Source organism: Nothobranchius furzeri, chromosome 18, assembly GCF_043380555.1.
Source record: "Nothobranchius furzeri strain GRZ-AD chromosome 18, NfurGRZ-RIMD1, whole genome shotgun sequence".
NCBI lineage: Eukaryota > Metazoa > Chordata > Actinopteri > Cyprinodontiformes > Nothobranchiidae > Nothobranchius > Nothobranchius furzeri.
The window spans coordinates 24,700,935-24,773,023 of NC_091758.1; the positions used below are offsets into that span (position 1 = coordinate 24,700,935).

The 72,089-nt window shown below is 42.6% G+C and overlaps 2 protein-coding genes across 3 annotated transcripts; both read left to right on the forward strand.

Moving 5' to 3' along the window:
* The first annotated feature begins 3,340 nt into the window (after positions 1 to 3,340).
* Positions 3,341 to 19,207, forward strand: LOC129163660 (uncharacterized). Of its 2 annotated transcripts, XM_054741723.2 has the most exons (5): positions 3,341 to 3,546; positions 6,708 to 7,328; positions 9,954 to 10,284; positions 10,370 to 10,545; positions 12,410 to 19,207. In XM_054741723.2, the coding sequence occupies exons 2-5, from the start codon at positions 6,739 to 6,741 to the stop codon at positions 12,636 to 12,638; spliced, it is 1,326 nt and encodes a 441-aa protein (XP_054597698.2). In that variant the 5' UTR covers positions 3,341 to 3,546; positions 6,708 to 6,738; the 3' UTR covers positions 12,639 to 19,207. The 2 variants fall into 2 exon arrangements, with proteins under 2 accessions (XP_054597698.2, XP_054597697.2); XM_054741722.2 differs by lacking the exon at positions 3,341 to 3,546 and having other exon boundaries at positions 6,481 to 7,328.
* Positions 19,208 to 23,527: 4,320 nt separating this feature from the next.
* LOC107373780 (beta-1,4-galactosyltransferase galt-1) lies at positions 23,528 to 41,072 on the forward strand. Its single transcript, XM_054741719.2, has 5 exons — positions 23,528 to 23,711; positions 31,045 to 31,664; positions 39,631 to 39,961; positions 40,141 to 40,316; positions 40,552 to 41,072. Exons 2-5 carry the CDS (start codon positions 31,078 to 31,080, stop codon positions 40,775 to 40,777), a joined length of 1,320 nt encoding a protein of 439 aa, XP_054597694.2. The 5' UTR covers positions 23,528 to 23,711; positions 31,045 to 31,077; the 3' UTR covers positions 40,778 to 41,072.
* Positions 41,073 to 72,089: the final 31,017 nt, after the last annotated feature.

The following is a 72,089-nucleotide window of genomic DNA, read 5'->3' on the forward strand; positions in this document are numbered from 1 at the left end:
CGTATTACCGATACTCCTACCACACAAAAAATGCTAGGAATTGGAATAAAGTTTTTATTTTCTTCTCTGCTTTCATCAGGAAAAGACTGTGAGGCAGATAACGAGTAACATATATGAATAGAAATTATCACAAAACTAAAATATTAGGTGAACAGAAATGACAAGTTGCAGTGAAGCCACTTTCAAGCAACTGCATTGGTATGTTAACTTTTACCGATACTGGTAGAACCAAACCATTATTTGTTTAAACCTGCAACAACTGTTGTGGACATGTATTATGGTGCATTTTCTTTAAATACTCTAAATTCTGCCTAAAAAAAATCAGTCCAGTGCCATCTTTAGCTCAGAACGGTGGAACACATTTATTTTGAGCTGGTTTAAATCCGTGTTAGCCAATGGTTGATACTGTACAGTCCAACGTAGCTTACAGTACTACGTAGCAGCACTGTGACTGTAGGTTATAAACACATCACGGTCTCAGCCACGCCTTGTAGCAGTTGGAACTTGGATTAGCCGCAAGTGAGTGTTTATGCTGTAGTTTAGCTATTGTTTAGCATTAGCATTGAGTCAGAATGTTAGCTTAGCTTCTAAAATAATTATTTAGAAGCTTGACTGTTTGTATTTTAGTGTATTTTTTTAACGTACAACTCCTTCACCAACTTGGGGTTTGAACCAGGTTATGCTGGGTTTAAAGAGCATTTCACAAATTAGTCCAAGCCATACCAGTGATTAGCCGGATCCCACCGACTATTGCTGCTTCCCATAATGCCTGGTTCATATCAGACGCAGAAGCGCAAAAGTGCACCGTGAAGCTCCGTGAAACGGAGAGCGCTTCAATTCGATGCCCTTGTTAACCTTAATTACATCCACTCGCGTTATGCTGGCATCAAGCAGGCCTCCATAGCGAAACTACAGAAGATCCAAAATGCGGCAGCCAGGTTACTGACTGGTACCAGGAGATCTGAACACATCACGCCTGTCTTGGCATCCCTACACTGGCTTCCAGTCTCCTTTAGAATTTTGTTTAAAGTTCTAGTGTTAGTTTTTAAATGTTTAAATGAGTTGGCTCCACGAAATCTATCTGATCTGATCTATCCTTATGTTCCCTCAAGGAACCTTCGGTCAGCACAGCAAGGACTGCTGGTCGTTCCCAAACACAGACTAAAATCTCGAGGGGGTTGTGCTTTCTCTGTACTGGGGCCGAGGCTCTGGAATGAGCTACCTACATGAACAGGTCACCACACTCGGCAATTTTAAGAGCCATCTGAAAACACACTTTTATTCTTAGGCTTTTACTCAAGAGGGTTCTCGTTAATGGGTGGCTTTGCACTTTTTGCTCCCCCACCTAGATTTTATCTACATGTTTTTGTTGGTTTTTAAATGGTTTTACATGTTTTTATTTCTTTGTTCATTTCTGTTGTGCAGCGCTTTGTTTGGTCCTTGGGCCATGTGAAGGCGCTATATAAATAAAGTAGTAGTAGTAGCAGCGATCGTTTTGGCATGTGCTCTTTTATGTTTTTGCGAGCCCCATCAATCCTGGCAGGAAGTCAAACCAAAACAGAAGAGGCAGGCGGTAAATTAAACAAAATAGAGAAATTTTTCTAAATATATATTACAAAAAATAAAAATGGTGTAGGTGGCATTTTCAGCATTCTGGTGTATTTACACAGGTTGTTACACCTATTTTACCTACAGAAGTAAAACCTTAACTTGATTACTATTTCTCGGTAACAATTTGTTCACATGCCTCCAGCTGATTAATGCAGACAGAACTAAAACACTATAAATCAGACACTTCTAATAAAAGGTTGATTGTGTGTTTATTTTATTCTTGTTAATAATACCAGCAGGTGGCTTAGGACTGAACTGAAATTTAATGACCATTTTAACATTTAATAACAACCACACCTCTTTGTTATATTCCTATTTTACAGTGCAACAATTTCATTTACCCCAGTCTTAATAAAATTATTACTAGTCAAATAGAAAACACAGTATCAGCAGGTAGTAGCAGAATTCTTATGTAACGATTTCTAACAACTGCATTGATTAGAGACCTACCCAAATCCTTAAAATAAAAGAAAACAAGCAACATGTATTGGGCAGATTGGATGAATATTCCAGATATCTTTGAATCTGTTGTTCCGAGTAAATTTTTATCTTCCAGATATCTATAATAATTCTTACTATCCATAATGAACACTTGAGATCTTTTAAATATAGTTATTCTCAAGACAAATGGTGTCACATTTCCCATTCACATGTATTGGGTTTCCAGCATGAGATGGAAGTTCTGAAATGAAAATGATTCTAGTTTAAATGTAAATTCAAATATTCAAATAAAATTATTGATAGCTGGAAGTTTTTTTTTCCATTGTATCTATTTAAAATAAGAAATTTTACAAGTAACAGTTGAATTATGCTTGTTTAAAATGAGTTTCTCCTGGTCGGAATTCAGTTTAGCTCTTGTTTTTCTGGAACATTAATTTGTTCTATGAACAGATTGGATCAGAAACACATGACCAGTCTGCCTAATGTTTAAACAGCCAGATAGCCTTGCTTCTGAATAACATTGACTAGCCAGCCAACTCCACTAAATCATGTCCTGTTACTTTGTTTCTTTTGTGATGTCCATGTCTGGGTGGGGGGGTCATACATGGAAACAACTTATTTTGGGAGTGACTCCTCCTCCAGCTTCCCAAGCACTGAAGTTTGACTTCAGCTCAGTCTTTATTTTTACTTTACAACTGTAACGTGAGGAAGTATGGGTTTTCTGTGCCAAAGGTCGTATTTGCCTGGCTGGGTCAAAGCTGGGTCACGCAGCACCTTCAACCACAGATTAAGACCTTTGCCGCCAGCAAGTCTGAAGAACTTCACAACAGCCAACACCTTCATCTCCAGAGGAAGGAATTCACACACAGCCTAGTCATAATAAAACAGTCTCAAGCTTTTCTTTGTTTATTAATGTTAAATAATCATTTGATCACTTTGCTCATTATAAATGTATTTTAATCAAATGAATGATTATTATGCTTTGGGTAATCATAATGAACTATAATGAATCAGTATGCTTAATTAAATGTTTTTGAAGATGTTTAGCGATGACCTTCACACTTCCTCACACAAGGTTGTATTCACAGTAACTAAAAACACATTTGCTCTGACGCACAACAAGTTTGCTTTGGGAAGAGAAGTGATTTTGGTAGGTTAGTCAGAACGAGAGTGAGAACAAAAGAGAGAGGAAGTGTGGAACCAACGCCATGGGGAAAGGAGGCTTCCGGCTCTTTCCCCCCCCCCCCCCCCCACGCTATTTCTGTCAAGCCAGACAGAATAGCTGAAATGCAACCAGCTTACGCAGACTCGTCCCAGAGTCTTTTGATTTCTGAGTTAATTTAAACTTGAGAAAGTGCATCTGCCGAACGCTTCAGCAACGTGTACCGAGGTCAACTCTGGACTGGACCGTCGCACACCTTTGTCTTCTCTGTCAGCCAAGGTGGCATCTGGAGAAACATCCTCCTTCGGTCCGGATCTAAAGAGGGTCCTAAGGTCGGTGAGACAGAACACGACAGATAGCGTTCTGATGCAGCTTTTCTAATAAAAACTAAAGTTTAATTGCAAACATCATTTTTCACTCAGATTCACCTTTTCTCTCCCTGAAGCAATCTCAGACACCTGCATGCACGCATTCATAATTCCATCATCCTCAATTTTAGCACATCCAACACAAGGTCTATTTGTGCAAGCTTAAAATAACAACTGTTAAAGATTGTCTAACAATGTTGCCAATGTTGATATTTTTCCTATGATTGTCATTTCAAATCGTTAGTTTAAATTGAAGAATTAAAACTCTTTATATTTAAACTTGTCTTTTCTTTGAACTGAAACACAGACAAACTGATATGATCGTCAGTTTATCTATGAAAACAACCTCTGAGTCTTCTTATCTCTATAACATTTGGTTATTAATTTGTAAAAATTAATGTTCCAGATTATTATGTAGAATGGTTTATCTTTCATAAAAGAGCCAACAACCATTACGCTACACAACCCAATCATGTGCAATCATGTATGGACCCTTCTCCAATAGTGTATGGCTGCAGTCGGCCTGAATGGCCTCTGGGTCTGCAGTGATACCCTTCTCTCCATGTGTGCACCAGAGCAGAGCAACCAGGAAAGCACGACATGGATTTCAGCAGACTGAGTAAATTCTAATTGATCAAGTAGAACGGTATTTACATTCAAGTCACTAGCAGGAACTGTGCCACCTTATGTATCATCACTACTGCAGAAAAACACACACCCTCAAGATTACTGCGCTCTGTTGCCAACAACCTACTAGTTGTTCCACGGTCTAAGAGTCGCAGAGATCGAGCTTTTTGTGCTTTTGCCGCAAAATTGTGGAATGGCCTTCCACTGGAACTAAGACTCACAACTACACTTGAGGCTTATCAAGCAAAATTAAAAATGCACTACAGACTCATAGCATCCCGTTAGGCCTCTAATCTGATTGTTTTAACTGATTGTGTCTGTTTAACTGATGTGCCTGGTTTTTAGTCTTTGTTTGCATGTAGTTTTTAGCTAAATTAAGATTTTATCTATGGTTTTATTGTTTTTGGTACTTAACATGAATATGCATATAGTACTTTTTACTCCTTATGATGTATCCTTTAATATTTTAATCCTTGTTAACTTTACACAGCTGTGTTCAGCGCTTTGGGCTGCCTTGGTTGGCAGCAGGGAGGTGCTTTATAAATGAATGAATGAATTTCTTTCAGAATGATCGAAGGAGCGCAAGGTGGACTAAATGTGGGGGGGAACAAATGTGTCATTTTAAAAAGTGGGGGGACATGTCCACATCGAGAGGAGCCAGTTGAGATGGCTCAGGCATCTGGTCAGGATGCCTCCTGGACGCCTCCCTGGTGAGGTGTTCCGGGCATGTCCAACCGGGAGGAGGCCTAAAGGGAGACCCAGGACACGTTGGAGGGACATTGTCTCTCAGCTGACCAGGGAACACCTTAGGATTCCCCTAGAAGAGCTGGCTCAAGTGGATGGGGGGAGGGAAGTCTGTGCCTCTCGACTTAGGCTACTGCCCCCACGACCCGACTCCGGATAAGCGGACGAGGATGGATGGATAGATGGATGGATGGATGGAATGTGTAGTTTTTACCATTAATCTCTGGAAATATCCATCAAAATGTTGTTGTAAATGAATAAATGATGCTCAGGTGATGAAAAATATTGGCAGTTTCATGACATATAACCAAAAAAAATCTGTTCTAAAATACACAGGAGTAGGTTTAAGTCTGGGCGACACCATATTGAATGCCATGTTTCCTTCTACAGAAGCCTATGAGGACAAAACACATTTACTGATTTGTAACAAATGGTTACAAAATTTTCACCATTAATAAACATTGTTTTACACATTTACATCTTCACTCGTTGCAAGTGATGAAAGGGAATCTGTTCTTATTTTGCTGGAGGTTGTGCTCCTAAGGATTTTTGACCCTAATGGACATCCGTTGGTAAGGTCTTACTTGAGCACAACAGTAATGCTTGCTTGCAATCATTTAGGTAAGTACTGCCCCCATCGCCAGAGAAACTACACACTGTCACTTTAAGCCCATTTGTTTTCAAACTTGCTATAACAGCTTTAAAGTAAGTGTGTCATTTATCTTTGCTTCTCATCTCTTTATCATCATCATCAATTTTTTATACAGCACTTTCTAGTTAACTTCAGTCAGCCCCAAAGTGCTGAACACAGGTAAAACCGCATTAGAAATTTACCAAACACACAAATGCGAGTCCAGCAGGCAAAGGTGGATAACTAATGACAAGTCCAAACTCTGACACAGACCTGGATGAGGTGGGAGGCTTGGTTAGAGGCAGTTGAGGTTCAGACTCAGAAAGTCAACTGGACAGGTAACATTCTATGGACAAGGTGAGGCAAGGCAGCTTTATTTAACAGCATTTGAATATGTTTGAGTACTGTAAAGGCAGGGACACGAGGCAAAAACAAGAAGAACACATCCTCATCGATTCATTTTCTCAAAGGTTTTAACCCTCTCAGACTCAAAATAAGTTTTGATAAAAGGACGAACAACTAAGTCCTTCAGGGGTACTTCTGAGTTAAAAAATACTCATGAAATACATATGCGGAGTAACCAGGTAGGTAGGTTTTAACTGATACAAATCTGCAACGCCTGCCTCCAGAGGGTTAAGAGAGGGGGAGAGACGCCTTGCTGTTTTTTCTTGAGATAAAAGCTCTGCCATAAGAGGAATTGGTAAAGAATAGACTTTGGTCCCACAGTGGGGAAATGTAGCAGCTTCAGTAGCAGCAATAATAGCAACTCTCATGTTTGATTATCAGTAGGTTGCATTGAATGTCTCAGTTCATGGATGAATACCGGGCTTTGCATTAAACCAAAGGTAAGACCAAAGGCTTAGATTTTTATAGAAAACTTGGAAAAGATTTCAGCACAAAGATTTACCTAATTCATTTTAATTTGGAAAAAATTAGGTTGAAATTTGTTATTATAAAAGTAATGTTTAACTTCTGATTAAAAAATAAAAACATTTTTGCTTAGTTTTTTTTTTTTTTAAGTTCAGTGAATGCTTGAGAAAGTTTACATAGTCTACCAAGTTGTGGATCTGCCAGTTGATGAGTTAATGTGATTGTTTTCTTTGATTTCGTGTTTTTTCTACAGGTTATTTTTGTCTACTTTATCCTCTGCTCAAATGGGAAGCCGTTTGAAACTGATGCTTTTTCTGATGGTCATCACTACATCTGCCTTAGTGCTCCTGTTTAATACAAGAACACTCAGCCAGACATGGTTATACTCAACAACTCGTGGGCCTCCACCTGTTTGCCCATTGTCGACCTCAGAGGAGACCATCACTCCGCTTAAAAACACCAAGCACCTACTGGTCTCAGCCTTTATCGACCAGAGAGTGAATGGTTATGATGTACGCATCATTGGCATGTTTCTGAGAAACTCCATCCAGCCACTACACTGCCTTTTCTGCTGTTCCGGCCATTTAAATGGAACTAGTCCTGCAAATATCTTCCCACACACGGACCACTTCGGTTTTCCATTTGGTGCTACAGACGTCATGTGTCCGATACCTGAAAACTGTGAAGCTTCACACGTCACCCTTTCGACTCAGCCCAGTACAGAGGATGCTTCCGACCTCAGCTGGATTCTTATAAAAAACATGAAAACCAACAGAATAGGGAGGAAAATGCTTAACTTCACGGTTTGTATTTCAACTCTGTTTGGAGACTACAACAACGTGCTTCAGTTTACACAGACTCTGGAGATGTACAGGTCAGTAAAGTTTAACATGTAAAAACCTAAACATTGACATTGTCTGAAAAAAGTTATGTTAAATGTACAACCTGTGGGGTTCACTGAAAACCCATTTTTTAATTATAACTGGTCACTGAGTTTTTCCCTCAGGCTGAACATTGAAATACAAAATAGTCTCCTACTCTTACTCTCTTGCAAAGAGTCTGAGATTAAATAGATGGTGGAAATCTAGGACTTGAAAAACCTGACAGATCTACGACACACCGTCACTGAATGTTCATGACTCACCCATCTTGACTCACAACGGGATAGGCTGTTGTTTTGGTTTTTAAGAAACTGCAGCAAACATGCCGACCAGTTTAAGTTCACTGTTAGCATTGGCAACCTCACCACACAGCAGAACTCCTCCAGGCTTGTGTTATTTGTGGAGATAAAACATCCATGTTACAAGTCCGTGTTGCATTGCTGTTCAACAAGTTGAGGCGAGATGTCTAAATGTGAGAAACTAAGACTCCAAAACATGCTATCTGAAGCTCAGCTGTGATGAGGGTAACTTCTAGTTAATGAAAATTGTGCACTGCACCGGTATATTTTTTCCCCCTCGGGTACGACTTACAAGGCATTCCTTTACACTAGAGACCACCCTCACATGTATCGATTAAACCAGTGATCTACACCTTTAAGTTTTCTACAAATACTTTGCATTTATTCTATGTTGCATCAGATTATTTTGGTGCTTCTGGTTCAACATATAAAGTTCTCAGCATAAATGAGTAGACCCCACTACATTTGCCAGAAAACCTTTAGTTTCCTTTAAGAATCAACATTTTCTATGAGATGCTGTACTACACGATACTCCCACAAATGTGGACCATTGATTGCAAACGAGATTTGTTCATTTGCACAGACAGAAAAGTGATTTTCCAAACAAATCCATTCCAGCCCAAATACTAAAGGAAAGGACTACAAAAATATTGGCAAAGCTTTACATATGAGTCAAAATACCATAGTAAAAGTGACCAAAAAAATGAATGAAAGATGGAAGTGCAATCATCTTACAGAGACGTCCAGGCCATGTGCAGAAGTTAACATCTGGACAGGAGTATCTTCTGATGAGAAGGGTTGAAGAAAATCACAGTGCAAGTTCACTACATTTAGCTAAAGCAGTAGAAGGCCAGACTGGAGTGACCGTTTTCTGTGACACCATACAGCGCACGCTGCAGAGGAATGGCATGCATGGGTATCGTCCACAAAGGAAGCCTCTCCTAAAGCCCATGCATAAAAAAGCTACTTAGGATTTGCTAGGGCCCAAGCTGAAAGAGATGAAGACTACTGATGAGACTGATTCGAAAACTGTGTGGCATTGTTAAGGTGAGGATTTCGAAGAGAAATGCATGGTGCCTACAGTGAAGCATGGAGGTGGCGGTGTCCTTATGTGGGCTGCATGAGTGCTGCTGGTGTTGGGGAGCTGCATTTCATTGATGGTATCATGAAATCAACAATGTACTGCTCTATAATGAAAGAGAAGATATCATCACTCTGTGCACTTGGTCTTCGTGCACTTTTCCAACACGACAAAACTATCTAATCTAAAACTACTGTTGCATTTCTGAAGAACAGGGTGAAGGCGATTGAAATGCCAAGTATGTCTCCTGATCTGAACCCATTCCAACACCTGTGGGGAATTCTGAAGTGGCAAGTTGAGCATCACTCTCCATCCAGCATCCAGGCTCTAAAAGAAGTTATTCTTGAAGAATGGAAAAAGGATGTAGCAATATGTCTCCAACTTGTTCCTTCCATGCCTAGAAGACTTGGTGCTGTCCTTGAAAATCACAGTGGTCATACAAAATACTAGATGTAGTAGTCTTTTGTTTTAGGGTGTATTCATTTTTGCTTCAAACTGTTTTAGTAAAACTGAAGGTTTTGGGATCTAAGTTATATTATTCACTTTAATTTCATGTTATGGAGTTAAACAACAGCTTTGTGAAAAATCTGGAAATTGTTCTATTGTTTGTTGAGCTATTGATTAAATTTGTATTTTGAAAGGGGGTGTACCCGATACTCATTTATGCTGAGCACTGTAGCTATTCGTGAAGTGAAACATCTAATGTGTCGTTTATAAGGCTTACATTAGAAAAATGAGGGAAAATGTGATATTTAAAAACTGGATTTATGTTTATGAAATCATACTGGTCTGGCATTTGGAATACAGAGATTTACCGGTCAGTTCATATTTATTTAAAGGCCAAGTTCAATGAGAAACCATTTTCTTAATTGTTATTTTTAAAATATGGTCGGTCACGTCGAGTTTAACATGCAGTTTAAACATGAAAATAATCTTCTTCACCATTCCCTGCATTAGCTTCTGATGGAAAATGGATGAGGAAACTTGGATTAGAAAAGCCTGTGACATTAGCATGTCACACATTGAAAGTTAGCATTCATGGACTCATCTTAGCTTTTGTTGATTTAGTGTCCAGGAGAGAGTAGAAAATGGATATTTCTAGTGCTTCAACGATGACAAAGCAAAACAAAATGACTTAATTAGTTTTGACCATAAAATGGTAACATCAGATTTTCTTTGAGGAAAGAAATTCCTCAGATGAGCTTTGTGATCAAGATGTTTGTGTCTTTTTGTCCCAGGTTGCTTGGAGTGAACAGAGTGGTGATCTATAACACCAGCTGTGGCCCCGAACTTGATCGTCTTCTGCAAAGTTATGCTCAAGAGGGATTCCTGGAAATAGTTCCTTGGCCCATCGACAAGCACATGAACCCATCTCATGGCTGGGAACCTTCAAAATTTGGAGGTGATATCCACTACTATGGCCAGCTAACCACACTGAATGAGTGCATTTACAGATCCATGGAGCGTTCACGCTACGTCCTGTTGAATGACATTGATGAGATCATCATGCCATATCAACACAACAACCTGATGTCTCTAATGGACACCCTGCAAGTGCAGCATCCCAATGTAAATAGTTATTGGTGTTCAATAGAAACAAAGATAACTCCATGAATTATTTTCCCTTGTAAAAAAGCCTGTTTGCATTCTGTAGGTTGGCGAGTTCCTCATTGAAAGCCATTGCTTCCCCTACAGACACTTTGATCCAAACGGGACGTTTCACCTGCCAAGGTGGGGAGAAGTACCAGGAGTTAATATTCTGGAGCATATTTACAGGGAAGACCCTGACAGGTCAATTTACCATCCACACAAGATGATAGTTCAACCAAGGTGGGGACAGAAACACATTTAGTAATACATTTAAATTGTTATTCAGTTTGATCTTTTGGTGTTTAATCAGTAATTTAATCATATAATGTGGATATTTTCTGTATAATGCTAAACTCTGTTAGATAATGTACCAAATTTATATTTATCTTTGGAGCTCTTTGGTCCGGTTTGAAGAATTACCACTTTAATATAAGGCTCTTTCGGACAGAGCAGTTCTAGGAACTGAGTTCTCAGAACCATCATCTTAGAATTTATCATTGGTCGATCAAGTGAGAGCTGCTTCACTTCTTTCTCATTACACTCAAAACAAGCTAGTCCCGAATTAAAACAACAATCGTAATAAGACAGCATTGCAAAACAGAGAAAGCTTTACTTTTGAAATCCATACAAAAGTACTATTATTATGAAGCAAAGAGCGAGTTGTCACAAGAGGTCGAAGCAAGATGAAACAAAAAACGGGGTTCACCTGACGGTCTGTTTCAGGGATTTTGGTCTTTTGAACAAAAATGCACTTTTGGGTCATTTTCGGCCAAAAATTTTCAGTGGCCCAATTTTCAGTGCATCCCTAGTTATATGATTGGTCACTGTTTTACATAAATGCTAAACGTGAAAATAGACTTTTACTTCTATTTCTTGCATCAGCTACTGATTGAAAATAGTTGGGGAAATGCTCGGATTTAAAAAGTCAGTCAATTCATCATCAGTAAAACTTAGCATCATAGACTCACCCATCTTGTCTCGTGATGGAAGGCTGTTTTATTTAGCATCCAGGAGAGAGTAGAGCAAGTCTTGCCTAGTAGAAGCTAACTGTTAGCATTAACAATTCCACATAATGGCAGACATCCTTCAGTCTTGTGTTATATGTGGAGATAAAACATAAATGATGCAAAGAAACTGAGTTAGTGGTAGTCACATTGCGTTTAGCCAATCAGAGGTGAGATGTTGCAATATCAGGAAATAAGACTCCAAATTCTGTCATTTTCTGCTCACCTCTTCTCTGATTCACTTTGGGTTCCTGAAGCAGGGATGTGAGATCATTTTTCCCCACAGAGAACAGTACACCAGGCATTCATTTATTCTATAGACGACTGTAATTGTATTGGAAAAAAGTCAAGTAAACTTGGTCTTTAAAATTGGACTGAGAGACTTCAATCTAGTGCAGGGGTGCCCAATCCTGGTCCTGGAGGGCCAGTATCCTGCATGTTTTAGTTTGAACTCTGTTTCAACACACCTGATTTCAATGAACAGATAATTAATAGGCTTCTGCAGAGCCTGGCGAACTGCTACACAGGTGTTTTAACCACTGAATCAAGTCTGTTGGAGCAGAAAAATCACAAAACCTGCTGGATACCGGCCTTCCAGGACCAGTGTGAAGCTGCCAGGGTGAGTATCCGTTAGAATTACTGAAGAATGAAGTCCTGGTTCTAAGCTGCTTCAGTGAACCCAATCTTTGAGAAATGGCAAGATGTTCTGTCCACTAGGCGGCAGACTTAGTCTGAACGAAGTCCACTGGCATTGTTTTAGCATCGAATCTGGATTATCCAGGACACCCAAATCTGTAGGTTTTCCTGGAACTCACTTGAGGACCTACAACTTCAGGGAGAGGTGAAGAGTGTTGCTGTGGATAGGGACATCTGGGTATCCCTCCAGGGCCTGTTATCTCCACTTACGTTCAGATAAGTTACAGAAATGGGATCCCTTCAAAATTCAATTAAAAATCTCCAAATATTCATTCTTTTTATATATTCTGGGTGATCATACAGCAAAGCTTGGCTTGAAAATCAAGTTTAAGTGTGTTCTGTATAACACATTTCAATTCAAAATACGAATTTCTGTACACTTTCTTTGTGTGTTTACATCACAGAATGGTGGAGCAGACGTCAGTCCATGAAGTGCTCAAGAAATTTGGACAGAGATACAAAGTTCCCTTAGAAGTCTGCCGGATCATTCACACTAGTGTGGCTGGATCGCCACATGTGGGACATATTTATGTGGACAAACGACTGTGGAACTTCCATGAAAGACTAATCCCTAATGTGGACAGGGTGCTGAAGAGAGTGGGGCTGCTAAGGTCTAATGAAAAGGAAAAATAGGTAAAAGGAAATGTTGAGAGGTAGGAATACATCTGCTGCAGAGACTACAGTACAGTGATAAACAACCCCACACTGACCATATCACCTTGTTGCACTGATACAGGAAGGAGTTCAACCATATTGGTAGGGGATAGGTAGGGGAAGGAGCTGCAGTTTTACTTGGATTAAAGGTGCTACATTGAATACAGATAAATCATCATCTTTATGATTAAAGAGCTTTTTGTAATCACAAAGATTACTAGAGTGCTGTACACCAAATAAGCATGCTAAACAGCAGTAAAATAAGCAGATAGATAGATAGATAGATAGATAGATAGATAGATAGATAGATAGATAGATAGATAGATAGATAGATAGATAGATAGATAGATAGATAGATAGATAGATAGATAGATAGATAGATAGATAGTATTGTGATTTTAGAATAAGGTGTACATCTTACATCTTATATCCATATCATGCTATTGTAAACCGTTGAGAAAAAAGGTAGGCACAGTATATGATAAAATATTAGCTATGAATTAAAAAAATGTTCATATTTGAAACTTTGTTCATATTTGATGTTTAATGCATGCCTTTGGTGTACGTTGAACTCATGCTCATAGTACAGTGGTTTATAACTTCAGCCACAGTGGCTACAGGCACAGCCAATGTGCTATGAGCATAGCAGCTAACTGCTATGACCACAGCTACTGTGCTACAGGTAATGTTAGCGTAATATGATGGAGCATGAGTTATAAGTACACAAAGACTTTCATTACTGTGCATAATTAGATCACAAATCCTGTAGGTTTTTTCTGACCATTCTTCTGTTATGTTTAATATTTCTGGTTCATTGCCTGGAGCTATCAGTCGGTCAATCAAACTTTGTTTGCATAGCACTTTTTATGCAAAAGAAAATGCAGCTCAAAGTGCTTAACAGATTTAAATGACCCAATATAACCCATATTCCCATCCTTCCCCACAAATATATAAACATTTGTGTCAGTTACACCCCACATCCCACAACCCCTTTGACACACACACACACACACACACACACACACACACACACACACACACACACACACACACACACACACACACACACAAACTAAAAAACAGCATAAGTAAACACTAGGCTGAGTTCAGATGGGTTAGGTAATGAATGAAACACCATCAGGTGAGCCATCTGCTCGGCAGTAGTTGATTGATGGCAGCAGCCAAGGCACCAACCCAGGGTGCCCAGGGAGAAAGGGCAAAAAAAAAAAAAAACACCACCGCCTAAGCAGACTCAGGCCACCACAGTCAACCACCACCCCCGAGGCAGAGGGCCCCACAGAGGAAACACTGGAATGATTAAAATAAGTAAAATGACAATAAATAAATAATAATATTAATAATAATAATTATACCTAATATGGATAGTAAAATAACATATAACACTGATTAAAGAGATAGTCAAACACTAAAACATAAATGTCTAATACCACTAAAATGACAATTATAAATAAATACGTTCATTAATAAAACAGTAAATGCAGCCAAAAACAGATATCGGTAAAAGCTAAGCTAAAAAGGTGAGTCTTAAGCCTGCTCTTAAAAACATGAACATTCTCTACGACCCTGAGGTCCTCTGGCAGCCTGTTCCAGAGACGAGGGCCATAATACTGGAAAGATGTCTCACCATGGGTGTGCGTCCGGACTTTGGGGACCACAAGGAGACGGCTGTCAGAGGAGCGCAGAGGCCGCGAGGGTTCATAAGGTAAAAGCAGTTCTGAAAGATAAGAAGGCCCAAGACCATTAAGAGACTTAAAAACCATTAAGAGAACCTTAAAATCGATCCTGAAACATACAGGGAGCATACACAGTGATTCTAAAACTGGTGTGTGTGCTCCCGCCTCCTGGTCTTCATCAGGACACGTGCTGCAGAGTTTTGTAAAAGTTGTAAGCCTGAGATGCTCTTTTTGGGAAGACCAGAAAGCAGGACGTTACAGTAGTCTATTCCACTGGTGATAAAAGCAGGCATCAGCGTCTCCCTATTGGTCCGAGAGAGAATGGGGTGGACTCTGGCAATATTCTTTAGATGATAAACGCCTATTTTAGTGATGTTTTTAATGTGTAGGATAAAAGTCAGCTCAGAGTTGAAAATCACGCTCAGGTTCTCGACTTGTAAAGAAGGGTTAAAAGACAAAGATTGTCGTTTAGACAAAATTTTCTCTCTCTGGGCCTCAGGACCGATGATTAAAACTTCAGTTTTGTCCTAGTTGAGCTGGAGAAAGTTTCTGCCATCTAGGTTTCAATGTCTAAAATGCAGTTAAACAGTGCATCCATTGGCTGTGTGTCATTAGGAGACACGGAGATGTACAACTGTGTATCATCAGCGTAACTGTGGAAATTCACCCTGTATCTCCTGATGACACCACCAAGAGGGAGCATAAGCAGGCACCTCGCTGTTCTACGTTTATCTCTCCTGCTATGTCTGCCCAGCTGCTATCTGTTCTCAAAGTTGACTCCTTTTTTACCTCTGATTCTTCAGAGGATGTTTATGTGCGTCTACATTCTTTAAACTCTATTAATGCTTGTTCTGCTGCCTTGGACACGTTTGCTCCTCTCAGACTTTGACGGAAAACGACTATCTCGGAGATACATGGCTGAATGATGAAACTCACAGCCTTAGATGGCAGTGCAGGACTCTGGACCGAAGGTGAAGAAAGGACAGGCTATTTCCCAACAACTTTTTACAGAGTCTCATTATCAGAAAGTGGTTCGATATGCTCGAAATAAATATTTCTCTGATATCATCGTACAATATCAAGGGGATCAGTCAAGATTGTATAGTGCTATAAACTCTGTTTTGTTGTTAACTGCTTCGGATGGTCTTACTCCTTCTGTTTCACTCTGTACTGAGCCTCAGAAATGTTTCTATCACAAAATTGCTGACATTAGACTTTGCCTTCTTCCCCTAAAACATGCCTGCCTCGTGGAATCACCAGCTCCACCTGCTCTCTCTAATTTTGACCTTGAGGAACCGATTAGTTTCTTAAAACCTGCTGGTTCTCCTGTGGATTCTTCTCCACCAAAGCTTATGCGTGACCTTCTTCCAGTTCTGGGTCCAGCCATTCTGACAATCGTGAACGCCATCATCACTACTGGAGTTTTTCCTGACCTTCAAAAAAACGGTTGTACAGCCGGTTTGGAAGAAGCCTGGCTTGGACAATTTAAACTATGACAACTTATGCCCAATTTCCAAAGTCCCATTTTTATTGAAGGTTTTGGAGAAAATTGTTCACTCTCAAATCGTAACTCACATGGAGAATAATTTGCTCTTTGATATGAATCAATCGGCTTTTAGACAGCACCATAGCACAGAATCTGCTCTTATTTGTGTGCTAAATGATAGTTTGGTTGCGTCTGATTCATGTTCTCATGTGCTCCTGCTGTTACTGGATCTGTCAGCAGCTTTTGATACCATTGACCACCTCATCCTGTTGGATCGCCTTGAAACATGGGTTGGTCTTACAGGTTCTATTCTGGACTGGTTTCACTCTTACCTGGCAGGGTTAGGGTTAGGGTTGTACCTCAAGTGAATTTGGACAGTGGGTTCCATCAGATAAATGTGGTGATAAGATTGTGTATTTTTTCCAACTACGCCGCCTAACTCCCTTGAAGCCGATTCTGAAACGATCGCATCTGGAATATGTTATTCACACCTTCATCACCTCCCGCCTGGAGTATGCTAATGCACTTCTCAGTGGTACTGCAGTTTCAGCCTTGAGCTGGCTGCAGTTAGTACAGAATGCTGCAGCACAGTTCCTAACAAACGCAAATAGACGCGGTCACATCACCCCGGTTCTGGTACATTTACATTGGTTTCCAGTAACATTCGGGTGAGATTTAAAATTCTGCTTTTTGTGTTTAAGGCCTTAAATGGTCTTGCTCCAACCTATTTATCGGATCTGCTTAAACCAGCTCACTCACTGAAGTCAACTGACTGCTGGCTGCTCTGTATTCTGCCCATGAATATAAAACTAGGAGGGAGCGAGCTTTTGTGTATGTCGCCCCAGTGTTTTGGAATGCACTACCCCTTTCTATTAGGTAGTCTTCATGCATTGCTGTTTTTAAATCTCGGCTGAAGACTCACTTGTACAAAGAGGCTTTTGGGTAATGACTCTTTTATTGTGCTTTACAGATTGTTCTTACCTGTAGTGTGATGTTGTTTTATGATTGTTTTGTGCAGCACTTTGGTCGGCTCACATGTCGTTTTTTAAATGTGCTATAGAAATAAAGGTGGTATGGTATGGTAAAATATGAACAAAGTTTCAAATACGAACTAATTATTTTAATTACAGTACTTACAAACTGCCAAAACAATGCTTCTCAGTTATGTGTTGACCTATATCGCTAAACCTTTAACACAAAGGAGTCCATCCAGGCAGTGGGTGCATTCACAGCAATTCATAGGTATAGCCATTGGCTGTTCTCATAGCTACGGGATGGCAGTCACAGCCATTTGTGGCTTCAGGCACGCCCTTGTGGCTGTGGCTACAATCGAAGCTTGGCCTCCCTCACAAAATGTGCCTACAAGTGTGATTGATATTCCAGAGGTTAAATGTCTGCCTATTAACTCTGTTGTGCTATGTGCTGACATGGGTTCGACCGCCGGTGATGTCTGCAGTAATTTACGTAGCCAGCTGAAACAGATTTCATGTATTTAAATTTTTGTTTTATTGATTATTTTCTGCAAAATATTCTTGTTTTTCTTAACATCTTTGATTTGGTGAAGGCTGTCAGATGGCAGACTTGGTGGTGCAGTGATTATAGAGTCCTGGGTTGGGATACAGTGTTGTGCAGGTTCATATCATGGCACCAACTTTTATTCTTTTTTTTTTTAGCTACACTTGTCAGTATGATGGTTTCAACCTTTGTTAGTAAACAGTATAAAATATAAAGACTAATATGTTTTCTTTTCTTTATTTTTTATTTAGCCCGTGTGAGTCAATGTGAGGTGTGCAGAGTTAATCAACTAAAATGCTGCTTAGAAATGACCTAAGCTACATATCCTACGCTGGCCATGGAAAGCGTGTTTCAGAACGTAGACCAAATTCAAGGGAGGAGCAGGGCCTGGAAGGAGGTATTACATAAAAACTTCAAATTTCGACTTTTCAGGAATTTCAAAATAAAACGTAAAACTTGTAGCTGAAACAGGAAAATGCATGAATGCAGCCAAAAACTGGTTTGGGGGTATTTTTCATGAAGAAACAGCAATGTAATATGCTAAAAAGCTCCAAAAAGTGGATTTCCCGTGATATGGCCCCTTTAATGTTGACATTTTTTCAAATTTTACCACACATTGTCTTATATTAACCATACTGCCCTAAAAAACTGTGCTAACTCACCGATTCATTATCTTAACCAATGATTCCTCACTGGGGTCATGGAGAACTGGTGTTTATCCCCAGCAGTCACCGAGTGTGAGGTGGGTGACACAAATATGGCAATTATGTGAGCACAGTTGATCTTTTGGACACAGCTGTTGTTTCACCTGTTAAAAAATATTTGTTAAAAAAAAACAATAAAAATCTAACAATTTCAATTAAAAAAAATACAATAACATTGAATCAGATTACACCAGTGACCTATGGAGCATTCTGCCAACAATGCCAAGTGTGGCAAGGTGGAGAAACGGGGTCCCAGGTGGGATTCGATCCGCAGGCTCCTGTGCGAGAGTCACGCACGCTAACCAGTCAGCCAAAGGGATATCCCCTTGGCTAAGTAGCCAGGGCGCGTGATCAATCGGGTCACAGTGACAGGACGCTCACACTGTCACATAACCTGGACGCATCCACTTTTGCACCACTTTGCAAACATGTATGCTACTGGTATGACCAACCATCTGTTCAAAATGTAAATGAAGCCAAATGCAACGCATTCTGCATGGCATCATCGGTTTTGCCAGAATTGTCCATCATCCCTGCAAATGATGCCCTGTATCAACTCCAAACGGGAAAACTACCAAGCAACCATAATGAGGTCAGCCCTGAAAGTTAAAATATGTGCCCCCTCACCTGCTGGTAGTCTGACTGTTACCTGGATGAGTAGAAATCCTTCCCCTGACAGTGTAATGCAGGTAGTTCACTGTAGTTGCAGGAAAGGCACATGTGAGACAGGAAGGTGTTGCTGTCTCTCAGCAGAGCTGTCATGCACAGATATATGCCTGTGCCGAAGGCAACAAAAAAGCTGCCTCTGACTACAGCTCTTAGAGTGAGTGACAGTGATGGATGATGAATTATACACTCAGTGTTATTGTAAATATGTAAAAGTGTTTTGTGTGAATTTGTAAACATTGTTTCTGTGAAATTTTGGGAAATCAGCACAGAAGACTGGGGGATGCAGCAAATGCACATCACTTTAAAATTCCTCGAATCCTTGAGCTGTGCAAATATGTTTTCTGTGCAAATGTAAATCATGTTCCTGTAAGTATTGTGATTTTTCTTTCTTTTAAAAAAAAGGTGATTTTGATATTTGTTTTGGTTTTTGATGGACTGAAACTGGTGTAAACATTACTCATTAAAAGGACTTTAAATTAATGCTTATCTTCATTTAATTAGAGGTGATAGCAGTGGCGTAGCAAGTTTGAGCTGGGTCCCGGGGAAAGTGTTACTTTACCAACCCCCCCCCCCCCCCCCTCCAAAAAAAAATTGAAGAATAAAAAAATATATATACTATTGTGAAAAGTGCTGGGATGATTGAAAATGGATCTGATCTAGAAGAGAAGGGAGCAGGGTACTGATACTGATGAATAAATTAGTGAGGAAGATGTCATTTCTAGTGCATTATGGCAGGTTATTGAATTGCAATGATATTGTTTCTAATTGACCAAATAAAATGTGTGCTTTAAAAATGATTTAAGTTATCATTTAAAAAACATCAACAAATTGGAACTCATTATTATTATTATTATTATTATTATTATTATTATTATTATTATTATTATCACTAACAGCCATTTATATTGATTTTAGGTGTAAACATTTTCTTTTTTGCCAAAAGTTGTCACCATTTATATTAAAATTTATTTTTATCTAAGTAGTATTTTGTTCACATTTATGAGTCGACTAATTAGTAATAGCTAGAACTGTTTTATTTTTCTTTTAAATCCCACCAAATACAAATTCGTGTCTCAGAAGGTTAAAGTTGAAATTGACTGTTACGGCTACCAGCCGGCCATTGGGATGCAGGAGCCAGGATCACCCAGCCCTGGTGATCAGCCTGACATTGCCCCTCCTCCTCCTCTCTCCCAGGCTGCTGAGGAGCACAGCTGAACGGAATCCTCCTCATGACCCACACCTGGGATAAAAAAAGGCTGTGCTTTCAGCAGTGCAGGGGTTCTGCTGTCCTCCAGGCCTCATTTTGTTTTCAACCCCATCGTTTGTGGTGAGTTTTAACTTTGAAAGTTTTAACTCTGAGTTGAGGAGTTTAAAGGAAAAAAAAACTCTCAGTGATCCATAGGGATCTTTGGTTGATGTCAACTTAGTTGACTCTGTTTTAAGGTTAACTCTGCTTTAGTTTTTAGACTTTTATCAACTTTGTTGTGTTTTTAAAACACCTTCAGTTTAGGTAAAACTTTTAATACTTTTAACCAGGTGTTTTATATAGTTGATAAGTTGTCTTTTAACTGTTAACCTTATTGAAAATTTTGTTTTGCATTATTTTAAAACTGCTCGCCATCTGTTTGCACTTGTTTTTAGAGCCTTTTATAACAATTAAACCCATTTTAACTCCATTGTCGTATTTCTTATGTTGCCCCCCTTCACAATTTAACAACACATATCGGTGACGTAACATAAATGGGGGCTCATCTGGTAGCCGTAACATTGACGTCACCCTGGCCCGTGAAAGGGAAAAATAAAGTTTAGCCATAACTTCTGACACAGCAGCAAAATGTTGTTACAAGTTATTTCTCTCTGTCCCTAAAAAGCAGACGAGTCTGATCATCTTCATCAGTACTTGACAGTTGCTGTTTCTCAGCTGGTATCCACCCCCGTCCCCTGTGCTCCTCTACAGCAGCGTGCACTAAAAATTGAACCCAAAACCAGCTCACAAATCGATCACTGACTAGCACAAATGCACTCGAGTTGTGTTTAATTAGAGAACACACAGAACCTACCATGGACGAATATTAACATGGGCAAACTGCATGGGGTCCAGTTGGCGGAGGTTGTGATTTCTCTGTGGTCGGACAGAATCAGGTCCTCGAATAATTTAATGACTACTGATGTCAGCTCAACAGGTGTGTAGTCCTGCAGTGATCCTTGGCTTTTTAAGGACTGAGACTATAACGGAGGATTATTAGCAGCTCAACATCTCCAACTCAACCTCTCTAATTGAATTATTTGTCATCCCTGCAAAACCATCCAAATGGCACAATATCTCAATCCAAAATCATTCCCTTTAAAGGCAGTTCAAAATGTGGGTGTTGTGATGGATGGCTAGCTGACCTTTTAAAGGTCATCTTGCCTCTGTCACTCGTTCATGTCGTTTTGCGCTGTATAACAAACAAAGGATCAGACCATACCTAGCACAATATGCCACCCAGCCAGTTCCTAGTGCAATCTACTGTCATCTCCCACCTTGACTACTGCAATGTCCTTCTAACTGGTCTTCCAGCCAGTACTGTGAGACCTCTTCAAATGGTCCAGAATGCAGCGACGCATTCTGCTCCAACAACAGTAACAGCAAAAACTCATTTATTTCATTATCTACAAGAATTATATTGTGTATTTTAGTTATTTATTAAAATGGTTGAGTAGTACTTCCAGGCCTGGCCTGCCAGACTTGTCGAGTCTGGTTACTCACAGGCAGAGAGGCGCATGAGGGGCGGGACTAGGCAGCTCAAAATAACCAATCAAAAAAAAGACGGAAATGTTGACGGTACCACTGTAGTTTTGTAGCTGTAGTAAAAAATGGCGTCTGGCAACACCGCAAACATCTTATTTATTTTTTAGAAGAAATGCTTTTAGCACTTCTACTTGTTGTGGTTTTAAAGACATTCAAGTCATTTAGGCCTAGTCCACACGTAGCCGGGTCTTTTTAAAAACGAATATCTGCCCTTCCAAGAACTTGCATCCACACCACCTATTTAAAAAAAAAAAAAAAACTCTGTCCACACGTACCCGGATAAATACGTTGTTAAGGACATGCCAGACCTGTAGGCGGCAGTACTTCCCCCGTTCTTAACCTCGTCCTTCGTCTGTGGTCTTCTGCAAGGAGCAGTAATTCCGCTTGCAAAAACAAACAAGCAAAAAGCGCTTGGACAATTGATAAAGCGAGCGCAGCTCTGAGGGCATCCATGCTGTCGGCTAGTGTAAACACAGGTCGCACACGTGATGTCAGCATTTTTTTTTTGTTGCGGAAAGTGACGTTGCGGACCTTAAAACTCCGGTTTTGTCTGTCCACACACAGACACCCAAAACGGAGAAAACGCAGATCTTCACTTTGGCCGGAGTTTTTAAAAAGATCTGTTTTCGTGTGAAAAAACTCCATTTTCGTGTGGATGACAGGCCAAAACGTAGAAAAAGATCTACGTTTTGGCAGATCCCCGGCTACGTGTGGACAGGGCCTTAGAACAGAGGAAATAGCCGCAGCGAACTCCACCGTTGTCGTTGTTGTTTATGAGAAACTGAGCGTCGCTGTGTGTGACGTCTGGGACGCTGTAGTCAAAAATGACGTCTGGCGACGGAGCAAACATCTTTCTTTTGAAGAAAGGCTTTTGGCGTTTCTACTTGTTTTGGTTTTAAAGACACATTCAAGTAATTTAGAACAGAGGAAAGAGCCGCAGCGAACTCCGCTTCAGTCACCATGTTTCTAACAAACTCAGCGTTGTGGTGTGTGACGTACGCCACTCAGCGCTGATTGGCTCAGTTAGAATTCTCAGGGGGTGGGGTTATTGAATAGGAGAGTTCCCAGACCCTTTCTCTGTGCAGTCTGGCACACATATATATATATATATAAACACTAGATGGCGAAAGCAGGAGTCGAGGGCATAGCTAAACGGCGGCCATCTTACCTCAAACAACAGACCCCTCCGCTCTCAATGGTAGCAGCTGGAAGGTGAGTGATCAGCTTAAACAAAAACACCCGTAACTCGATGAAATATTAACGAATTTACAAGTGGTTTGCCTTATTACAAACCTTAGAACACATGGGCTTGAGACAACATACTTGCACGTGTTGAAATTAACGCTTTTGCTTTTGAAAGTGACTTAATTGTTTACCATGTGTCCCGGACACATCTCTGGCGTTTATAACAAATCAAACCTTTTGAAAATCGGTTGAAAATTGAGCAAGTTACAGTTATTTAAATAGTGCATGCACAATACACCCCACTGTCAAGAAAGGGGGCAGCTGTCTGAGGTAAGATGGCCCCCACATTCCTACGTCGCATCCCATTGGCCAACAGTGGGGACAAGGCATCTAGTGTTTATATATACATATCTATGGGCCAGGCTACGTACTTCCTATTTCTCCAACATAAAATTGTTTTTAAGAAACAAATACTTACCTTGGATCTCATACACCTGGTGCATGGTCCTTTTTAATTATTTTGATTCTCATTGTCATTTTTAGTGACTTGTCCTTTTTCCTATAAGTTTTGATAAGCACTGGACTAGCGTCCTATATGTACCCAGAGGAAACCTATTATAGTTAAAAACACTAAAACATAGGTCCTGTGTTATAGCTACATGTGTGAAGTGTGCAGAGAAACTAACCGCATCAAAATCGGTTCGTCAGTGGGGGGTGGGGGCGACCTATCCAAAATGGCGGTGCCACAGCTCATCAGCGCCCAAAGGCAGTAGCCGCGCAGGTTTGTTGTCCAGCATCATGTGTTACCATGGTGAATGGGAGGGGCTTCAGCCAAGCGAATTTGGGGAAGTTACCAAGCTTTTCCAGAGTGAATTTGTTGTTTGGTTTCTGGTTTCGTGGAGCAGTCCTCGGGTCGGGCGGGGTGAGCTTCAAGGGTTCGAACTTTAATTCAACTCATTTGCTGACCGCAACAAACTGAGGATCGCCTCATCTTTCATGCAGCTGAATGTAAGTTATATTTTATTACATACACGTTTAATCTCCATGGACCAAACCTTCATTTGTTTTTGGAAGTTTATTGCAGCTTTTTAATATTCTTAAACTATCGTTGAGCTGCTTATTGCTCCCTGTCGATCCATTTCAAACGCATTTTTAAACTTTTTTTTATTGAAAAGCTTATTAAATATTTTTTTTTATTTATTTTCCCCCTCCTGCCGAAATTCAAATCATCACCCTCACCAGCGTTTTCCTGAATGTTGAACAGAAGCAGCCTGATGGTCATATAATGTCCTTCAGACGGCACCAGCTGTGGCTGTTTACACATTTGCTGTCTTTTAGATGATAATGTCAAACACTTGCAGCCGCAGGGATCTTCCAACGACCTATTGTGAGCTTTGTGAAAAGAAATGTTTGAAATGGGCATGTGACAGGAGAAAATCTCAGTTATGCAGCAGGCTAGAAAAGAAGAAGCCAAGAGTAGTAAATTGCAAGTCAGCAGCTCCAATTATTCTATGGTCGGAGTCGACCCCCCCAACCGATCTGTGGAATTCAGATTAAATTAAAAAGTTATCTCTTAATTGTTCATTTTACCATACGTGTTATATAGTAGATCAGGGGTGTGATGCTGATGTGACACCAAAGTTTCCCCACTGAGGGACAATAAAAGGATTTTCTATTCTATTCTTCTATCAGTTGCCTTTCTGGTTCCTGTTTTAGAGTAAGTTTAATGTTTTTTTTTTTACACGCCAACAACAAAAACCAAAAATGAGCAATTATGTGAAAATATCTCGTCTATTAACTTTCATGCTTTGGAGCAGAAAAAGTGCATGAAAACAAAATAATCCGGGCAAATGAATTATCCACAAGACATTGCTGCAGGAGAAAATGTTGCTGCTGGTCGTTCATTACACCAGCCTTCTATGTGTCAGCACCCCTCCCGTTTGCCTGGGGGTGGGGGTAGGGGTGCTCGGGGGCCACAAAGAGGGGGCCTGCGGGCCACCCATTGAGGACCACTGTTCTAAAACGTTTAGACAAAGCAGCAATAAATGTAAATTTAATTCAACTAACTGTTTGGCTGTTTGTTTAAAAGTTGTTAATACTGTAAATGTTTTTGAATAAAGTATCACAGCAACCAGCATCTCTGCATGCATTGCGATCGATGACGCAATGCTCCCTGTCTCAATTGTGCAGTTATTTGCACACTTGTGTACTATGCACTCGAAGCCTTACAGTGCACTTTCTTCAAGTCCGCTGAGCGAGTATTGAGATTGGGCCACAGACAACAGTTGCTCACACAGCTATAGGGAGCCTAACCCCGGTTTCACACTGCAAGCAACAGCGGAACGGAACGGCAGCGAAGCTGTACCGCTTCAAATAGAATCTAATTATAGTCTATGGAATGTTTCAAACCAGCCCAGCTGCGGCAATTTTCAGGCGCGTCCCAGAAGCGGCATGCCGCGCTGCGCAAGATAGGATCGAGTTCTATTTTTTCCACGAGCTGCTTCTGGGACAGGTCAATTTCCGCAGTTCACATAGTGCGAGACAGGAAACCACACAGTTTCAGTGTAAAACCCCCGGTTATTTTCTAAATTAAATGCAACATTGCGATGTTATGTGTAACTTACGTCAGTACGTGTGACCTAACGGCTTTGTTTACCACCAGTTTCTTTCAAGAAGTACAACGGTGTGATTCCTCACGGAGGTTGTGATCTCTTGATGAGGAAGGTGTCGGAAGTCTCGAGGGATTTTAGAATCTTGCAAGTATAGGGAGGCGCAGCAAGGAAGCCGTGCCGCTGCCAAGACTCCCGGTGTGAAATAGACCGTTTTGAAGTTCATAAGTGAGCCGCTCCACTGCTGTTCCGTTCCACTGATGCTTGCAGTGTGAAACCAGGATAAGTCGCCTCCCCCCCTTTCCGGCCGGCTCATGGGTCCCTGGAAGAATGAAAAAGTTAATGCAAGTCAGCGGGGCAAAAAACGTTATTTTTTAATCCGCTTTGCCCTGGATCACACATATGGTGTACTGCAATTTAAATGAAAAGTAATGATGGGTGTTTTAACCATGCCTGTCACGTACTTTGAGATTTATCAGCTTTTAAAAGTTCGTAATTAGCATGACTACACACCAGAAATTGGCATGTTGCATATGTGGTCTCACCACATCATCTCTCTCCCCTAACGTAGCTGCTACTTACCAAATGACCAGATTCATGGTGGTTCTTTCCTCCTGTGGGAAGTTCACTGAATTTACAGCCATTTTCCCTCAGTTTTCTACGTGTTTGGTTCAATGACGTCACTTTCGTGAAGTGCATTTGTAGTCCTGGGGCCTCATTTATCAAGCTTTCTTACGCACAAAATGGGGTCGGAAAACTGCGTAAGCAATTTTCCACGCAAACTTTGGGATTTATGAAAGAAAGCTTAGCGGAAAAATGTGCGCAACTTTAAGTTGACTAAAGCCGGGCGTACACTGTGCGACCTTTTCACTTTTTTGAGCCGATTTTCCAGTCGTGCGAGAATCCACGACATCGGGGCGAGTTGTGCGCCGAGCGGTCGTGTAGTGTACAGGGGGTTACGAGAGGCGATTAACACCACGTGACCAGCTGCCGATCAGCAGTCGTGAGGTCGCACGGACTTCTGGCGTGTTTAATATTTCGCTCGTCCCTCGTGAGGGTATCGCACTGTTGAAGCGGCGCTGCGAGCAGCTGTGACCCAAAAAGTATCAGAACCGCTCACGGCGCATGCGCAATCCTGCATCAGCGCCGCTCGCTCGCTATTTCCCTAATAACACACGTTGTTCGTTTTTGTTTCTACACGTTTTTTTTACTCACAAAGATTGTCAAGAAAGCGTGTTTGTCGTGTTCATGTCAAATTAAACTGATCACAAAACACAGATTTACTTTCATTTCGTTTTACTCATCCAACCCCCATAAATCCCTGTGTGTCCTCCTGCAGCACTCCTGAAGGACAACAGGCAAGACAAGACAAAAAAGTCTGACGTATTGTGTAAAAACTGCTATTTTTAGCAAATTTTTAGGGCCGACGTGTTGCTACCAGACGTACAGTGTGAGCAGTCAGGTCGCATCCGAGAACTGGGTCGTGCAGTGTAAGCGCATGACTCGTGAGATCTGCTCTGCGAGGAAGTCGTACAGTTTGAGCTGAAGCTGAACGCTGCGAGTGAAAAAGTCGCGCAGTGTACGCCCGGCTTAAGGACCTGGTTTACGCACATGTTGGACATGGAGTGCATCTGCAGTGCTGCTGCTAAGGATAAAATTATGAAATCCAGCAGCATCATCACTTGTACTGCTTCGTTTTCACACAGAACAAGACCCCCCACACGCACAAACACGCACGTGCGCGCACACACACACACACACATGCGCGCGCACACACACAGCCTGAAGCACAGAATACGGAATGCAGAAAATCAGCAGGGGGACAGATTGAGACAGAATGTCATGCGTCTGTGACAGTGTGTGTCCTGTCACTGTGACCCAATTGTTCATGTGCCCTGGCTACTAGGACAAGGGAGATCTCCGTTTGGCTGACTGGAGTCTGGGGATTGAATCCCGATTGGACCATTTTTTTTTATATCTGCCACAGCTCTCTCTGAAGAACTCAGCATTGACGGCTTCAGCAACGCTGTGCCACTCCGTGGATTTTCTCTTATTTTTTTGTAAAAGCAATTCCTTTCATTTCTCCACCTCACCCACAAGTACCTGAATTTCTGCTTGTGAAATAGCATTTCCTTGATCTGCGGTCGTGATCGAAATGCTGCAACAGCCGGCTTATGTATATGCATGAGATCCACAAGGCACTTTGCATTGACTATTTATGGCAGTAGGTGGGAGTGGTGAGGGCGAGATGTGACTAAAAAGCAGCTGAGAACGTTTCTAGAATGTTTCTGCTTTATGAAGTGGAGATTGCGTGCATCTGTGCGTACTCCATGTTTGATAGATCACAAACCTACTTGGCATAAGGACTTTTTTTTTTTGCTGAGCTTAAGTAAGTAAGGATTCTATGCAATGTTTAATAAATGAGACCCCTGGACTTATTTTTACACAAAACCTAAAATGGCATTCCCCCGTTCGAAAACAAGTGCATTCTTTGTATCCAAATGTGTCTTTAACATTCACACACATCATATGTGAAATCCATGACACAAAACAAGTGGAATTAGAAAATAGCATTTTTAGCCCTGTTGATTTGCATTCACTTTTTCGTTCTTCCGGGGACCCAGGCGGAAGTAGATAATCGTGACTTAGGCAGCTGAACATGGAGAGAATCTGAGCAGCTAAGGCTGGAGTTGGGTCGGTGTGTCCAGGAGGACGGATAAAAACTGCAACAGTGGTTGAAAAATCTCAATTTCTGGGCTTCAAAGTCAGCAAATTGCTGAGTAAACTTGGCACTTAGAGGAGTATTTTCAGTTTGTTTGAGACTAAAGCCTGATTCATGCTTCTCCTACGGCTCCAACAGGGAGAGACGCACGCACGGACGGAGACATTTTGCCCTCATACTTCTCCGTCTCCTGGGGAGTGTTGCAAAGCAATTCCCCGCCAGGACAACAGAGGGCGTAGCGCTGTTCTGTGGTATTCTGTCATGTATCCGGTCCAAGATAGTGTGTTTATGATGTGTTTTTTGCATATAAGAGACTTTTTAACACAGACAAATTTGTCTTCTCCTCCACCTCTTCATGCGCTCGCCACCTCTAAACCCACGTTTCCTGTCTTTTCCGTCCACAAATAAAATGCCTGCTGCATATCTTTTCACTCCTCCAGTCACGGGGGAATGAAACGTTCATATTTTTAGAGGTTTTTCGCGAGGTATTCTTCAAGCGTTTCCGTGTCTGCCGTTAGTTATTCTTGGCTCTCTTTATGTTTTTGAGGGCGCGATGATGGCGGTGTAGATGACAGCGGTGCCCTGACCATTCACAAGCTTGCATTCTCCGTCTTGACAGACGGATGTTTAGAAAAGAGAGCTCGACTCCGTACGTCCTTGCAGGGCTCTTCAGCAGGCCCGCAAGGACGGATAATGGCGTTGCGTGTCTCCGCACTGACACAGACGCAGAAGCATGAATCAGGCTTAAGGAGGGTATCACTGCAGACACTGATTCTAGTAGCATAGATGCTAATGACTGTAAACAGAAAAAAGGGGTTGCTTCGACTGACACGCTCACGCCGCAAAGCAGTAGGTGATTTGTTGTCTGTGCAGCAAAATGGGCCACTAGGCCAGTTTTAATATATATTTGATATTTGATCCCGCAGGCCTAAAAAATTTGACCTCAGGCCAAATTTGTAGGGCCCGACCGATATGCCGGTCGATATTATCGGCCGATATTGGGGTCATTAACAGTATCAGCTATCGGCCAAAAAGACGGCCGATATGGCCGATATTGCGCTACCTATCCAGCAGATGGCGCCAGCTTTATGAACTCCTGTTGTGTGGCTCCACTCCTTTGAACTTTGAACACAAATTATTGTTTTGGAACTTTTTTTTTTATTTATTCTTATTTATGTTTCTTATGTACAATTATTTCCTGTCCAGGGTGAATAAGTTCACCAAGTTGACTTCCACAGAGTGTTACTTTGTTACAAAGCACAAGTATTACGTTTTATTTATTGCTGCATTTTTATTATTTTAATATTCTTATAGGGATCTTCTGTCCCTAAACTTGTGTGTTGTTAGATTCCCCAGATTTAGCTAAGTCAGAAAAAATATTTTGTAACCAGTTGTTTTAGCATAAAGCAATGGAAGGGAAGGCTTGCATTCACCTACATAAAAAAACACTCTATGTGAATTCACTTACGTTGTTTTATGCTAAACTAAGAAAACCAACTGCTGCCAGATCATATTGGGCTGGTTATAAAAGGCATTTTCTGACTTGTCTAACTGGGGAATCTTAACAAGACACAATTTTACTGAGTGGTGGAATATTCCTTTAAGTTAAAATGTATTTGTGGAAACCACTTTTTACAAGAAAAAACTTGAATGTTAGATTTATGCTGTGACTGAATTTGTGCGTTCTGTTGTTTTTGAGATCTGCCAAATAAATCTTATTTGCATTACTTGTAAACCCTAGTGAGTTATTGAGACAGTTCTTTGGTGTGTAATTGAGAAATAATTTTGCATCAAAAGGCAGAGAATGAAGCTTAAGAAAATTTTTATTTTATTTTTTTGTGAGGGAGATTTATCGGCCATTATATCGGCTACCGGCCTTTGTTAAAAGTTTTATGTCCGTATCGGTCCCAAAAAAAGCATATTGGTTGGGCCCTACAAATTTGGCCTGAGGGCCTGAGTTTGATACCTGTGCAGTAGATGAAAAGCAATAGTCATAAGTTAACAGAATACTAACTGAAGCTGTTTGTGCTCATGTTATTTCAGCTTTTAAGTCATGTTTGCACATTGTTCAACCTATGAAACTGAGAAGGCAGAAAGCTCCAAAGCAAACAGTGACTCCGCCCCTAGCTAAGCAGTGGCCAGAGTCACGATGCTGGCCTGACTCAGCTTTGCCAGTTACCTCAAGGAGCAAGGACAAAAAATTGGAGAGAAAGTAGAGGGAAAATATCAAACCGTGCCCCTGAGAACTGTGGTCAGACTGAGGCCTAGTCCACACGTAGCCGTTTTTTTTTAAAAAACGAATATCCGCCCCTCCAAAAACTTGCATCCACACCACCTCGTTTTAAAAAAAAAACTCTGTCCACACGTACCCAGATAAATACGTTGTTAAGGACATGCCAGACCTGTAGGCGGCAGTACTTCCCCCGTTCTTGACCTCGTCCTTTGTCTGTGGTCTTCCGCAAGGAACAGTAATTCCGCTTGCAAAAACAAACAAGCAAAAAGCGCTTGGACAATTGATAAAGCGAGCGCAGCTCTGAGGGCATCCATGCTGTCGGCTAGTGTAAACACAGGTCGCACACGTGATGTCAGCATTTTTTTGTCGCGGAAAGTGACGTTGCGGACCTTAAAACTCCGGTTTTGTCTGTCCACACGCAGACACTTCCACAGACTTTCATGGGCAAGACACTTAGCCCTTATTGCCTGCTGGTGGTGGTCGGAGGGACCGGTGGCGCCTCGCCTTTGTCAGTGTGCCCCAGGGCAGCTGTGGCTACATAGTAGCTCATCCCCACCAGTGTGTGAATGGTTGAATGACTGATTGTGTTGTAAAGTGCCTTGGGGGGGTCCAGGACTCTAGAAGGTGCTATATCAAATACAGGCCATTTGCCTTTTACCTTGGTCACATTGTGAAGGAGGAACCTGCACAACCCAGGATGCAGTATTGTTCAGGTTTAGTGTCACTGGATGAATTTTCTAATGTGTTTTATTTGTCTTTGGTTTTGTTTTGCTTCAGGTTGGGATTCTATTTCTTCTCAGCCCAAACTAAATGGCAAACTACATCAAAGGAACTCTTCTCATCATCATCATCTCTATGTGTGTTTTAGTACTTTTTAATTTTAGATCACGCAGCACAAATAGGTTCATCCCTACACCACGTAGGCCCCAGCCTAATTGCACATCATTAGTCACTGAGCAGGCAATCACTCCTCTTAAAAACACCAAGCACCTACTAGTCTCAGCCTTCATGGACCACAGACTGAATGGTTTTGATATACGGATCATTGGCATGTTTCATAGAAACTCCATCCAGCCACTTCACTGCCTTTACTGCTGTTCCGGCCATTTAAGTGGAACTACTTCTGCAAATACTTTACAACATACGGACCACTTTGGTTTCCCCTTTGGTGCTACAGATGTCATGTGTCAGACACCTGAAAACTGTGAAGCTTCACATGTTACCCTTTTGACTCAGCCCACTACAGTGGATGTGTCTGATCTCAGCTGGATTCCTATAAAAAACAAGAAAACCAGTGCAAAGGAGGACAAAATGCTTAATTTCACTGTCTGCATTTCCAACCTGTTTGGAGACTACAACAACGTGCTTCAGTTTGCACAGACTCTGGAGATGTACAGGTCAGTAAAGTTATACATTTAACTAAAGCATTAAAGTACCAATGCTAATGTGTAAGTGGCTATAGAACAATTAAGTATGTGTTGTGAACACCTGTGTGCACACATAATTGTGTGTATAGGTGGTTGTGTGTGGTTTCTCCCTGAAATTATTTCCAACTGGTTGTGGAAGACCCGAAGCACACCTCTCTCAGGCCCTGATAGGCCACAGGGAACGCCTAGACCAAGGACACGCAGGTCCTCCCCAGAAAACGGAGACCCCTGTGGGGTAATCATAGGAAGGACCACTATCCTTATCCAACAAGAGCTGCAGGATAGGTGCCCAGCAGTTACAGTACATAAACCCCAGATGGCTAAAGCAATTATCCCACAAACCCGTCTGGAGCCAGTTATCCCTGGGCAGACCGGTGTCGCTTACGTATCTGCTTGGGCTGCCAGATCGGCTTGAGGTCCTGCGCCTGCTGATGACGTCACATTACGGCAAATCCACTCGGCTTACACACTTAAGTTTTGGAAAGACATCAGCAGTTTTGTTAATTAATTCTCGTTTGTTACCACCTAAATGTTTTCTTTATAATTGTAGTTTGTTAATAAAACACCATATTGTAACGTCCAGCAATGGTCAGTTTAGGTACAGTCTGACCTTTCAACATCTATTCAACAGCTGGTCAGAAAGGAGACACAACATTGCATGTGTTCCCTTTAAATGAGCCTGCCTTTATACCAGCTCACAGACTCAGCAAATCTGAAAGATAAACAATAACTTTCTCATTCAATAGAACTGATAAACTATTTTTCAAAAGTTTCAGATTACTCTATAAACTGGTTAAAATCCACAGTTCTACCAATTAATTTATCTTTTTTTTTCAATTTAATTAATACACAACTGGAGTCAGGGAATATCACATACCTGGGAATTAATGTATCTCCCAAGTTAGCAGATCTAACCAAACTAAACTACATCCCACTTTTAAAGAAAGCGGAAGATGATCTTGCAAGATGGAAATCCTTACCAATATCACTCATGGGGAGAGTTGCTACAATTAAAATGATGGTCTTACCCAGAATAAATTACTTATTTTCAATTATCCCAAACAAACCACCAGCTGACTGGTTTAAATCTCTGGACTCCTCAATTACCAAATTCCTTTGGCAGGATAAACCTCCACGAATTAGCTTAAAACACTTCAGAAAACCAAAGACAGAGGAGGACTGGATCTACCCAACTTTTATTATTATTTCTTAGCCAACAGGCTGCAATATATACCAAGATGGTTGCAAGATAACCCACTAGATGAGTCCTGGTTAGATATAGAACAGACACTTTGCAATACGATAGAGCTTTCAGACTTACCATTTATTAGCTCAAGCATAAGAAAACATGAAGGCTTCAAAAGTATTAGTATCAGCACCTCTCTGACAGCATGGTGGGAGTATCTTAAAATGACAGAGTCTTCACTAGTAGCATGCAGACGCACACCTATCTGGAACAATCCTGACATTTTGCAAAATAACCAAATGATGAACCTTCCGGACCGGAAAAATAAAGGAATCCTATACCTGGAACACATATATGAAGGATTGGACTTCATCCCATTTAATAGAATAGTCTCCCAATTTGGAATGGATAAGAATAGCTTTTTAGAATATCACCAAATTAAATCTGTAGTAAAACAAAAATTTAAGCTCAATAAAATAGAATTACAAACACCACCAAGGGTATTAGACTTCTATCATCTCAAAACCCCCAAACTACTGTCTAAAGTATATAAGACACTGTCCAAAATAGACGATAGAATAGTATTCCCTATTGAAAAATGGGAGGTGGATCTATCAGTCAGCTTTGACCAGAACTTCTGGTCCCAAACTTGTTTAAAAACTTTTAAAATGATCAGACACTCCAATTTACAAGTAATTCAGTACAAAATTCTACACAGAGTACACTATACAGGTCATCGGATGTTCAAGATGGGGTTTGTGTCATCTGACACCTGTACACACTGCACAAACAACATTCCTGACAATTACATTCATGCACTGTGGTCCTGTCCACCTGTCCAGGAATTTTGGGGTAGAGTGTGTGAAGACCTGTCAAAGTCTCTGAAATGTCATATCCCAACCACCCCCTCTCTTTGTCTACTGGGAAACCTGGACGATGTCCCGATGGAAACCTGTGGTTCACGTGGTTCTGACTGCCGTATGCATCGCAAAGAAAACTATCCTCTTGAATTGGAAAAATAGAGAAACTCTCTGCATTAACCAGTATAGAAATCTTTTGTTAGATCATATTGCACTTGATATAGCCTCTGCTTCCACTTCAGATGAATCTCTCTGAGCTCCTTTGATCGGTTCCATTACATAGCGAGGGTGGGGGGCCGTTGATGTTGTCCTGCGGGATGGTGTGTGTGTGTGTGTGTGGGGGGGGGGGGTCTGAGTTTGGAGTATCCGGATGTTCCCTGGAGGTGGGTTCACTGGGGGTGTCTGAGACTGGGGGGCCGTTGCCCCCTCTGGAGGTGCTTGGGTTGCCTCGGGGGGTGGACTACTGGCGGTTGTGAGTGGGGCCCCTTGGGGGTCTTGGCGGCGGCCATGGGTCACTGCCTGGCAGCTGCAATGCCCCTGGGCGGGTCTGGGTGGGGGCCTGGGGGCTCGGGGCTTGGGGGTGGCTGGCCCCGTGTGGGGATCTGGGCGGGGCCTTGGGGGTCGGGTCCTGACATGTATGCTGCCGGGAAGAAGGCAGGAACATGCAGCAGTGCCTGGCCCAGGTTCAGGGGCCTCAGGTAGACCTTGGCTCCTCTGCCGTTCCATCACAGGGGAGGGGGAGGTCCAGGAGGGGGAGGACCCAACCTTACCTGGATGTCCGATGTCTTATATATTCTGGAAGTTGTGCAAATGCAGGGATGGGCATAGATATTCTGCTGGGGTGGGGCTGGGTTGGTGCCCTCGGACTCCGTATGGCTCTGTAATGCTGCTGCTTTGGGCCCTGGCAGGATGGGCTGGGGTCTCCATGCCCTGGGTGGCAGTTTGACAACGGAGGTGCCTATTGGGGCCAGTAGGGGAGCTGGCTCCCTGGAGGGCTAAGCCCAACCAGCCATTCCTCCCCATCCCAGCATATTTCTCTCCTCCTGCTCCCTCACATCATCACACAAACATACACATAGGACCTTGGGGGGTGGGCAAGTCAGGGAGTGTGGGTATGGACCCCATTTCCGCATTCCTGTGGCAACCTGCCCCCCAATTTTATTTGCACCTTATACACTTCCACTGGCGACATTCCACACAAACACACACTTAGGGCCTTGGGAGTGAGCACATTCAACAGCATTTGGTAGGGGGATATCTCAGCCTCCTCCTGGGTGCCGGTGCCCACTTCCAATTTTAAACCGCACTTAGACACTGATGGCTGAGGGTGTAAGTGGGGTGGTGCGGTGGCATCAGCTGGCGTAGGCCGGATGATGCCCGCACTGCCCACTCACCACAGCCATGGAATACACCTCATGATCACACAACACTATATTGGAGCAGGCGGAGGGAGACTAGGGGTCTTAGCCACCTCTGTTGTTGCTTGGCTTCCTGGGGCTGGAGGCTAGGAGGGAGATCTGGCCGTCTGGTTGGGGTCTGGGGTGGTAGGTTGCTGTGCTTAGTGTTGGGCGGGGGAGCCTACTCATCAGCACCCCAGCAGAAAGGGTCAAACTGTGGTTACCGGTGATGGTTGTACCCAATGTGCAGCAGTACCGGGACCAGAGTGAATAGGGTGTGTATGGGGAGCATGAGTGGGTGTCCGGCGTGCATTTTTGTAGGTCTTGGGTTGTATGTGCATGTGTGAGTATGAGGGAGGGAGTGTGTGACTGTGTTTGTGTATGACTGTATATGTCAGGTGGGGCCTTTGACTCCTCCCCTCTCCTGGAACTTCTCTTGATGATATAGATCTCCGTCCCCCTTCCCCCTGCCACACCTGGTGTGAGGGGTTGTGCCTTGGTCTGCCTGAGTGTTCGTGGCAACCGGGTCTGGGGGTTTAAGATTTTGGCATCTGCCTGATAGATCCCGGTGGCTGCCTGGTGGGGTCTGGGTCCCTGGGCTCTGCTGGGTCCCGGCGGGGGTGGTCGCCCCTGGGTCCCGGGTCGCTGGGTCCCGGGCTCGGCCGGCTAGGGGGTGGGAGGCTGCGGGTGGGCCTTAGGGCTTGCCGCTGATGTCTCCCGGGACTCTGCCGGCTGCTGGTTGTGGCCCCCCGGGGCGATCCTCTGTGCCTCTCGAGGGGGGCGGGGGCCTTTCTGGTTGCAGTCTCCTTGGGGTTCCTGTGTTCTGGGGCAGCGCCTGGATCTCTGGGACTTGGAGCTCCCCCCGTCTCCTGCGCATCTTTGGGGGGGCGGATCTGTGGTCCCTCACACTCTCTGTTGGACGCTCCTATAGAGAAACCTTAAATAAACAAGCGCGTGTACACACACAGGCGCTCACATGGTGCTCTCAAAAGTATGGGCTTGGACATGTTAAACACAGGTCTTAAGACTATGGTGGGCACTTAATGCATTGTGATTTATTATCGTGATTCTTCAGTTAAGCAATATTGATTATATATTTTTTCATCAAGTTGACGCAGTGATAGCTAGATCTTGTTGTATTGTTGTTGTGTCCCTTTTTTTGTCCTTTTGCTTTTTTTTGTGTCTTTTTCTGCAGGTCTAGAAGCAGACTCTTGTTCTTTGTTTATTTTTGTGGAACCCCCCCCCCCCCCACCCCCCCCCCACCCCCGCCCTCCTCTCTCCCCACCTTTTCTTTTCCCTTCTCTTTCACCTCTGTCTCCGTGTCTGGTCAGAATTACAAAGCATTCAACAGCAATAACAATAAAGTTTTAAGTATCAGGCGTGACATTAAAAGCAGACACTTTGATGCTCCACCTGAGAGTAAATCTGTAAGGCTTGTCACCAGCATTCAGGCATCAATTCTGCTTGCTTCACAGCCAGACAGGACACGGTAAAAAATAAATAAATAAATAAATAAAAATAAATAAATAAAAAATTCTGGTAAGCCAGGTAGCCTCCAATGCCGATCAGCTGGAAACCCGACACGAACACCACGAATATCCACACATCTTCAGAGTCCTCCACAGACAGCTGAGATAGACACATCAAGTTCCACTGTTTCCAGGAGTCCATGATGTATCCAACTGGGTCTGTCGCGGAGGGGCATCCGGGAGCCCCTTCTCCCGTTCTCATCGTTGAAAAAATTTTATCAGTCGCGTTGAGTGACCAACTGACAAGATCCATTTTAGTGAATTTCAGTTTCCAGTTTCCAGAAAAAATGCAGAAGCAGCCGTGCACCCAGCACACACACACACAGACAGACAAAGGCCTTGATAAGATATGGAGGAGAGGAGAAGAAAAGCGTCTGCACCTTCCAAGAGCCGGAAGAAGAATGTCATGTTTTAAATAGACATGTTTTAAATTGTTTGTAAAATAAATTCTTACTTTTATAAACCTGACTCTTACTTGAAATAACACGGTGTGGTTGATCACTGAAAAAGCAAAGAACCTAGATCTTCTGAATTAAATCCTAGAATCTTCTGAATAATTACAATAAAGACCTTGCAGGTTAATATTTTATATTTACATAGAATATTACATCTTCCTGGTCATAACAAATAAAAATCATTGATTTGCCTCTGCTACAATATTTGATTTGTAAAGAATGTGAAACTACATACACTCACCTAAAGTATTATTAGGAACACCTGTTCAACTTCTCCTTAATGCAATTATAATCAACTAATCACATGGCAGTTGCTTCGATGCATTTAGTGGTGTGGTCCTGGTCAAGACAATCTCCTGAACTCAAAACTGAATGTTGGAATGAGAAAGAAAGGTGATTTAAGCAATTTTGAGGTCTGAGTATTTCACAATCTGCTCAGTTACTGGGATTTTCACGCACAACCATTTCTAGGGTTTACAAAGAATGATGGTAAAAGGGAAAAAAACATCCAGTATGCAGCAGTCCTGTGAGTGAAAATGCCTTGTTGATGCTAGAGGTCAGAGGAGAATGGGCCGACTGATTCAAGCTGATAGAAGAGAAAATTTGACTGAAATAACCACTTGTTACAACCGAGGAATGCAACAAAGCATTTGTGAAGCCACAACACGCAGAACCTTGAGGTGGATGGGATACAACAGCAGAAGACCCCACCGGGTGCCACTCATCTCCACTACAAAAAGGAAAAAGAGGCTGCAATTTGCATGAGCTCAAATTGGACAATTGAAGTCTGGAAACATGTTGCTTGGTCTGATGAGTCTCGATTTCTGTTGAGACATTCAAATGCTAGAGTCAGAATTTGGCTTAAACAGAATGAGAACATCAATCAATTAAAGCTTTATTTATAAAGCGCCTTCCGCAACAGGAAGCCCAAGGCGCTGAACATGGTACAGTAGAAGTACAAATATAGTGAATAAATAAAAAATAAAAGCAATTCAGAAATAAAAGCAATTCAAATTACAAAATACAAATTACAAAAAAATGGTGAAACATTCTAGAACAGGACAGATGGGTAAAACAAGGGATAAAATGAACCAATGAAAACTGTGAAAGAAATTCAAAGTAAAAGAGGGCCGAATCAAACATGTTCAGGAAACGCCAAGCGGAGAAGGTGTGTTTTTAGGTGACTCTTAAAGGCTGGCAGAGATGGGGACAGCCTAAACTGAGGGTGGCAACTTGGACATGGCAACATGGATCCATCATGCCTTGTTACCCCTGTGCAGGCTGGTGGTGGTGTAATGTGTGGGGGATGTTTTCTTGGCACCCTTTATGTCCCTTAGTGCCAATTGGGCATTGTTTAAATGCCACGGGCTACCTGAGCCATTGTTTCTGACCATGTCCATCCCTTCATGATCACCATGTACTTGGGCTGGGCGATATGGCCTAAAATCAATATCACGAAATATTGAGGATTTCACCTTGATAACGATAAATGGACGATAAATACAGGTGTGTGCAGAAACAAAAGTGATCCACTAGATGGGGCTGTCACGTGTATTACATTGAGTTATATTTTTAAGTGACCCAGGGTGGTACAGCTTCTTAAAGGGACATGAACGTTGCCAACCTACTCACATATTTTCATTTTTTTATTATTAAATGTATTGACATGGGAAAAATTATCACAATAAAAGTCAGAAAAGCTCAGCAACATCTTAATTTTCATGAATGTGGGTATGGATACCATTTCCGCAGTCCTGTGGCAGCCTGCCCCCCAATTTTACTTGCATATTAAACACATCCAGCAACATTCCACGCAAACACACGTTTAGGTCCTTAGGAGTGAGCAAACACACGGCATTCGGCAGGGGATCATTCAGCCTCACCCCGAGTGCCAGTGTCCACTTCCAATTTTAAACCACTTGGACACAGAGGGTTGTGGGGAAGGGAGTGGAACTGTGTGTAGGCCAGACGACGCCTGCCCCCCCCCCCCCCCCCCCCCCCCGTCTCTTCCTTTCTCTTTCACCTCTGTCTCCGTGTCTGGTTGGAATTATAAAGCATCCAAAAAACAATAACAATAAAGTTTTAAGTAAATGCAGAAGCTTTTATGCTCCAGCTGAGAGTAAATTTACAAGGCCAGCATTCAGAAGTTAATTCTGTTTGCTTTACAGCCAGACAGGACACGGGGGTGGGTGGGGGGTGATTCCTCAAGCAAACAATAGAAAGCATCCTGCATACTGGCTCATTGCATCATATCCTAGTTTGGCAGCTGCTCAGCTGAGAATAAAGAGTAGCGAGAGCTGCAGAGAAGCTCAATGACACCACTCCCAAAGATATCTGCAGCGATTAATGTGTTAATGAGGCCACAAACATTTTTTAGGACACTTCATACCTAACACTCTTTGGGGTTTGGGTTGCACACCTGCTCTCTGGCTAAAAGCTACAGAGTATCCAGAGCAGCTTTAATTCTAATATATTGAGTAATCAAGACTTATGTGTGTTTTTGACCCAGGTTACTTGGAGTTAACAGAGTGGTGATCTATAACACCAGCTGTGGCCCAGACCTTGACCGTCTTCTGCAGAGTTACGCCCAGGAGGGGTTTCTGGAAGTAGTTCCTTGGCCCATCGACAAGCACATGAATCCGTCTCGTGGCTGGCATTTCCCAGAACATGGAGGTGATATCCACTACTTTGGCCAGCTAACCACACTGAACGAGTGCATTTACAGATCCATGGAGCGTTCACGCTACGTCCTGTTGAATGACATTGATGAGATTGTCATGCCATATAAACACGACAACCTGATGTCTCTGATGGACACGCTGCAACCACAGCATCCAGATGTAGGTAGTTGTCGGTGTGTAAAGGAGAGGGTTGCCACATACATTTTATGACCGGGGCAGCTCTGGCCCAGTGGGAACAGCAGTCACCTGTTGATTAAACAATTGGTTCAGTCCCGTTTTCCACACCACATGTATATGCATCCTTGGGTAAGACCCTGAATCCTATGTCTGTTTTGTAGGTTGGTGTTTTTCAGATTGAAAATCACATCTTTCCCAAAAATCACTATGAGCCAAGTGGAAAGTTTCATCTGCCTCAGTGGAGAGGAGTACCAGGAATTAATATTCTGGAGCACATTTACAGAGAAGACCCTGCAAGAAACATATACCATCCATACAAGATGATAGTTCAACCAAGGTAACCCAAGAAACACATTCCAATCACTTACTTATTGACTAATATGTTGCATCATACTTAATATCACTACTTCACTTATGTGCCACAAGCAAATTTTTAAATGGTAATTTTAAGTATTTTTTAAAATTAAGTTTTAGTAGTTAGAACTCTGTAGCAGACATGTATACTTTATGTGCAGTAAAACATTTACCTATATGGATTTCTCTAAACTTACTTCTGTGTGTCTGCATCACAGGATGGTGGAGCAGACTTCTGTCCATGAAGTTCTCAAGTATTTTGGACAAACCTACAGAGTCCCGTTAGAGGTGTGTCGTCTGATTCATGTTCGTGTGGCTCTGCGTGGATCATTGACTCTCGAGCAGCTCAATGTGGACAAACGACTGTGGGACTTCCAGGAGAAACTTATTTCTAATGTGGACAAGGTTCTGGGCAAGTTGGGGTTTTTGATGTCTGAGAATTGAAGCTGATGGACAAGAACTGGTGATGTTATAAGTTAAAGCTATTGATTGCCACAGACAAAAGAGGCTTTTGAATGTCTATTCTTGGTAATCACTGAGTGGGACATGACCATGTAACGCTGTACTTTCTAGGTCTGCAGCTGTGTACTAATGTGGAATTCAAAGAGGGGGAGGTGGGGTTTGAAACCCAGCTCCATGGACTCCTATACTACTTCTATTCCCTCTGGAATAACTATGATGAGGAGACCATGTATTATAGACTACAAATTAAACTAAAGCAAACTTTGAAACCATATAACTGTTTGTATTTTTATATTGTGGTGTTTCACAAACTAAAACGCAGCTCCATGTACTCCTATTCCTCTCCTTTCCCCTCTGGAAAAATTGTGTGATGGGTGGGTTCTGAATCAGAGACTGCAAATTAAACCAAAGCATACATCTTTGCTGTGAACAAAATTTACCCTGTATCTTCAAGCCTTTTGCTGTTCTTTTTCAAACTGTTGATTTTTCCTACTTGGAAGTTGGAATTTCCTAGGAGAAAGCAAACACACCGTTAGCTGATAGCAATGTTAACGCAAGCTAATATGTCATGCTAACGCTATCTTAAACAGTTTATTTTGCTGTTGGAGCTGATTAAGATGATGATGCCTCACATTTAGATCGTTGTGCCTGGTTTCATCATCACCCAGTCACCCATTGCATTTAGTGAAGTGAAGCCAAACTTTAGAGGGCGTTCGCTTGCTTTCTTCTAGTCAGAATTTCTGAGTTCCGAGGAGAAAGCGAACGCATCATTAGCTGAACAGAAGCTAATATATCAAGCTAACGTTATCTTAAAAATACCTACCAGAGCAGATTGAGATGATGATGCCAGATCGTTGTCGCTGATTTCATCATCACCCAGTTACCAACCCCATTTAGTGAAGTGAACCCAAACTTAAGAGTGCTTCCTCTCTGCCATGCTGCTTGCTCTGTTTACAGCTCGCCCAAAGTGACTGACGACATTACACTCTTGCGCCGGCACTGTTTTCTATCTTGGCAAATCACTGTCTCGCAAGTTCTCGATATGAAGGATGGGTACCAAAACAAGGCACTGTTTCACATGACGTGAATTGGTACTCAGTTGGTACAATGGAATTCGGTTGGTGTCTTAAAAAAGTATCAAATTTGGTACCCATCCCTTGTGTGATGCGCCCATTACACTGGAACATGGTATATCTGGACTCATCGGACCAATTTTTAATAATGCTCTAGACAGTTCATAACCAAATTTTTGTAATTTTTGCAATCTCCTTAGATATTTTCCCTGCTTGATGCATGCCAACGATTTGACCCTTCTCAAACAGACTAACATTTTTTCCACGACCACGAGATGTGTTTTGTTCCATTCTTTTGCATCCAAGGGTGTCATTTTTATTCTCCCTCTGGATTGCCCTGTATCTGTGGGGTGCTCCAGTCTGAGGACCCAAAATGGGTTTGTTTTTGCCGGGTGCTGGTGCCCTGACTACCTCTAGCTGGCCCCCCTTCTTACCTGGGCTCAGGTCCATTCCTTTGGGCTGTCCTATATTGGCCATCAGTTGAAGGGGTGTGCATGGTCCCAGACTCTGACGGTGGTAGGACCTGGGCTGCTGCCAACAGCTTTTCCCTGGTCACATGCACAAGATTTAAAAATGGGTCATGAAAAACGATTCACATAAACACAGCTTAGATTGTCACACATATTCACTTGCCACTTTATCGGGTACACCTTGCTAGTACTGGGTTGGACCCCCTTTTGCCTTCAGAACTGCCTTAATCCTTAGTGGCATATATTCAATAAGGCACTGCAAACATTCTCAGAGATTTTGGTTCATATTGACATGATAGCATCACGCATGTGCTGCAGATTTGTCAGCTGCATGTCCATTATGTGATTCTCCTGTTCCACCACATCCCAAAGGTGCTCTGATGGATTGAGATCTGGAGACTGTGGAGGCCATTTGAGTACAGTGAACTTATTGTCATGTTCTAGAAACCAGTCTGAGATGATTAGAGCTTTATGACATGGTGCATTATCTTGCTGGAAGTAGCTAACAGAAGATGGGAACATTGTGGTCATAAAGGAATGGACATGGTTAGCAACAATACTCAGTTAGGCTGTGGCGTTACAAAGATGATCAGTTATTACTAAGAGGCCCAAAGTGAGAAAATGCCCCCCACACCATTACACCTCCACCACCAGCCTGTATCGTTGATACAAGGCAGAATGACGCAGAAGAAATGAAGAATCATCAGACCAGGCAACATTTTTTCAATCTTCTATTGTTTTCAATCTTCTATTGTCCAGTCTTGGTGAGCCTGTGTGAATTGTAGCCTTAGTTTCTGTTCTTAGCTGACAGGAGTGGCACGCGGTGTGGTCTGCTGCTGCAGTCTTTCTGCCTCAAGGTTCGACATGTGCATTCAGAAATGCTCTTCTGCATACCTTGGTTGTAACGAGTAGTATTTGAGTTGCCTTTCAGCTCCAACCAGTCTGTGCATTCTCCTCTGACCTCTGGCATCAACAAGGCATTTTTGCCCAGAACTGCTGCTCACTGGATGTTTTCCCTTTTTCGGACCATTCTTTGTATACCCTAGAGATGGTTGTGTGAGGTAATCCCAGAATACCTGCAGTTTCTGAAATACTCAGACCATCTCGCTTGGCACCAACAGCCACGCCACATTCAAAGTCACTTAAATCAGCTTTCTTTCCCATTTTGAAGCTCGGTTTGAACTGCGGTGGATCATCTTGACCATGTCAACATGTCTAAATGCATCGAGTTGCCACCATGTGATTGGCTGATTTGTAATTTGCGTTAACGAGCAGTTAAACAGATGTACCCAATAAAGTGGCCAATGAGTGCATATAAACTCATAGGTAATGTACTGATGCTTTCGTTTATAAAAATGTGTACGATCCACATTAACCCAAGTAAGTGCCTTAATGAATTAGGAGATAAAAGTGTGATTCTGTTTGACATGTTGAACCTAATGTGGCCTGCTTTGAAATGCAGGTGAGGCATAGTGGAGTCACTAAAATGAATAGAAGTCAATGGAGGTCCACACAAGCATATAAGCGTACGTGTGTGTGTGTGTGTGCGTGTGTGTGTGTGTGTGTGTGTGTGTGTGTGTGTGTGTGTGTGTGTGTGTGTGTGTGTGTGTGCGTGCAAGCAAGCCTTACCAGGAAGTTGAACAATTCTCTTGAAAGCAGTCTTTTGTCCTTTTATCAGATGAGGAAACCTGTTTTAGAAACATGGTTGTCCAATTTCTGTTGAGTTTTTATGCCGATAAAACAAATGTGTGCCTTTGTTGGCACAAGATCATTTCCCCATAGGGAAATAAACCCAATAAGGATTCCTTCTTTATTTGAGAATCCCATTTACTTGAAATTGGATTTACAAATATGTAGAAGTAGCTGCTGCAGGACGTAACCACACATTTTATAAAACGTGTGCTTCTATTGTAAAAAGTCAATTTAGAAAACCAAGCTTGGCCAACGTTATTAATAAAACACCTAAAAAGTCTGATAATGACCAAACTGCTTAACACAAAGGCACAGATATACATTCAAGAAAAATAAACAAGAAAAGAAAGCAAAATAAAATATAACAAGCTAAAAAATAACAGTAAAACATGTAAAAAAAATACCACAACAATCACAGCCAAAGAAAAGAGGTTTTGTTATTAATGGAGTTTCCTGCAAAAAGACAACAGTTCCCAGCAAGAAAAAGTAGCTAGAATGTGGGAGTAGCATCAACAAAGACATTATCACCTCCGAGCTTGTGTTTTGACAGGTCTTGGAGCACCTGTTGAGGTGATCTGAGTAACCAAAAATGTTGTGTGAAGCCAAGATCTCAGTGGGCATTCTGAACATACAGAGCAAACCACCAATATGATATTAAAACTAAAGGATCCTCCTCTACCCATTGTGATCTACAGATCCTTGACACACAGTAACATGACTGTCTGAACTGTTGATGGGAGAGAAAACTGAATGACTGTGCTGACCAAAAACCTGCAACCAAAGTTGCCAGACCATGCCATCCCACCATTAGCTTTATGTTCAGACAAGCATGCAGAAAACTGACAGTTTTTTCTAGAATAGTTTCAGCTTCTGAGTTCAGCCATTGGTCATTATCAACTCAAAATATGTGTTTCCACAACTTGTAATTGTTTCACGCTGGTAGAATAACACATTCTGTTTCATCAGTCAGCAATCCCACCATGATAATAACTCATAAAAGTCTGATCACTATACAAAGATAAATAAACTGGAATTTTAGTGCTTCGTCTCTGTACTGTTTTTACTTCCTCTAGTGACTAAAGTAACGGGTGTGTTTCACAAACGGAAGGTTGATGATTGCAAGTCGCTGTGGTTTAACTGGTGGATGAACAGAGGGAAGCTGTGCCTTAAACCTGTTTCACACTGAGTGTAAATGTGTCTGCTGCTGCTGCCTCTTGGCCAGACCGTTGTTGTAACTGAGAATGAGTTCTCAATCGACTCATCTGGTCAAATAGAGGTTAAATAAATAAAGTAAAACAGATGCAGTCCGATTTGCCTGTAGCTTACAAGTTTACATTATTTCGGCCATTTGTTTCTGCAATTTTGCTCTTTCAGTCACTACCAAAGCTCATGACCATAGACGAGGTTCTGTATTCTGGTACTTATTCCTAAAGGTCTTTTTCGGTCACTTCGAATATGAAAGAACCTCTTGCAAAAAAGCTAAGATTTAGGTGGCCTCGCTTTGCCAAACCTCTTGTCTGTTAATGTCTCTCACTCAGGACATTTATGAACCACGTAGGACAGTGTCCTCACGGGCTTCAGATTTGGAACTGTTTACCAGTGGGTATTGTAGTGATCTCTGATGTGTACATATTAAATTAGATTATTAATGACTAATTATTATTAAATTATACAGTCCCTCTGCTTAGAAAATGAACCAACAGAATTTATCAGGAACTTATAGAGATCCTCATATAAATATTATTAATTATTATGAAACACCAGAAGCATCAGAATACATACAAAATATTTCTAAATGTTTTAATACCATACCATTTTATTTGGACAGTTCATTTTAATTACAGCATGAGAGCTAGCCAAAGTACTGCACATGAGTTTACAAAATTGCCCCTGCAATGAAAACCACTTCTCATTTTTGTTTCTTTTCCAAGGCTCATTACAAGTTTTGTTTAATTCTTTTTTAAAACACAGGAAAGGTTTTCTCTTTACCTCGCTGACAGTTTTGTTTGCCAACTGCAAAACATCCTCAGAGCTGGCACGTTGAGCATCAGCTCTGAGGATGCTTTGCAGTTGGCAAATGAAACTGTCAGCAAGGGAAAGAGAAAACCTTTCTTGTGTTTTGAAAAAGAACCAAAAATGGAATTAGAAGCCAAACACAGAACATACCAAAGAAGTTTTGTTTAATATAAAATAATCTTTTAAGAAAAAGACATTTATAAAAAAAATCCTTTTTTATTAAAAAATGAATTGAATTAATGTCAGTTCTTTGATTTAGTTTAAATGTGTGAGATAAGGACTTTTGCAGTCATGTGCAGTCAGGGAACTCAGGGGAGGCAATGCCTTCCCTGTCATGGCAATTGAAATATTAAAAATGATAATAGAAAATCAATTTCGCTTCTTGGGTGGTTGAAGTGAAGACCTCTTTTGATGAATAATATAAATGGAAACCGTGTTTCCTCGCCCGGACGTGGGTCACCGGGGCCCCCCTCTGGAGCCAGGCCTGGAGGTGGGGCACGCTGGCGAGCGCCTGGTGGCCGGGCTTTCACCCATGGAGCCCGGCCGTGCACAGCCCGAAGAGGAAACGTGGGTCCCCATTCCCATGGGCTCACCACTCGTGGGAGGGGCTAAAGGGGTCAGGTGCAGTGTGTGATGAGTGGTAGTTGAGGGCAGGGACCATAGCGGCCTGATCCTCGGCTACAGAAGCTGGCTCTTGGCACATGGAATGTCACCGCTCTGGTGGGGAAGGAGCCTGAGTTGGTGTGTGAGGTTGAGAGGTTCTGACTAGATATAGTCGGACTCACCTCAATGCATGGCTCTGGCTCTGGAACCAGTTTCCTTGAGAGGGGTTGGACTTTCTACCACTCTGGAGTTGCTCCCACTGAGAGGCGCCGAGCAGGGGTGGGCATACTAGTTGCCCCCCATCTTGGTGCCTGTACGTTGGGGTTTACACCAGTGAATGAGAGGGTAGCCTCCCTCTACCTACGTGTGGGGGGACAGGTTCTGACTGTGGTCTGTGCTTATGCACCAAACTACAGTTCAGTGCACTACCAACACTATCTATAGTGGGGACGGTGTGCTGCTGACCTCTACTCAGGACGTTGTGGATCGGTGGGCAGAATACTTAGAAGACCTCCTCAATCCCACCAACACGTCTTCCAGTGAGGAAGTAGAGTCTGGGGACTTTGAGTTGGCCTCTAAAATCTCTGGTGCTGAGGTCACTGAGGTGGTTAAAAAGCTCCTCTGTGGCAAGGCTCCAGGGGTGGATGAGATCCGCCCGGAGTTCCTTAAGGCTCTGGATGTTGTGGGGCTGTGTTGGCTGATGCGCAGGGTCCGAAATTACCACTCGCCACTCGCCAAATGCGAGCAAATTGCTCCATTTGGCGAGTACATTTTTGAGCTCTACCTGCCACCTGGCGAGTAAATGTTTGCACCAAATTAGTCATGTTTATCAGTCATCTTCCACGGATTTCTGATACTCCTCCCGCCTGCAGGCAACGTACACAAACGTACGCGAAACGTGAACGACGCATCCAACGTCATTTCCACCTATCCCATTCAATCAGTTTATCAAGTTAGCAGTTAGCTTTGTGTTAAAACTAGCGGTGAAATGTGGCGGTTTTTAACTGGAGTCAGCCAGCCTTCCAAAAGAAAACTCGTCGAACTGGAAGAAAAACCACCAGGACCAGTGGCAACCAGAAGATTTTGTGAAAAGTGGCGAACTGGAGATGGCGGAGTCGTGAGACAATGGCCATATACAGGGTGGGCCATTTATAAGGATACACCTTAATAAAATGGGAATGGTTGATGATATTAACGTACTGTTTGTGGCACATTAGTATATGCGAGTAGCAAACTTTTGAAGATGAGTGGTGACCATGGTGGCCATTTTGAAGTCGGCCATCTTGGATCCAACTTTTGTTTTTTCAATAGGAAGATGGTCATGTGACACATCAAACTTATTGGGAATTTCACAAGAAAAACAATGGTGTGCTTGGTTTGAATGTAACTTTATTCCTTCATGAGTTATTTACAAGTTTCTGACCACTTATAAAAAGTGTTCAATGTGCTGCCCATTGTATCTATATAAATGGCCCACCCTGTATATCGTATCATCTCCCCTGTATCGTGATGCATATCGTATCGCCAGAATTTTGCTAATACACATCCCTGATCCCAAATCTCACTCACTCACTCACTCCCTCACATACACACAAGCACACACACTGACGCTTATTTGGAGGAAACTAATTCATAGGTGAAACTGAAATGTTTGTTTATTTCATGTTTAATTGGTTAGAAACATTTATGGATCTAAATAAACTTGTTTTCTGGTAAATATGTTATGTTGTGGCTTGTAAACCACTGATGTACCACTGCAGAAAACCTTGGCGTTTTGTCACCAAATCTGGTATGGGGGGGGGGGGGGGGTCAAATTCTATGATTGATATGTTTTCAGGGACAACCAAGTTCCCAAAATGTGGGGTGAACATTTTTTTCAGCCAAAAAACAAAAAGTCATGCAGAGTTAAATAACCAGAAGACAACACGTTATTCCCAACACATACTGTAAGTGTCCACTGGTTAAATGAGATTTTGTGACAATGGTTTAAGTTGCACATACTGTAAATTTCAAGATTTTTCAAGATTAGACCTTTACCGTTCAACTTTGTTTTGTAACTAACAACTGTATAAACTGTAACAGTGTAACACTAAATTCTATTGTAAGTTTAGATCATTTTAAAATAATCAATTATTTTGCATTGACACTGTCAGTGACTTCAGATTTTTCTTTTGTTGAAGATTATTTATCTTATTCCATGTTTTACTTCAGGTTGGGATGCTATCTCCTTTACGTCAAAATGGGAAAATCAAGCTTTAAGATTTTCTTCATCATCATCATCATCATCATCACCATATTCTTAGGAACACGTTTCTTCAGTCAGAATTCTTTTTAGCAAAAAGGTCTCAAACCCACTGTTGTGTGAGCCTCTACATGGATGTCTGTCACTAGCCTCTCGGAAGACCATCACTCCACTTAAAAACACCAAGCACTTTTTGGTCTCAGCTTTCATGGACCAGAGAGTGAAGGATTATGATATTTGCATAATTGGCATGTTTCATAGGGAGTCCTTTCAGCCACTTCACACTCGAGCTGACAGAGAAATCAGATTTAAGCCTCCTTTTTATAACTTAAAGGGACTTGACGGAGTTTTGAATTTTTATTCTTGCGATTGCCTCCTCAGGCCAAAAGCGTAACGGCAGCTTCAACAGTAGGCTCATGCATGAGGCGCGCATGCTGTACGTGCACACTCCTTAACGAAAATAACAGCTGAGACAGGCCCGTGTGTGTGGCCCGGAAGACAGAGGACAGGAGAACGGCTAATTAATTAAATAATTTGGTTCTGTACCTTTCTCTTCAGCACAGCCGACAAAGGTTTAAGATGGGTCAGTCCGTCAGCTTCACAGAGCTTCCCTTCCCTTGCTTGAAAAATTGTTCCAAAATGAAAGTTGAACCCATATCTTTTTTATCTGTGAATTCACAGCCATTCGGCGAGTCTCAAATAAAAATTTGGGCATCTTACTATAAAAAATCTACCATTAATGTAAAAACTAAACTCTAAATAAATTATGTTCACATCCAGAATCAAACCCAGATCTCCTGCACAAGAGTCCGCTTTAGCCAGTAATGTCTTTTGTATCTGTAACTTTTATATGCTTGATGACAGCTGAAACAACGTTCAAAGAACGGTTCGGAGCGAAAATGGCTATTTTGTTGCTAATTTGCAGGAAATTTATAGAAGAAAGTAGCTAAGGGTCCTCAGAAATGTAGCTAGGTTCATCACTAGGCGTTAGGAACAGCGACAAAGTCGCTGAGTTGGCACTACCTCACTCTCTGCTGCTAAAGCTACTGATAGCAAATGCTACGGCCTATGCCTGAACGTGAACGCGCATGAAGCAGCCTGCTCGACCCGAGCATCTCTCTTGTTCTGTGATTTTACAGAAAAACAGGCAATCACAGTAAAAATGCCAGGGTTCATTCTACAGGACCAGGGCATTGCAGGAGAATGTATGAAGAAGAAATGTATTATTTCTATACATGTTTTGTCTGTCAAACTTCCATAATGCCCCTTTAAAGCTTGCTAGTGTAAGGTTGGTTGTGTGTAAAAAGAAAACTTATAGATTCTAATGTATGAAAAATTCAGTCCAGCTCAACTGGCACCAACAACAATGGTGCTTTTGAGTTTACTTAAACCCTCCTCCTTCCTCATTCTGATGCTCAGTTTGAATTTCAGAAAGTTGGCTTCACCATTTCTGGATGCTCAAATGTACTGGGTCATCATGTGTTGGCTGTTTAGCTATCTGAGCTAACAAGCAACTGCACAAATGTACCTAATGATGTCAGTGAGTGTCTTTGTTTCATGTTTGAAAATTTCTACTTCAGTTATTTACTCCTAAAAGTTTTAAAAGTAACAGTTTGAGTTTATTGTTTAAACAGAATTGCAAATGTCAAACATTAACAAGTGAATTTTGATTTATTTGCTTTGTCTGATTCTTGCTTCTGCTTATCTCAGCCAGACACGAATGTCATTATCCATGGTTCGCCACACTGGGCTGGCTTGTTCGCTTGCAGGATGAAAGAATGCCATTAGATGATTTTTTGCTCATCACTGAATTCTAAAAGTACATAAAAAGTTTTGCAATAGTTACTTTTCCTTGTAATTAGTTATTTTTCTAGTATTGTAACTCTTACATTTTTGAAGAAGTAGTAACAATAACTAATTCCATTTTAATGTAACACTTCCCCTCACAGACCCTGCTGATCCTGCTCCCAGTTGGCACAGGTGTGTGACTCGCAGCATAACTTACTTTGACTTCTGCTGTGGTTCATTTGGATAAAGGCAACAGCCTCAGCTGCAGCAGTACCTGCAGTAGCAACAGATGCCTTCTTTCTCATTTGCCTTTTTCTGAATGAGTCAGCAATGGAGTTTCATGGCTAAATGATGCAAAAAGGATCTTCTTACATTTCTGGACCTCATACATGCCTGGTAGAGTGCACAGGATTCGCCGCACCCAGATCCAGCAGGTTAGAGGATACAGCTACATGGCAGAGTGTTCGTGGCATTTGGTCCAAAATAAATAATATAAAATGAATAGAGGGTGACGGTGGCGCATGAGTTAAGTTATTGTCTCGTACTTGGAAGGTTGCAGGTTCGAGCCCTGCTCAGTCTGTCGCTGTCATTGTGTTCTTGGGCAAGACACTTGACCCACCTGGCCTGCTGGTGGTGGTCGGAGTGACCGGTGGCGCCTGTGTACGGCAGACTCGCCTCTGTCAGTGTGCCTCAGGGCAGCTGTGGTTACAAAGTAGCTCATCACCATCAGGGTGTGAATGGGTGAATGGCTGATTGTGTTGTAAAGTGCTTTGGGGGGGTTCCAGGACTCTAGACGGCACTATGGCAAATGCAGACCATTGTGTTGAAAAAGAGAAAGATAGACATTATACACTTTTTTACTTGTCAGAGATCATAGTATCCCTCCTGCAAAGTCACATATAAATTATTCACATACCTTCATATAGTACAATTTTCTGTTTTCAGTCTTTTTCTGGAGTGCTACTGGAGTTTGCCACAACCTGAGGAATACATTAAATACCAAGTTCTCTCATTTTTTCAACTGCTTCATTTTTGTAGTGATCTCTAGTATAAACTAGTGTTTTTTTAATTGATTTCTGTGGGAAAAAAGCTCTGGCACTCCTGTTTCAGATCGATGCAACCTACGCTATCTTGTGCCGAACCGGAAGTTCATGGCAGTAGGTTATGGAGTCTTATTTCCTGATATTCGAACATCTCGCCTCAGGATGGCTAACAGCAATGTAACTCCACCGCTGACTCCATTTGCTTTTGAACATTGATGTTTTATTTCCTCAAATAATAAAAGCCTGAAAGTGTACTGCCATTTTGTGGAGTTGCTAATGCTAAAGGTTAGCTTCTACTAGCTCAGACATGCTCTGCTCTCTTAAATCAACAAAGCCTTCCTTGTAGCGAGCCAAGATGGGTGTTTCCATGAATCATAATTTTAAATGTGACGTAGATCTGTCTGGCTTTTCTAATCCGAGTTTTCTGTCAACGGCTAAATCAAGGAGATAGGCTATTTTCATTCAGTCTGCATGTTAAACTCAAATAACCGATCGTATTTCAAAAATAGGTAAAAACCTTTTCTCAGTGAACTTGTTCCTTGGGATAACGAGTACGAGTAGCTTTAACAACACTCCTAGTCAACGACTCTATTAGGAACTGTCCCTTGTTTTTCTTGTTTAAGGGTGTGTGACAAGGACACGTTTACAGTGACGTGCTGTCAGGGAACACAAAGGAGGCAGTGCTTTTCCTGTCATTATGGCAGGTTAAAAAATTACTAATACCAGAAAATCTATTTGTACACTTGACTGGTTCATAAATGTATCATATGTACTATAACTGTACTATTAAGTGAATTTTCCCACTGTGGGATCAATAAAGTCTATCATTTCTCAACACTTTTATGGTCAAAATCACTGATTTGATACATTTCCTGTTCAAAACAACGGCAGCAGCCCGACGTAAGGCAGACGCCCACACTGACTGATGCAGACAGCATGCTCATGTCCATTCCTGTCTTTCTTTATATCCCCAGTACACCTAATGTATTACACATTTGCTACATATACTAACATCCTGCTGTATGTTTATGTCTATTTCCCAAGAGCGTTGGGAAACTACTTTGGCACCCGCAGACAGAAAAAAAAAAAACACAAACCACAGCATCGACCAGCATATGCATGTTTAACGTGTTTTTTAGCTCTCTGTTTTTGCACCTAATGACTGCAATCTGCAACTAAATCTTTTGAACGTATCTTATTTGCATTTCATTTGTTTGTGTCTCTGGCAGTTGGTGACACTGAAATAATACCATTTCCATTGACAAAAAGGGTTTACTAAAATGTGTGATATAACACACCTTCCTAAAAGTCCACTTTGTCTTGTCAGAATACAGAATAATGAGGAAAAAGTTCTTTAATTGTTGTTCTGGGATTCTTGAATAATTTTTTATTTTATTTTATGTTTTTGTTCTTGGGTTCCTTAGAAAATGATGGCATGTTGTTGTTTTTTTTGTTTGTTTGTTTGTTTTGCCTACTTCATGTAGCTTGGTTGTTTCTATTTGATTGATTTAATAAATTTTTAGTGTGGCAGTATTCAGGCCTAAGCGTAGCAGTCATTAAGGTATTTCTCACTAAGTTATTTAGATGTGGTTTTTTGTGGGAAATCTGCAAACATTAGAAGCTTTTTATTTAATAGAAGTTTATAGGAAGTTTAATTTTTTGTCAAACTGAAATGAGCAGTTTTACTCTCATTTCAGTGAGTCACAACCCCGCACTTGTCAGGATGCGCCGGTGAATGGAACGGAGGTGAGGATCCACACGCTGGAGAGGAATCAGGCAGGTAGACAAACTGGGTAACGTAAAAGGTTTTAATGACAAACGCACGCAGGACATGGGAACAATGAGGCAACAAGAGACAAAGGACTGGAGGGGTTTAAATACAGGAGGGCTGGGAGCTTGGGTGATTGGGAAACAAGAGGCAGGTGGGAGCAATCAACAGGGACACAGGCTGAACCAAATGGAGAGACAGGACAGGGTGTGACAGCACTTTATGGGTTATTTCAAAATGTGACTATAATTTAAAATACAACTGTTAACAAGTCTGAACACTGCTCATTTGTTGCTAGATTTTTTTTTGACATGGGGTGTTAGGAGTGGAAATGTCATTGCAGTTTGTGCACATAAAACAAGCTAGCAGGTGACAGGTTGCAGTGACCACATATTTTACAAAGCACAAACAAAGGTTTGGTTCCTTATATGTTTTTGCTTTACTGTGCTTGTGTGGACATTCTAACTGTGACAGGGTGAGCGTCCTGTCACTGTATCCTGATTGATCATGCGCCCTGGCTACTTGGCCATAGGGATGTTCCTGTGGCTGACTGGTTAGCCCACGTGACTCTCACCCGGGAGTCTGGGGATTGAATCACGCCCGGATCTTCATTTCTCCACCTTGCCACATAACCATCAGGGTTTTGCGATTAAATGTTGTAGCTCCTGGTTTGTGTATGGAGATGTCAGTTTATTGTTTTCATTTTGTTTTGTTTTTTTCTTTTACTTTTCATTTATTTTCCTCATATTCATCTTTTCCCATGACCCATACATAGAAAAAATGTCTTTTCTGTTACAGTTTTGTAGCCTCCAGAAATGGTCAGTTTTCCACCAGTCTGACCTCTTCAGTATCTGGCCATTTGGAGACATAAGTCTTAACTGGTGCCTTTAATCTGCAAGAAGGATACTCTTGTTCGCCCAAGGTCCCTCGCAAGCTCCCTCTTATCTAAGACTGGGTTTTATTCACAGAACAAGACGGATGAACAACATGAGTAACTAATCATATAATGAAATGGACAATATGGTTAAATGAAATGTCTTGATTGATCTGTGCTTAAATTACTGAAGTTGAAATGAATATTATTATTATTACATTGAAAGATTAATAAGGATGAAATGAAACATATGACCTATATATTTAATCAGCACACTGACTGGACAAGACACACTCACCATATCCCCATGACACAAGTTAGAATTAACGTCACTGCACATAGATATTTTCTTATCGCCAAAATCAGCATCTTCATATCTGAGGGAGGTGTGTATCCGAGTTTGTTGGCAAAACCCCTTTACAGGGCAAGTTCTGATTTATCAGTAAACCAAAATATGGCCATTATTCAAACAGCATCACTTCCTGAGTGATTCAGTTCAGCCCTACTCTGACTGGCCATCGGAGGAAGCCTCTTCTCCCATCGCATCTTTGACAAGCTGTCAAAACCTGTTGCACGCTACAGCTGACCGCAAACGGTTCCTTCAGAATAAAGCTGAACCATCTCCAACTCCTTAAGAGTCCTCCATAGATGCAAATAACTACCTGTCGTGACCTGGGGACATCTCGAGACAGGTCTAGTCGGCACTGCGGTTTCTTCTGCAGGCCCTTACGGGTCCTCGGACTTCAACACATTCCGGATCTACCACGGGGGTCTTCGAGCTGGTATGTAGACTCGACAGATTGCGTCCGATGTGGTTTTATAAACCATCACTACAGTTATAGCAGACCAAATTCACTCCCACTCAGAACTCAGTTTCTACAGATACGAAGGTTCTGATAACATCACATTCACACATCATCACACCTCACATTCCATCCACTTAGATTCATTCATCACATAAAGTGTTCCTAGTTGTCATGTTTTTAATTGTTTAGAAAATAAATTTCTTACTTTTTATAAACTTGACTCTGTCTTACGATCCCTGAATAAACAAAGAATTCTAAATCTTCTGGTTAAACATTCAAAGACCAGACTGGATTTCCATATTTATTTAGAAATTCACATCTTATTGGTCAAATGTAGTGTAGCATATTTAGCTTAAAAAGCACCCAAAATAAATATGTATGTAAACCCTACAGTTTTTATGTGTCATTTACCTAACACTGATCCTTATCCACTGGAAGAAAAAGCAAACTGCATTTTTTGAAACTAGTCGTTTTCAGTGTCTTATTTTTATAATTTTTTTTCAATTATCCGGTTTCAAACTATCTCATCTAACAGTCACCCAGACTTTTTCTAGTCTGGGACAAAGTTCAAAAGTGTTACAATGGTCTCAAATTTGACATTGCTTCAGCAATTTAAATATTTCTTTTAGCTTGTGACATTCAAGGATTTTCTTGAGAGCACCACTTGGTGATTTGGGAGAAAATCAAGTATGTCGACATCAATGAGAAAATAATTCCTCACATTATCAAAGATCTCCTGGATACACAAATATGCTCATGGTAAATAGTCTCTATCTGAAATAGCACCTTGAAGAGTTCTACAACCTCCCAAGGCGCTTTACAATGCAACAGTCATTCACAAATGCACACACACACATTTAGATGCTGGAATACAGTGTAACTACAGCTACCCTGGGATGCACTGATGGAAGAAAGGCTTCTAAGCACTGCCGCCACTAATCTCTCTGACCACCACCAGCAGGTAAGAGAGGGTTAAGTGTCGTACCCAAGGATAACTAAAAGATCTGCCTCCCATCCTAATTTTAGATATTCTGGGAACCACCAGTAAACCTGCAGTCTGAGAGCGAAGTGCTCGGTTAGGAACATATGGAACAATCAGATCACTGACGTATGATGGAGCTTGATTATTAAGAGCTTTATATGTGAGAAGGAGGATCTTAAAATCTATTCTGAATTTAACAGGAAGCCAATGTAGGGAAGCTAAGACAGGAGAGATATGATCTCTCTTTTTAATTCTCATCAGAACTCTAGCTGCAGCCTTTTGGACAAGCTAAAGACTTTTAACTACATTCTGTGGACTTCCTGGGAGTAATGAATTACAGTAATCCAGTCTTGATGTAATAAATGCATGAACTAGTTTTTCAGCATCACTCCTGGAAAGGATGCTTCTAATCTTAGCAATATTCCGAAGGTGGAAAAAGGAAATCCTACAAACCTGTTTTACTTGGGATTTGAATGCCATGTCCTGGTCAAAGATAACACCAAGGTTCCTTACTTTGTTCTCAGAGACTAATGTAATGCCATTCAAGTCAGGTGATAGACTAAGCAATTTCCTTTTCTGGATTTCTGGTCCAAAGATGAGAACTTCAGTCTTGTCTTGATTTAAAAGCAAAAAGTTTAGAGTCATCCAATTTTTTATGTCCTCAAGACAAGCCTGTAATGTACCCAACCGATTAGGTTCATCAGGGTTAATGGATAAATATAACTATCGCCGGCATAACAGTGAAAGTTTATCCCATGCTGTCTAATGATTTCTACAACCCCACAAGGTACTTTACACCACCACAGCCAACCAACACACACACACAAACATTCACAAGGTGGTGGTGATGGGCTACATTCAACCACAGCTGCCCTGGGGCACACTGACAAATGCAAAGCTGCTGGGTACTGACACCACCGGTCCCTCCGACCACTACCAGCAGGTAAGGAGGGTTAAGTGTCTTACCCAAGGACACAACGACTATGACGGGCTGATTGGGGCTTGAACCTGCAGACAACTCCTCTGCCACCGTTGCTCATGAGGATAAAATCTTTAAATCCTATTTGAAAGAACACAAACACAATTTCCCCGTTTTTGACCCAGCACCATAGGTCAATGACACAAATTTGAGTCCAACACTGTGCCAGCACCCTCGGAAGATTTTTCCAACAGCCGTTCTGAAAGTTCAGAGTTTTGTCCCACTTCACTATAAAAATTCTGTGAAACAGCTGATCTCTGCAATCAGGGGGCTTAGTGAGCCTCTAAGTCGAGTGCACTGTGAAGAAAAAGCTCAGACATTCAGGTGTTTTAGATGCTGTGGCAGCAGCTTCATCCTCCCCGACCACAACTCTGACCCCTTTAAACAATGCTGACCAAGAATCTGTCAGTGAGTGCCTTCACCTTCAGCAAAGCAACTGTGGAGCTGAGAAAAGTAATTCCGTTGGTCCAACTCATTCATCTTAAGATTCATGAACAGGGTGACAAATTAACAAGTTAGACTGCTTCTCAGTTAGGCAATAATCTTCAGAGAAAGATGTGGGGTGGAGCCTGTAAGGATCCTTGTGTTGTCAACTCTTCTGGACTGTCAGTCCAAAGTTCTGGCTGTTGAAGGTGTGGAAAATACAACCACTGCTGACAAACCAAACCCACTACCTGAGGAGATTATAGCAAATGTTTAAACAGGACAGTAAAAACAACAACAGTAGTCATCACAAAGGTCACCTGGAGCAACAATGCTAGTTTTTAGCATCCTCTGAAATGATCAGGAAGGGAGTGGTCTCTGCAGGCAGACAGTTTTAAAGCTCTGTAGACTTTGGTTAGGTGGATGGGCCAGTCTGTTCTGATGAAGATGTAAATCTCTAAAGAAGCATACACACAAAAAGAAATGTAACATTAAGATGATTAGCAGGTGATAACATTGCAACATGTCAGACAAATGCAATGATTACACACATAACATAACCTTTTTTGACCCTGCACTCTCATAAGAGGATATCTAATTTTTGAAGAAAAAAAATTAACTTTTTTTAAGTTTAAAATAAAGTTTTTAAAATATTTTTATCTTCAGTTATTTATTTAATGGAGTTTGTCAACATTGTTATATTTCATTGAAATTGATACTCTCTTTTATTTATAAGGTCTGAATAATGTGAAAGAGATAGAAAAAAGTTTTAAAAATCAGTAAAAAGGTGTCTTATGTGTTGATTTTCTTGTCTCTCCAGAAACTTAAATGGATAAACAATTTTGTGGACATTTCTGTTGATGCACAACAGAAACTGATAAAAATTATATGTTTTTTGTAAATCTGTTTGACAGTAATATTTCGTTTTCTTCTGAACAGACAAACTGTTTAAGTAACTAAATTCAACTCATCTGTCTACAACACTAACTGCACTGACTTAAACGTCTGGGACCAGCTCATAAAATACATTTTATTAGTATAGAGTTGTTATATTAACATTAGACAATAAATGTTTCAGTTTAAAAATATATATTATTGTATTAACTTTAGAAGCCAACTGTGTATTCATTAAATAAAAATTTTATTACAAAGTTAGCAAATAATTAACACCAAACTTTCCCTTCCACCTATGAAAACCGAACTCACAACTAAATTATAGTATTTGAATTTACAATTTGGGTCATTATGCAAATGAGCAGAAAAATTACTCTGAAGTAAAACTTGAAAGAAAGTTGAATACAGTGCTAAAGCCTATTTATTTCTGCTTATTAGCATTATTAATATTGAACCTCCACAATATTCTAATTGTTTCCACAAGCTGTAAGCCATGATCACCACAATTATAACAAATAAAGGCTTGAAATATTACATTTTGTATGTAGTGGTGCTATAGCCTGGCCTGCCAGACTCCTCCTCTGTTTAATCCTTCACAGAGAAAGGGTCTGGGAACACTCCTATTCAGATAACACCACCCCGTGACAATTCTAACCAAGCCAATCAGTGCTGAGTAGCGTACGTCACACACCATAACGCCAAATTTGTCATAAACGTGGCCGTGGATGTAATTTTGGGGGGGAACAGGGGCAACATGCCCCCCCCCCCACCCCCACACACACACACACACACACACACACACTTTTTCCAAAGTCAGGTTTTGACCCCTGCACTTTTTACCATCCAAAAACAATATTACGCTATGTTAAATAGACGCTGGTTTAGCTGTAGGACCAAGCGGAAAACAACCGTTTGTGTTGAAGCCCGTTTCCCATTAGAGCATACTGTAAAGATACAACGTACACCACATATATGAACATAATCTCCTCTCCATATTGTCGTTCTTTTTTTAAAACACAGAAACGGTTTTGTTACCTGTTGATGCTACGTTTCGCCGACGGCTGCCGGCTTCTTCAGGCTGATGGTGGCGCGTCCCTTCCTTCTCCATTTATCTGCGGGCAGCAGAGGACGTTGTCGCCCTCTACTGCTCGCAGTTCCCTCTCTGACGATGCGGTCCCATGCATGGTCCAGTGTGTAAACTCCGTCGTCCCTATTCATGGTCCCACACCCACGTCTCCTTATCTCGATTGCTTCCTTGATCCATCTTTTGTATTTTTGTTGTTCAGTGGTTATGATCCGTGTGTTGTCCCAGTGTTACACGCTGGACCACGCATGGGACCGCATCCTCGGCGAGGGGACAGTGGGCAGTAGAGGGCGACAACGTCCTCTGCTGCCCGCAGATAAACGGAGAAGGAAGGGACGCGCCACCATCAGCGTCAGCCTGAAGAAGCCGGCAGCCATCGGCGAAACGTAGCGTCAACAGGTAACAAAACCGTTTCTGTGTTTTAAAAAAAGAACAACAATATGGAATTAGAACGACACAGCAAGAACACACCTAAGATAATCTCCTCTCCCCTAGCATAGCTGCTACTTACCACATGGCCAGATTTTTGGTGGTTCTGTCCTCCTTTCTTGGTATCAGAATGTGTCTTTAAAATTCACAGACATGTGACATCCATGGCACATAACAAGCAGAATTAGAAAATAGTGTTTTTAGCCCCATTGACTTGCATTCATTTTTACATTCTTCCAGGGACGCATGATGTGGAAGTAGATGGGCGTGATGTAGGCTCCCTGTATTAGTTTCACCTGAATTTGTCAGAAGCTGCCATTCCTGCTCGGCTAATTGATAGTGCCTGTTCCTGATTTGTTCCTCACACCTTTTCCTGATGTCTGCTGTGTGTTGAAGCCCTTATGTGTCTCAGGTCTGTTACAGGGAGAATGTGTGGGCCAGGGAGAAGGAGTGCTGACTGGGTTGGAGGTGTGAGGTGTTTGTTAGTGGCTTTTTGGTTCGGTTTACGCTGAACTCAGGGGTAGTTTGGGTGATCGGCTGACGGCCTGTACGGCCCCGGTAAGACGGTGGTCCGGCTTTGGTTTGGCCTCGGTTGTGGCAGAGGATGGGACGGACGGGAGCAAGTAAGGCCATTCAGTCAGTTGTGATGGGGGCAGAGCCGGATTAACGCAAAGGCAAAGTAGGCACGTGCCTAGGGCCTGATTGGCTGGATGGGGCCCAGACAGAGGAACAAAATTATAAATAAATAAATTAAAAATTAAATGTACAAATGTCCTATGATAGAATTTGTAGCTAGGACTCCTATCTACAATTTGTTTCAATAATTTATCAATTAACTAAAAATAGTGACAATGTTTATCTTAACCATAGACCATTTCATTGGCTACGTCACATTAAACCTCTGGGGTCCACGGACAAGTATACGCGTCTTTTGAACAGGTCTGATTTGGGACGCTGTAGCAGCAAGACTCCGCCTCCCCGAGTTTCGGTTTCAATTCAGCTTTAAAAAGAAGATTATAAACTACACCCCAGTTTTTAAATTTTGTTAATAGGCAACGTAAAAGCGGAGTTATACTAAACTAAAAAATGACCTATTTTTAGACAATCTGATAACTTGTCAAAACAGCGGATAGTAATCTGTGAGCGGGAATGTGCTTGTGAATATCAAAAACCCACAAAAACACGAGATCCTTTTGCTGTTGGTGGAAGTCTCACATATTCAGTTGATAAAAAGTATCATTATGTAGCTGAGAGAGAGAAAGGAAGGCTGCACGAGGAAAGAGATGTGCGCAAAAAGGAGCCGCTTCGCGGGGAAAGTAGTGGTGCGAACGGAGTAACAACAAACAATTAGACAGATATTGACGGTAAACTTTGTATTTTGGAGCGATCCGGACAGATATATTGTCTCTGCAGTTTAGTAGGCTTTTATTAGGCTTATATAAAGGATGATGAGAAGGATAAATGTCCACCAGGCAGTTCAGATAGTACGGCTGTTTTTTTTAAAACTGGAAGCAGAGGAAGTGGACGGAGACTCGCTGAGGCAAACAGCGAGGATGTTGATGATGATGTGGCAGATCCATCCTTCCTCATAGAAGAGTTGGGTCATGATGAGGTAGAGGATGAAGGCAGAGATCCAGCTCCTCGGAGATCCAACAAGAGGAGTGGGCGGCGCCGCGCAGCTGTCAGATCTCGGCGTGAGACGGAGCCACTCTTCTCTCTCCAAAATCCATGTATATTATTGCCAAATTAATAAAATAAGTATAAATTCAGATAGTCCAGGTTGTCCTGAAATTAATGATACCCCATAAGGCAATATTTATTGTTTTTATTAGAAAATACAAAAGAAAAACCAAAATGAGTCAAAAACGGTGATTTACACTCTGGATCACAGAGAGATAATAATTTTTTTAATTAGTTATTTGCTATATTTAGTCATATTTTTTTATACATGTACAGTCTAGATTACCAGTCTAAATGATAAAAAACATTCGTCATAAATGTTTGTTGGTTTCACAGTAAAATAAACAACTTTTTTCCTATTCAGATTTTATGTTTTTGAGTGATTTAAGGTCTAATATGCAACCCCTTTATGTCCAAATATAAAAAATAAGTATAGATTCATAACGTCCAGGTTGTGCTGAAAAGATTGATACCACATAAGGCAGTGGTTATGGTTTTTATTCTGGAAATACAAAGGAAAACTCACGGCAAATTACACCCTGGACCCCAGAGGGTTAAGGCGCCACGGACGCCACCCAATTAAGGACGTCAGAGAAGCGGTCAGAGTTAGAGCGGGACACAACAAAGCTAGCAGGTGTTTTTGAGTAGGCTAACTTTCACGATGCTTTCGGGTGTGGCAAAACGTAAAAAAAAAAAAAAAAAAAAATGAAGAGGAACTAAAGAAGAGACAGCGGGGGGCTTTACAGAAGTTTCTGTCGGGCTGCTCGGGCAGCCGTCCGACAGCTGTGAACATGCTCGAGTCAGCAGAGCCAGAGGCCGGGCCGAAGTCAGACCCGGAGGAGACACGACCCGAAGACGCAGTGGAAGATGCGGCGGAAGACGATGTAGCGCCAACGCCGTCAACATCAGCTCCTTCACAGAAGGACAAACTGGAAGAACAGCAGCCAGCCAGAAGTGAGCCCAATATAGTCTTAGCCTCTAGACCAGGGGTGTCAAACTCATTTTAGCTCAGGGGCCACATTGAGGGAAATCTAGTCCCAAGTGGGCCGGACCGGTAAAAAAAAAAAAAAACTTTAGATTGTTTTCTTTGTTTTAATACAATCAATATGAAACAAGGCTGGAGCCTGAGGACAGTGTAGTACAAGTACAACACCTGAAGTGTACTTGAAAATTTGAAAAAAAAAAAATAATCAATACATAATAAAAAAATTCCTTAGTGATTCAAAGAGCTTACAGATCACATGGCAAGATCAGTTCCATGCAGCACTTAAAGTATATTTGACTCATTTTACTTTACATCTTTTAGCTTTCACCAGCACATCAATATCAGAAGTCACATCCTGAGTGGCAGCCAACTTCAGGATGGGATTCAAGTTCTTGTGTGAGCCTTGAGCTCAGCTTTGTTTTATTTATACTCATTACAGAGAAAACTTGCTCACAAAGATACGTTTATTTTCACTCTACATTGTAAAGTATGAAAATAAAGTTTACACAACCGTCTCGCGGGCCGGATTAAACCCGCTTGCGGGCCGGATCCGGCCCGCGGGCCGCATCTTTGACACCCCTGCTCTAGACCCAGACAGGGTATTAACAACTAGCTACCCATCTGATCCTGCAAAGTGGTACCAAACTGATGAGTACTTTGCACTAAACTATCCCTCTCAAAATATTGGATATTCTTCTGCATCACAGAGGAAATCTGGAGACATAGACTGAAGCTTAACCAAGGAACATTTCTTTAGACGTGTTTCTGCTGTGATTGAGGCATGTGATGCTGGAAGGCTGAAGATTATCCCGGAGTAGATAATGCTAAATGGTTTCCTTGGTAAGTGTTGCTGGTTTTATTAATTATTTGTCAAATAATTTTATTAATGTTCAAATAGCAAAACAATAAGTTCACACTCAGAAAATTGACAGAATTTCTGATTCAGCAGAGGCAACAGCCTACAACACATGACTTATTTTGGCATACAAACAACCAATTTGTAACCAAAAACTAGGCAATGTAAAATGTGAATGAACTTTTATAAGTAAATTTTGTAAGTTTCAGATTTCAATTCATTACATAACATCGATGGAGGGGGGGGGGCTAAAAATGCAGCCTGCCTAGTGTAGTCCATTTATTTAATCCGGCTCTGGATGGGGGCAGCAAATCAGGACCATGGCGGCAGTGATGACGTGTCAGACAGTGATGTGGATCCACAGCTGAAGACTGCAGAGGGGGGCTTTGTGGTCTGTATATGTGCGGTGGGTGGGGCGTGTTTTGCTACTACTAACCTGTTGGCAGTGTCCAGGGAGCTGAGTCAGATAAATGGCGATGTGACTGAGGCAAAGGTTATTTTTGACGGATTGTTGGTGGTGGTCTGTAGGACGAAGACTCAGCTCCACCAGGCACTGGAGCTTGAGAAGTTCCTTGGGGTGAGTGCGCAAGTCTCAGAGTCTCGGTCTGGTGGATTGGTTAAGGGGGTGGTTTATGGTGTCTCTAATGTTGTTACTGAGGTGGAGGTGGTGGATGCACTGAGCGGAGAGGCGTTGGTGGTTCACTCCGTTGTTAATTAGTTTTGACGCAGTGGCGCTCCTGGCTAGTGTCAAGTTGGGCTATCTTAGTTTCCCAGTTATGACCTATGAGGAGCCTCCCTTGAGGTGCTTTAAGTGCCAGGGCTTTGATCATGTGGCCGGAGTCTGTGTGGAGGGGGTGAGGTGTCGGCAGCGTGGGGGCAACCATGAGGACAAGTTTTGTGATCTTCCGCTCCGCTGTTGTAATTGTGGTGGGGCTCATCAGGCAGCTTATAGAGGTTGTGTGGCATATAGGACAGCAATAGAGGTGGACAAGTATCAGGCAGAGCGTAAGGTTACTTACGCTGAGGCGGTGCGTTGTGTGGAGGTACAGGGTGGTGGAGCATCAGGGCGTTGTGCTGGGTCTCAGTCTACTGGTGGTGGGGATGAGGGGGTTGTGGTTGTAAGGGATAAAAGACAATTTCTGGCATTTCTAGTGGAGGTATTGTGGAGGGTCAAGCATGTGGCGTCAAACAAGTCAATTTTCAGTTGAGTCATAGTTGGTTTTGCCATGTTTAGTTAGTTTGTTCACTTTGTGCTGCACTCCTGTTAGTAAATCTTTAGTTTTACATCCCTGACTGCCTCCAGGCTTTGCCCTTGCGTTTGGGTTCTGCTTCACCACACTCCTCCACGACAGAATTGAATTATTGAAAATAAAAGTTTTGCACAATAATAAACTCCTCCTTGAACCGTCACCTTATCGTGGTGGAGGAGTTTGAGTGCCCTAATGATCCTAGGAGCTATGTTGTCTGGGGCACTTAGTGCCCCTGGTAGGGTCTCCCATGACAAATTGGTCTTAGGTGAAGGGTGAGACAAAGAACGGTTCGAAGGATCTTTCATGGCGGTTAAAACGAAGAGTCGGAGTACCCGGCCCGGAGGGTTACCGGGGTCCAACCCTAGAGCCAGGCCTGGGGTTGGGGCCCGTGAGCGAGCGCCTGGTGGCCGGGCTTTCGCCCATGGGGCCCGGCCGGGCCCAGCCCGAACCGGATACATGGGCTCGTCCAACTGTGGACCCACCACCCGCAGGAGGAACATGAAGGGCCCGGTGCAATGCGAATCGGGTGGCAGACCAAGGCGGGAGCCTTGGCGGTCCAATCCCCAGACAAGAAAACTAGTTTTTGGGACATGGAACGTCACCTCGCTGGCGGGGAAGGAGCCGGAGCTTGTGGCAGAGGTTGAGCGGTACCGGCTAGATATAGTCGGACTCACCTCGACACATTAAATTGGCTCTGGAACCCGAGACCTGGAGAGGGGTTGGACACTCTACTTTGCTGGAGTTGCTCCGGGTGAGAGGCGGAGGGCTGGGGTTGGCTTTTTGTTAGCCCCGAGACTCTCTGCCTGTGTGTTGGGGTTTACCCCGGGGGACAAGAGGGTAGCTTCCTTGCGCCTTCGGGTCGGGGAACGGGTCCTGACTGTTGTTTGTGCTTATGGGCCAAATATCAGTTCAGAGTACCCACCCTTTTTGGAGTCCCTGGGACGAGTGCTAGATAGTGCTCCATCAGGGGACTTCATTGTCCTGCTGGGGGACTTCAATGCTCACGTGGGCAAAGACAGCTTGACCTGGAGGGGTGTGATTGGGAGGAACGGCCCACCTAATCTGAACTCGAGCGGTGTTTTGTTATTGGACTTCTGTGCAAGCCGCAGTTTGGCCATAACGAACACCATGTTCGAACATAAGGATGCCCACCGGTACACTTGGTACCAGGGCAGCCTAGGTCACAGGTCGATGATAGATTTTGTAGTCGTATCATCTGACCTGCGGCCGTATGTTTTGGACACCCGAGTGAAGAGAGGGGCGGAGCTGTCAACTGATCACCACCTGGTGGTGAGTTGGATCAGATGGCAAGGGAACATGCCGCGTAGACCTGGCAGACCCAAACGCATAGTGAGGGTCTGCTGGAAACGCCTGGCAGAAGAACCTGTCAAGACGGTCTTCAACTCCCACCTCCGGCAGAGCTTTGACCACGTCCCGAGAGCAGTGGGGGACATTGAGTCCGAGTGGGCCTTGTTCCACTCTGCGATTGTCGAGGCGGCTGTTGCTAGCTGTGGTCGTAAGGTGGCCGGTGCCAGTCGTGGTGGCAACCCCCGTACCCGCTGGTGGACACCAGAGGTTCGGGGAGCCGTCAGGCTGAAGAAGGAGGCCTACAGGGCGTGGCTGGTCTGTGGGTCTCCGGAGGCAGCAGACAGGTACCGGATAGCCAAGCGGAGTGCAGCAGTGGCAGTTGCCGAGGCAAAATCTCGGGCGTGGGAGGAGTTTGGTGAGGCCATGGAGAAAGACTATCGATCGGCTCCAAAGAGGTTCTGGCAAACTGTCCGGCGCCTCAGGAGAGGAAGGCAGCAACTCGCTCACACTGTTTACAGTGGGGATGGGGAGCTGCTGACGTCAACTGAGGCTATAGTCGGACGGTGGAAGGAATACTTTTAGGAGCTCCTCAATCCCACCAATGCGCATTCCGAGGAGGAACCAAAGCTGGGAGGCCTGGGGATGGACTGTCCGATCTCGGGGGCAGAAGTTGCTGAGGTAGTCAAACAACTACACAGCGGCGGAGCCCCGGGGGCGGATGAGGTTCGTCCTGGGTATCTCAAGTCTATGGATGTTGTAGGGCTGTCATGGTTGACACGTCTCTACAACATTGCGTGGTCATCGGGGGCAGTTCCTAGGGAGTGGCAGACCGGGGTGGTGGTCCCCATCTTTAAGAAGGGTGACCTGAGGGTGTGTTCCAACTATAGGGGGATCACACTCCTCAGCCTCCCTGGAAAGGTCTACTCCAAGGTACTGGAGAGGAGTCCGATCGATAGTTGAATCTCAGATAGAGGAGGAGCAATGTGGTTTTCGTCCTGGCCGTGGAACTGTGGACCAGCTCTATACCCTTGCAAGGGTGATGGAGGGGGCATGGGAGTTTGCCCAACCAATCCACATGTGCTTTGTGGATTTGGAGAAGGCTTATGACCGTGTCCCCAGGGGCACCCTGTGGGGGACGCTCCAGGAGTATGGGGTGGGTGGCTTTCTGTTAAGGGCCATTCAGTCCCTTTACCAGAGGAGCGTGAGTTTGGTCCGCATAGCCGGTAGTAAGTCGGACCTGTTCCCAGTGAGGGTTGGACTCCGCCAGGGCTGCCCTTTGTCACCGGTTCTGTTCATCACTTTTATGGACAGAATTTCTAGACGCAGCCGTGGTGTGGAGTGTGTCGAGTTTGGTGGCAGGAGAATCTCGTCTCTGCTTTTTGCGGATGATGTGGTCCTCCTAGCTTCATCCAGCTCTGACCTTCAGCTCTTGCTGGGTAGGTTCGCGGCTGAATGTGAAGCGGCTGGGATGAGGATCAGCACCTCCAAATCTGAGACCATGGTTCTCGACCGGAAAAGGGTGGCTTGCCACCTCCGGGTCGGGGGAGAGGTCCTACCTCAAGTGGAGGAGTTTAAGTATCTCGGGGTCTTGTTCACGAGTGAGGGTAGGAGGGATCGGGAGATCGACCGGCAGATTGGTTCGGCGTCTGCAGTGATGCGGACGCTGAGCCGATCTGTCGTGGGGAAGAGGGAGCTGAGCCAGAAAGCCAGGCTCTCGATCTACCGGTCGATCTACGTCCCAATCCTCACCTATGGTCATGAGCTTTGGGTAATGACCGAAAGAACGAGATCGCGGATACAAGCGGCCGAAATGAGCTTCCTCCGTAGGGTGGCCGGGCTCAGCCTTAGAGATAGGGTGAGGAGCTCGGACATTCGGGAGGGACTCGGAGTAGAACCGCTGCTCCTCCGGATCGAAAGGAGCCAGTTGAGGTGGTTTGGGCATCTGGTCAGGATGCCTCCTGGACGCCTCCCCGGGGAGGTGTTTCGGGCATGTCCTGCCGGCAGAAGGCCCCCGGGTCGACCCAGGACACGTTGGAGAGGTTACATCTCCAATCTGGTCCGGGAACGCCTTGGGGTCCTGCCGGAGGAGCTGGTGGACAAGGCCGGGGAGAGGACGGCCTGGAGCTCCCTAGTTGGGATGCTGCCCCCGCGACCCGGACCCGGATAAGCGGAGGAAGACGAAGACGAAGACAATAATAAAAAATGTTAAGTTTTACCTGTAAATATTAAAATCTGAATGAAATTATTTACTTCATATTGTGTAAAACTGAGATTTTGAAAACACCAGGCAAAGTTTTCTTTTGTTGAATTCATAAGTATGATCTAATGTATGAAAAGCCAAAGCATATATTTGGATTCAAAGAATAAATACAGATTATTTCCTTTTCATCCCAAAAATTATGACTAATCAATTAACTGTGTAAAAATTATACATTTAAATGATTCTAAATTGTTTTGAGATTAAAGATGTAGTTTGGGGCCCCCTCGTGGTCGTGAGGCTCTAAAGCTTGGTTTATGCTTGACGCATTTACTTTCCGCTTGGTGATGCGGCTCGCGGCTTCACAACTCGCAGCGTTTATGGTTCATACGGCTTGTCTCCGCGGTGAGCTAATATTCTCCCAAACTGTAGGGGGCAGCATGGAGCTCTATGGCATGCATCCAACACTACACCATAGTAGAAGTAGAAATTACTGTTTACAACATGGCATTTCAGCAGTTTTTAACAGCTTCCTCGTCTTTTACGACAGTGCGAGCTATTTCTCTCCAAGAATTATTAACAACATGTTGATCACGGTGATCTTTGAGAGCTGAATCATACAAATGTCTGTATTTACGAACCTCTGCCATACTAGTTCTTGCCGGTCCGCCATGTTTTTACGCGTCCAACCGTCCGCGTGGTTAGAAAATTTCCTAGGCACACATTGCGGAAATTTTGGGCCGTGCGGAGGCGTGGTGGAGGGGCGTGGTTGTTAAAATGACGCAAAATGACACAAATTTTCCGCACGGAGTTGCGCGGAGCTGTGCGGACGCGTCAAGCATAAACCAACCTTAACCCTTTGATGCATAATGGTCACTACAGTGGACAGCTACTCAAAATTGTTATTTATTTGTTTTTGCTATTAAGCACAGCTGTTGAAGACTTTATTGCATTTGAGCCCCTCCATTTGGACTTGAGTAAGCCAAGCCAACATATTTCATGCTCAGAATGCACGCAGTCCACTGAGATGGACATGTAATAAACTATTTGTAAATTATAAAATTTTACAAAAAATATTTGTTGAAATTTGTTTCATTCACACCTAAAGACGAATGAAAAAAATTGTTGAAAAAATCATGGTTGAAGATTTCATAATTCATGCATCAAAGGGTTAATGTGCCTGCACAGTTGGTGACAAACATCTCTGGTAGAAAGTGGTGACAATGAGCAGGGACGTCACTGGGAGAGAGACAAAGGGAGAGCTTTGCTTCCAAGGTTAGGAAGAAATTTGTGTGAATGGAGGCCATGTTCACCAAACCTAAAGAAGCTTCTTTAATCTTTATCTGAAGCTTCTTTAATCTTTATCTCGTGTACAGCAATTATGCTGTTATCAGGAGTGTGTGAATGGTTGAGTACATGAATAAAGTTAAGCACATCATTATTGTTTTATTTATTCATTTTCTCCTTTTCACTGTCACCTCTGGAAGATCCCTCCCTAGCCCCTCAGTCTTTAGGGTGTCTATGCATTTTAAACTTTAGTTAGAATGAGCCCATGAGGTTTTGGGGTTGTATTCATTAAAACATACTAGAAAATATACCCATCAGTGTATTTAATAATATTAAACATCCATCCATCCATCCATCCATCCATCCATTTTCAGTCGCTTATCTGGAGTCGGGTCGCGAGGGCAGTAGCCTAAGCAGGGACGCCCAGACTTCCCTCACCCCAGCTACGTGAGTAAGCTCTTCCAGGGGAATCTCAAGGCATTCCCTGGCCATCCGAGAGACATAGACCCTCCAAGGTGTCCTGAGTCTTCCCTTGGGTCTTCTCCCAGTTGGACGTGCCTGGAAAACCTCACCAGGGAGGCGTCCAGGAGGCATCCTGACCAGATGCCCGAGCCACCTCAACTCACTCCTCTCATCGTGGAAGAGTAGCTGGTCTACTCCGAGCCCCTCCCGGATGACCGAGCTTCTCACCCTATCTCTAAGGGAGAGCCCAGCCACTCTGTGGAGAAAACTCATTTTGGCCGCTTGTATCCGCAATCTCGTTCTTTTAGTCACTACCTAAAGCTCGTGACCATAGGTGAGTGTAGGAACGTAGATCAACCGGTAAATTGAGAGCTTACAAATGCACAAAACATAATTTCTAAAAAACAAAACAAAATGTAGCTTCACAACTTATCTTTCTTCTTTCTTTATGTCTTTCCAAATACTTCCAAATTAGGATACCCTTGAAATGGAGGACAAAAAAGGAGAAATACCTATATAAGCCTAAATGGGTCCTAACTAGCTCAGTGGCCTAGTGGTAAGAGTGTCTGACCTGAGACTGGGAGATTGTAGGTTCAAATCTATGGTTGGGTCAGACCAAAGACCTTAAACCTCTCAGGCTCAAAATGCTCATGAAATACATGTAACCTATCTGGTTACTGTGGAGTAACCAGATAGGTAGGTAGGTTTTCAATTCAAAAATACTTTATTAATCCCAGAGGGAAATTGATTATTTAACTGATGCTAATCTATATTAGTAACTAGCTCAGTGGCCTGCCTCCAGGGTTAAAAATGAGACCCAATGCCTCCCTGCTTGACACTCGGCATTTGGGGGTTTGATAGGGGAGTTAAACCACCAGATACTTCCCCAAGCACAGCCATGTCTGCAGCTCACTGCTCCCCCCAGGGGATGGGTCAAACACAGAGAAAATATTTCAAAAGTGTGCATTCTAATGGGACTTTAACCTCTAAAATTAGAAACGAACCAGACACTATCAACTTTATTACTAAACCAATGCACCGCCAACGCTTTGCCAGTATACTTTCCTCTACAGCTAAGGAGGTTATCATGTCAAATGAGGTCAAAGTATTTAGTCACTTAGTCGGTTTGACTTAGCTGGCAAACTGTGGCATCATTTGAACACCGCAGTTCTGCAACCACCCAAAATGTCACTGCGATTGCAAAAGTGAAGACCCAGAAGAACCCAAACAAAACAACTATCTGAAAGCTGGATAATTCTCTAGAGCAGGATTCTCCAACACCTCGAGATCCTCTATCAGCATTTTTTTTCATTTCCCTGCTCTAACACTCTTGTATCAATGTCTGCATTACTTGTGTGTGTGTGTGAGGAGGCAGAGATACCGCTTACCGGCTTTAACACACACACACCTGTTCCACTGCATCTGTAACTAAACACATGTTTGGTTGAACTGAGCTTTTAAATGAGCCTTTAGAGTGAATATTTGTGTTGTGTAGCTGGGGTACCAGAAGAAAACCAACGGATGCACGGAGACAGGGGCGTCGGACTGGGGGGGGAAGGGTACTGTTTACCCAGGGTCCACTGCAGGGAGGGGCCCTGAGACAGCTTTGAATAAAAATGTTTTATTGTTGTTGTTTTTTCCCCCCAACTTACTTAATGTCTTAATAAACTTCCCTTTACCTGGATAAAGAGGTTAAGAAACAGAATTTCGCCTTAAAAATAATAACTGAATAATCTCTGAGGCATCTATCACCCCTTAAAAATGTGCAAAGTGGTTTAGTCCACACCAGCGGGCAGGGGCTGCACGGCCGCATGTACAGCTAATGAGACATCGCAGATGCCGACAGCCAGAGCTGGAGGAAGGAGAGTCAGTCATGTCTTTTTCCCAAGAAAGGGAAATCTGGCTTCCAGGAAAGAGGGAGAAGGAGAAAAAGTTAATTGAACAGAAGCAAGTATTGACTAGGTTTTTCAAGAAGGAAGATGAGCAGCAGCAGAACACGGTTTTAGCTGATATTAGCTAGCTCTCAGAAGCTGCATTCATGTTAGGTGTTCAGTGTTAAACGCCTTTAGTTTCACCATCAAGATCAAATATAAATTAATTAGT

What these genes read in the sequence shown, in the direction of transcription:
- LOC129163660 (XM_054741723.2), top strand. Translation starts at nt 6,739, where the DNA reads ATGGGAAGCCGTTTGAAACTGATGCTTTTTCTGATGGTCATCACTACA. An exon ending in CAGACTCTGGAGATGTACAG is followed by an intron (nt 7,329 to 9,953) that starts GTCAGTAAAGTT and finishes TTTTTGTCCCAG; the next exon opens with GTTGCTTGGAGTGAACAGAG. An exon ending in TGCAAGTGCAGCATCCCAAT is followed by an intron (nt 10,285 to 10,369) that starts GTAAATAGTTAT and finishes TGCATTCTGTAG; the next exon opens with GTTGGCGAGTTCCTCATTGA.
- LOC107373780 (XM_054741719.2), top strand. Translation starts at nt 31,078, where the DNA reads ATGGCAAACTACATCAAAGGAACTCTTCTCATCATCATCATCTCTATG. An exon ending in TGCAACCACAGCATCCAGAT is followed by an intron (nt 39,962 to 40,140) that starts GTAGGTAGTTGT and finishes TCTGTTTTGTAG; the next exon opens with GTTGGTGTTTTTCAGATTGA. An exon ending in AAGATGATAGTTCAACCAAG is followed by an intron (nt 40,317 to 40,551) that starts GTAACCCAAGAA and finishes TCTGCATCACAG; the next exon opens with GATGGTGGAGCAGACTTCTG.